Below are 60,948 nucleotides of genomic sequence, written 5' to 3'. Positions count from 1 at the left end.
CCCCTTCAGAATGTAACTGGGAGATAATAGTCATAGGGATAGAACAGCATCAGACGAGACCTCGTCTTCCCCAAGTACAACTTTCCCAGTTATTCTCAGAACTGGATTTTAAAAGGGAACTATCGCAAAAATTTAATAAAAGCTTCAGCATACTGAAATAAGAAACTTTCTAAATACAATCAATTAAAAATTCTGCATAGTTTCTGAAATAATTAAGTTTATATTCACTATCCCTCTCTCAGCATCTGTTTCTCTTCATTCTGTCTTCATGCAGGAGTTGGGTGTCAGATATTCATTGACAGTTAGATCCAATATATCTTATAGGGGGGCTCGTTTTGCCTAGAAGATGTATTAGAGATCACTCTATTAAAATCACCAGACCTCATGTCTCTCTAGATGTAGGACTTGTGCAAAATGCAGTTATTTTGTTAGATTTTGTTTGTACGGGAATCAGTTATTTGAGCGAGCTCTAATTCATCTGCTAGGAAAGGAGCCCTCTTATAAGGGTCAGGCCACACTGGGCCTTTTGGGGAGATTTGGTCGCCTGGCTACTAATCGCCTCGTCTTTGCGACGACCAATCTCCCCAAATGCCTTCCCTCACTCAGCGCTGGTTAAACAAAAAAAGCCGGCGCTAATCCCACGCGGCAACTTCGGAAAGCGAACCGCTGCGTGTGATTAGCGCTGGCGTTTTTTCATTTTAGCCGGTGTAGAGTGAGGGAAGGCGTTTGGGGAGATTAGTCACCGCAAAGACAAAGCGATTAGTCGCCAGGCGACCAAATCTCCCCTAAACGCCCAGTGTGGCCTAACCCCAAGATATATTGGATCTAACTGTCAATGAATATCTGACACCCAACTGCTGCATGAAGACAGAATGAAGAGAAACAGATGTTGAGAGAGGAATAGTGAAGATAAACTTGATTATTGCAGAAACAATGCAGAATATTTAATTGATTGTATTTAGAATGTTTTCTATTTCAGTATGAGCAAGCTTATATATCGAGGGGCAGATCTATCAAGGGTCAAATTTGAGTTTGTGCGAGTTCCTAAAAACTCCCATAAACTGGGAAAAAAAAGCATCAATCAAAATTTATTAAAAACAAAAAAAAAAAACTAATTTTTTTTTTTTAATAACGGGTGATTAGGATCGAGCTGCTAATTCGAATAGAATTCAATCGAATTTAATAAGAGTTTTCACAAAAATGTTTTTCTTCAAAAGACCACCAAATTGGTTCTAGTAGGTCCCCCATAGGCTAAAACACAAATTTGGCAGGTTTTAGATGGCGAATAGTTGAATTCTAGTTCTTAAAGGGACAGTACATGATAAATTTAAAAAATTTTATCAATTCGAATGTGGACTATTCCCTAGTCGAATTACAGTAAAATAAACTCTAAATGCCACTTTAAAAATTGGAATTATTCCAAATCCTATTTTATCACATTAGTCAAGCAAAATGAACTTTAATTACACTGTATAAATTATTTGAATCTTGTTTCCTTCAGTCTGGGAATTCATAATTATAACAAGCAGGCAGGAGCCATTTTGTGGACACTGTTATTAAGACAAGTCTTGTATCATCTCAGAATCTTGTTTGTGCACCAGAATGGGGGACCTGATGTCCATCCCCATGTCCTGGCTACACAATTAAATGGTGAAGAGAACGGGGGAATGTGGGGAGAGCAGTGACATGTAGGAAGTGCTGAATGGAAAGTGAAAGTAATTGCCTAAGGCATAGAGGAGGGGCAGACAATATTTGATTGACAGCTGAGATTTTTAAATGAGCTTACAACAGCTATGAATGCTTTAATAAAAAAAATTTGGATTTCATGTTTAATTTGAAAATCTCTTTAATTAATCATCTTTTATGTCTGTGTGCCAGGTCCACTTTAAGGGGGGGGGGGGCTTAAAGCCCAATATAAAACCAGAGGCCTCTCATATAGATATAAAGGATTACCTTTAAAGCAGGGGTCTCCAAATGCCTCAAACGCTTGAACTGGGCCGCTGAGCCTAACGAACAATAAACGTGCAGCGCCTGAATTGGACGCTGACCCCTCCCGAAACTTGCATCAAAAATTTGGCTCTACGCCAAGACTGGGGCCACTGCTTTAAAGCACATACACACAATGTCCAGACATTAGGAAAAAACATTTTATTAAGCATTTTAGAATACGCTATACAATATACATTTTCTTATAAAAAGAATGTCGTCCCTGATTTAGCCGTAAGGCACATACAAGCGATTCCCTTTCACCCCGATGTATAAAAATATAGTGACCATTTCAGTGGTTATAGAAGATGCGCCAAGTTATTTCTACTTCATCCAATCGCACACGTTCTTTTACCGTGGCTGCGTCCAAACCCCTCTGATCGATCGTTTAATTAAACTTCAGCAAAGTTACAGAATAGAAGTGCTTTTCATGTTTACAGGCAGTGGATTTTGGCTCTTTTAAAGAGATAGTTTACAAAAGAATTGATTTTTCAAGGTGACCATTCATAGCACAAAGCAAGAACACAACAGAAAATGCGGCAGAATTAAAGCGTAATGATTCGGACAGCCCACGAGGTGACCAAACCATAGATTTAAAGGGAAAATTGTGTCCTAATAGAAAGGCGGCTTTATAATTTAGCGTTTGTTTTCTAATGATTCTGGGAGTTGTCCCCATTTCTATTATTGGGTATGGGTGTAGGTATGGATTCCTGCTCCCCTAGTGCCTTGAAGCTCTACTTATAAATAGGGTACATGTTGCCTTTAAATTTAGTGCACAGCGTAGGGCCATCACCAGTGTTCCCTCTAAAGAAATGTGTGTGAAAATACACAATTTTATATCAATTCTGACCTGAGCACACAAGTTTAAAATGTGCGCCCCCAAAATATAATAATAATAGGCGAGAAGGACATTGGCCATCACAGAACCTTTGGTTAAATGGGTGGTTCACCTTTAGGATAACTTTTAGTATGTTATAGAATCTAAGCAACTTTTCAATTGGTCATTATTTTTTTAATAGTTTTTTCATTATTTCTGCAGTTTCCAAAGAGGGTCACTGACCCCATTTAAATACAAATGTTCTTTAAATCTACAAATGTATTGTTATTTATTTGTATTACTGGTCTCTCTTCAGGCCCTCTCCTATTCATATTCAAATCAATGTATGGTAGCTATGGGAAATTTAGACCCTAGCAACCAGATCACTACACTGATTTACATTGCAAACTGGAGAGCGGCTAAATAAAAAGCTAAATAACTCCAAAACCACAAACAATAAAAACCAACTGTAAATTGTCTCAGAATATCCCTCTCTACATCATACTAAAAGTTACTCAAAGGTGAACAAATCTTTTAATAAAAATGAAGCAGGTCTGGTCACCTGTGAATAGGGGGGGGGGAAAAAAAGCAGATCATTGGACAACGCCTAGAGTTTAATAATAGGGGTCGCAGATACCGCTATACTTTCAATTGCGCACTCATCTGTGCCTCGGCGTATCCTGAAGTATCCATTCTCCCCCCAAGATTCTCCCCAGCTATTCTTCACAATCCAGTACTTCTCCCCAGTTTGCTGGTCAGTGCCGTATCCCACCAGAAGAACCGCGTGATTGGTCAGCTGAAAGGGGTTGAACTTATCTTGCAGGCCGGTATGGTGGTAGACGCCGCTTCGATAGTGCATGAAGTCGCTGTACACCTCAAAGGCGACGGAGAGAGGGCCCCCAAGAATGAGCTCTAGTTTCATGTAGGCTTCATTGCAACCGCCGTAGAATCCACCAACGTAGTGGTACTGAGCGGTGTAGTATCTCTGGTAGGAATCTTTCAGTGTGCAGGGTGAGCCTGAACCAGTGTATGGGAAGTCAGACTCTTCCACAATTCCAAAATCATTGAGGTATTTTCCAGCAATAAGATATGGAAAGCCACCATCACAACCTGAAAGTGTAGAATAGAATGTTAAACACACCTTATACTCTCCCCCCTCCCTCCGGGAGAGGGGGAGAGAGAGGGAGAGAGATATATACAGTATATCTCCCACCCTCTCTCTTCTACCACCATCCCTCTCTCTCCCTCCCAGCGACCCTCTCTCTCTCCCAGCGACCCTCTCTCTCTCCCTCCCGGCGACCCTCTCTCTCTCCCAGCGACCCTCTCTCTCTCCTCCCAGCGACCCTCTCTCTCTCCCAGCGACCCTCTCTCTCTCCCTCCCAGCGACCCTCTCTCTCTCCCTCCCAGCGACCCTCTCTCTCTCCCTCCCAGCGACCCTCTCTCTCTCCCTCCCAGCGACCCTCTCTCTCTCCCTCCCAGCGACCCTCTCTCTCCCTCCCAGCGACCCTCTCTCTCCTCCCAGCGACCCTCTCTCTCTCCCTCCCAGCGACCCTCTCTCTCTCCCTCCCAGCGACCCTCTCTCTCTCCTCCCAGCGACCCTCTCTCTCCCTCCCAGCGACCCTCTCTCTCCCTCCCAGCGACCCTCTCTCTCCCTCCCAGCGACCCTCTCTCTCCCCTCCCAGCGACCCTCTCTCTCCCTCCCAGCGACCCTCTCTCTCCCTCCCAGCGACCCTCTCTCTACCCCAGCGACCCCCTCTCTCTCAGCGACCCCCTCCCTCTCCCTCCCAGCGACCCCCTCCCTCTCCCAGCGACCCCCTCCCTCTCCCAGCGACCCCCTCCCTCTCCTCCCAGCGACCCTCTCTCTCTCCCTTCCAGCGACCCTCTCTCTCTCCCTTCCAGCGACCCTCTCTCTCTCTCCCTTCCAGCGACCCTCTCTCTCTCTCCCTTCCAGCGACCCTCTCTCTCTCTCCCTTCCAGCGACCCTCTCTCTCTCTCCCTTCCAGCGACCCTCTCTCTCTCTCCCTTCCAGCGACCCTCTCTCTCTCTGCTGACTAGCACTAGGATCAGGAGTTTGAGTTAGACCAGGATTTGTATGTCCCTGCCTGCATCTGGGTGGTTTACAAGCCCCAATCATACTAGTATGTTAATTGGCTCTTTATTAAACTTGACCTCAGCGCAGGTTTGTTTAACTGCCGGGACCAATGTGAATAATCAAACATTATCCCTAAAGCGCTGCTTAATATTGTGCCACTGTAATAATGGTTAATAACATGAGTCAGCATATGTTCGACACAAAAAGCTTACCTTGGGAATAATTGCTGCAGGACACCACTTGCTGGGGACTCAGAATGGGCTTCTGAGAGAGCTGAGACTGAATCTGGATTCTAGACTCTAACATACCCATTGAGGAAAAGGCATAGCAGCTTCCACAGCTTCCTGAGGAAAGGGAAAAAAACAAGGCTTCAAGCTGGAGAATAAGCATACGTCTACCCACTTAGTCTGACCAAACAGACAGGTTGGCTCCTATGTAACTTGTATTCATGGATTAAAACAGAATAATGTCATTATGCAAATTAAATAAAAAGTCAGACCTGCATGACTTATACACAAGATTTAGTACCTTGGTTTCTAACAGGGCTGACAAAGTTGTATCCAGCGATGTTTCTCCAGTCCCATTCATTTGGAAGGCCTTTGTATTTTTTGTCGGTAGGCATTGGAGCTGGCCTGGGCCTCCTGAGAGAAAGGCAGATAATTAGATCAATACACACACACATATATACACACACATTTTGTACATTGATGATCAGCTAATTTCTAAGCAGATACTAAAAATACCATACACAGGTATTCTGGAGTTGCGCCCCCCGGCTCTTCGGATAAGATCCTCAATGGACATGCCTTGGTATTCAGGATAGACGTCTGCAGTCCAAGATTTCTGCACAGAGTTGATCTCTTTCACAAAGTCGTGGTTGTAGGTATAAACCCTGCTTGTGAGCCTGAGAAGAGAAACGTAGTACAACTTGTAGGCAATTCATGTCAGAAAAAAGCCGAATGTTCGTTAAAGGGATACTGTCATGGGAAAATAGTTTTTTTTTCAAAACGCATCAGTTAATAGTGCTGCTTTTGCACTGAAATCTGTTTTCCAAAAGAGCAAACTGATTTTTTTATATTTAATTTTAAAATCTGACATGCGGTAGACATATTGTCAGTTTCCCAGTTGCCCTCAGTCATGTGACTTGTGCTGTGATAAACTACAGTTAATCTTTACTGCATCACCACAAATTGAAGTGATATCACCCCCAGCAGCCCATCAGCAGAACAATGGGAAGATAACAGCTGCCTGGTAGATCTAAGAACAGCACTCAATAGTAAAATCCATGTCCCACTGCGACACATTCAGTTACATGGAGGAGGAGAAATAGCCTGCCAGAAAGCAGTTCCATCCTAAAGTGCTGGCTCTTTCTGAAAGCACATGGCCAGGCAAAATGACCCGAGATGCATACACACCTTAAAACACTTGTTGGTTAGGAATGAAATACCATAAAAATCAGACAGAAACCCTTTAAAAATGGGTGCAGAGGACAAGGGAGGGGTGCCACTAAACTATCCCATTAAATCTAGACTTAATAAGAGTGGGTTTTTGAACATTCCTTGTATTCACTTACATCTCCTTTTTCGGGAATGGATCAGGATTGACCCTCACGCCTGATTCCGCAGAGATTTTCTTCCCAACAAAGCAAGCCCAGTTGCGACCCAGCACATCATGAACCCAACCTGGGAAGGTTTCGTGGCAGTAACTTGTGACGTTAGAACCTCGCTGTTCATACTAAAGAAAGAAAAACAATATATTGTATATGTATGTATGTATGTATGTATGTATGTATGTATGTATGTATGTATGTATGTATGTATGTATATATATTATATCTGAACTATATAAAAGATCGATTAAAGGGGTGGTTCACCTTTTTAAGTTTTTTGTATGGTATAGAATGGACAATTCCAAGGAACTTTTCAATTGGTTTTCATTATTTATAGTTTAATTTATTTTATTTTTTTTATTTGCCTTCTTCTGACTCTTTCCAGCTTTCAAATAGGGGGGTCACTGACCCCCCATCTAAAAATGAATGGCCTGTAAAGCTACAAATGTATTGTTGTTGCTACTTTTTATTGCTCATCTTTCTATTCAGGCCTCTCCTATTCATATTCCAGTTTCTTATTCAAATCAATGCATGGTCGCGCTATGGTAATTTGGACCCTAGTAACCAGATGGCTGAAACTGGGGAGCTGCTGAATAAAAAGCTAAATAACTCAAAAAACACAAATAATAAAAAATGAAAACCAATTGCAAATCGTCTCAGAATATCACTCCCTATATCATACTAAAAATTAACTAAAAGGTGAACAACCCCGTCTGCCATCCACCATCTCCACTCTTCATAGAGCCTGGACCCAAGTATTGAAATTATTCAAGAAAGGACCAATTCGGCTGAATCCACTATTACCATTATGGGGCAACTCCAACCTACTTCACTTCCGTAACCTAGAGGACTTCCTCTTCTGGCCAAGGCAGGGCATTAAATACCTGGGCGATCTTCTGCAAAACAGTACCTTCCCTTCACATACTGAACTACAAGCCAAATGCACCTCTCAGACCCTCCCACTTTTTCGATATTTCCAAATTCGACACACTTTTAAGGCCCAGTTTGGTACTCTTTCTCCTGTCCTTGCCACAATGACAATTGAAGACACACTCATAGCTGAACAAACAGTTAAGTTGGTGTCCAGGCTATACAAAAACCTGCTAGCCAGTGTCCCCCCTCCTTTCCACACAGCTCAGGTACGGTGGAAGACTAACATTCCAGAGCTGACCCAGGATGACTGGGACGAGGCAACAGAAACTATGTATAAAAGCTTAATAGCAATAAGGGATAGGCTGATTCAATACAAGGTGTTTCATCAACTCTATATCACCCCGCTTAAACTAAAGGCAATGGGTAAGACGGACACTGACTCCTGCCCCAGATGTGGAACTCCAGTAGCCAATTTTCTGCACATGATCTGGTCTTGCCCGGTGATAAATACTTACTGGTCGCAAGTAATGGCCTCGTTAGCGAACACACTCGAATTCCCAAATATACTCTCCCCCATTGTGTGTCTCCTGGGTGTAGTGGAACACCTTGTGCCCACTGTCTGTGCGAGATTAAGGTTTAGAGCGTTATTATTCTATGCTAAAAAATGTGTGATTATGCACTGGATGGGACCTACCCCTCCCACAAAGGACTCCTGGATTAACCTTGTTGATTCCACTATACCCAAAATAAAGCTTACCCATGAAGCGAGAGGCACCGCAGATAAATTTCAAAAGATATGGAGTCCTTGGTGGGAAATGGGACCGGGCGTGCAACCTAGAATTTATCATGCAACCGGATAATATATATATATATATATATATATACTTACACTATACCTGTACTGTCTTCTGATGCTAATTTACCCTCAATCTACGCTGTACCACTTGTAAGCAAATAATTATGGACCAGTGACACATGTCTTAACTATGCACATGTTTTTGGATATATTACTTTTATTTTTTCTTGTTTGTAATGTTTCTTAAAAGCAAATAAAACATAACCTTTTAAAAAAGGTGAACAACCCCTTTAACAACAGTTACCCAAAGTGACTAAATCCTCTGAAGACGTAAAGAGCCAAGACATGGAAAAATGAAAAGAGCCAACTCAGCAGCTTATGGGCTTGTGTATGTGGCCTTGTATATGGTTGGCCATTAGTGGTGGACTATTGGCCAGATCAAGCAGGTTTGAACATCCCAAGAATAGGCTTCTATAGGGCCCATAATAAATAAATCATTGGCCGGACAGTAAATGAAATAACTGAGATGCAGCCCATCTGTTGACCTTGCCAAACAAGCGGATCTAATGTATCGCTGGCTGTATCTATATCCCAATTTAACCCAATAGAAAGTAACTGCAGGCAAACTTGTCCTGTGGGTGAATATTTAGGAGACTGACCAATGCGATTCATTTGTGTCCAATAAAAAATATTAAGTACAGTATTAAAGGGGTAGTAAATCCTACTACTCTCCACTGTTCAACCAAACTTTACTCAGTTGTTGCTGTGCTACAAATCCAGGAATAATGTAACACATAATGAAGGTTGGGGCATGCTGGGAGCTGTAGTCACACAACATCAGGGTTGTATTCTTAAAGCAATATCGCATAATAAAAATTTTCCCCAAATCCCCACAGCCAGTAACTGCTTTAAAGCATAAGTAAACCTTTAAAATAAGTCAGTGTAAAATTAATGAGGGTGCTATTCTAAGCACTTTTGCAATGTACATTCATTTTGTTTATATAAACTATAGTAGTAGTTATCTGTTATCTACTGTGTATCCTGTGCTTGAATGGCTGCCCCCATGGCTACACAGCAGCTTGTTTATATAAACTATAGTAGTATTTATCTGTTATCTACTCTGTATCCTGTGCTTGAATGGCTGCCCCCATGGCTACACAGCAGCTTGTTTATATAAACTATAGTAGTACTTATCTGTTATCTACTGTGTATCCTGTGCTTGAATGGCTGCCCCCATGGCTACACAGCAGCTTGTTTATATAAACTATAGTAGTGTTTCTGAAGCAAACACACCAGTTTTACCAGTGCAGGGCAACTCTACTTTATATTTTCATTGCTTTAAAACACTTTAAATGAAATGTCCTTGTGCAAGCGAGACTAGAACAGCAAAATGTAGTTGCACCACATGCCAATGGTGAGTAATGGCAGTTTATTTGAAGCTTACTGGGGTCCCGGGGACTTTATCAGCAGGTCGTTAAACTGACAAAATTCTTCCACTTCATCCCTCTTGTGTTTTAAAGGGCAACACTCACAAGGCCTAACCACTTTCTACCCAAACACGGTTTCAGAAGAAAAAATGTGCAATATTTATTCATCACCCACTTATCTGCAGGAAGGCTGCCCTGTGTGAGATCTGATTAAGATCTGCTTCTTCACAATGTATAATGTGCTACAGAAGATACTGTATTGTCCTATATCTGCGTGCCACTCCGCAGACCCACCGATTTACAGTAATGGTGGCCATAGACACACCCATAATATCTAACAAAATTTTTCGTACAATATTCGGTGCGTACAGGCCCGGACTGGCAACCTGTAGGTTCTGGCAAATGCCAGAGGGGATGCTATAAGTTGCCATAGACAGTCACTATATTTTGGGCTGGTGGGAGGCTGTTTGGGCCTCTGTGTACCGGAAATGCCAATGCCTATTTTGAATCTCAGTCCAGGCCTGGGTGCGAGTATAGTGGGAAACAAGCCGACTGATATCGGCAGTAGACTTGGAGATCGTTCGGCTCGTCAGGCCGGCAAATTTTGATCGGGAGCCATGGGCCATTGTTAGTGCTGAATCATCAGATACAGGTAGAATTCTATTGTTTCTCTCTGTACATCCGACAATTCAGCTCTACACGTGTGTATTGAAATGAACAATCTCTTTCTTTGAAACATATTCTCCAGGAAAGATTGGACTTGTTACGTCTATGGCCCACTTAAATGAGTGGTTCACCTTAAGGTAACTTTTAGTATGATCTAGAATGGACAACTTTTCAATTGGTCTGCGTTATTATTTTTTTTATAGTTATTTGCCTTTTTCTTCTGACTATTTGCAGCTTTCAAATGGGCGTCGCTGACCCCATCTAAAGTTTAATGCTCTATAAAGGTTACAAATGTATTGTTATTGCTACTTATCTTTCTATTCAGGCCTTTCATATGTCTCTTATTCAAATCAATGCATGGTTGCTAGGGGAATTTGTACCCTAGCAACCAGATTACTGAAACTGCAAACTGGAGACCAGCTGATTAAAAAGCTAAATAACTCAAAAACCTTAAATAATAAAAAAATGAAAAATTAATATCAAATTGTCTCAGAATATCCCTCTCTAAATCATACTTTTTTAAAAGTTAATTTAAAAGTGAACAACTCCTTTAAGCCCTGCTTGTGTACGAGAGGTAAGGGTATGCGTATGCTGTTTGATGGGGAGGTACTTGAACTGTGTAAGCCAATGCCTAATATAATGGAATCACCCATGCCCTCAAAAAAAATAAAATAAATAAATAACCCAAAAAAGCATTGTTTATTTTCCCTCCTTGTTTGCCCCCCGGGAGAGTTAAAAATTGGAAAAATAGTTTTTTACTTTCTTGTTTTGTGATGAAGTCAAGTGATTTCCCAATCCTCCTTTACATATGCAAATTAGGATTTTGGTTCGGCCAGGCACAAAGATTTGGCCGAATCCTGCTGAAAAAGGTTGAATCCTAGCCGAGACCCAAACCGAATCCTGGATTCAGTGCATCCCTAACTAGAAAATCATGTAAACATTAAATAAACCCAATAGGCCGGTTTTGCCTCCAATAAGGATTGATTATATCTTAGTAGGGATCAAGTACAAGGTACAGGTATGGGACCTGTTATCCAGAATGCTCGGGTTCTGGGGTTTTCCGGATAAGGGATCTTTCCATAATTTGGATCTTCATACCTTAAGTCTACTAGAAAATGATGTAAACATTAAATAACCCCAAATAAGCTGGTTTTGCTTCCAATAAGGATTAATTAAATCTTAGTTGGGATCAAGTACAAGCTACTGTTTTATTATTACAGAGAAAAAGGAAATCTTTAAAAGTTTGGATTATTTGGATAAAATGGAGTCTATGTAGACGGCCTTTCTGAAATTCGGATTGGGTTCCTGGATAACGGATCCTTGTACCATGGTTTAACAGCCAGACATAGGATTTTAGTTGGATGCTGATTTTGCCTCCCGCAAACAAAATGCTGTGTCACCAGCCTAAAAGTTGGTTTTAAAAAAAAAAGAAATTCTTCAGAGACAAGTTTGAGGTTATAAGGAAACAAGCGTTTACAAACGTACCTTAAAGAAGGCAAAGAGCAGGTAGTTGAGGATGTTCACTTCAAAGCCCTGGTTGTAGATTAGAGTAAAGGAGCCCAGGTTCCCATTCTGATCCTCCGCAATGTTCAGCTCTTTCAGTGTGACCGTAAGTTTGGTTCTCTCCTTACCTGTGGAACAGGAATCAGCAGGTTAGTACAGCTCTGCCACCTACCTACATATAACATACATGAGTGATACTCAGACTTCCCTGTATAACTCAACCTGCAGCCTTGTGCCTTTATATGGTCACAGAACAACCTCTCAGTGACTTCTAATATCCTTATCATTTACAGTAGGGGGTACAATATCCCTTATAATACATGAGTGATAATCAGAGTTCCCTGTATAACTCAGCCTGCATCTTTTTTGGGTTGCCACTCTTTCAGGGAAACCAATTATTCTTCCTTATCAATATCATAGGCCTCCAGTCATTGTTTTTAAAGGCTGATCCAGGTTAGTTGTAACCCCAGTGCCTCCATACGATCAAAGCAGCAGCCAATCAACCCTTCAACCCTTTTTAATAGCAGTGTGTCTATTTATATCCACTGCAGTGCTGGTCCCGACTCCTGAAACAATGTAGCACAAGCCAGCTGCAACAACATACTGAATATAAAAAAAAAAGAAAAAAAACTTTCAAAAAAGAAAATGTAGGTACAGTATATGGGAAGGTTGTATAGGATTAAACATGCTTTCATTATGTAAACCTAGTATTTAGGAGGACTTCCCCTTTAACCACCTTTTATCATCTGATTCCAGTAACAGCAGATCTATTTCTGCACTGTAACATTTCCGCAGCCACAAGTGCGTGTGCAAAGAGATCACAAGATTAAGTGACCTGTGACCACGTGAGATGAGCTACAGCCGAGAGAGAAAGAGAGACAGGCTCTGACTTTAGAGAACTGGTACTGGAGATACTTTGTATACGCTGCTGCAAGCTCAGGTTTCTGACAGTTGCATTCAATAGAATAAATACAGTTCCACTGGAATGCCGAGCAATCTGAAAGTGACACTTACTATGAATAAAGAGAACAGTCTTATGCCTACAGCCAATTAGGGAATATTCATTAGGCAAGTAACGAAGGGAGGAAAAGAGGAAGAAGGAAACTATAGTGTATTTTCTTTGGGTGGGTTATTCTCCCAAAAAAGTCTATTTTAAAAAAATAAAAATCAGTCTTTCCATTCTCATGCAGAACAGTCAAATCTGCTTTCTGGCTAAGACACTACTAGCTCTTTCTATAAATGTATCCAACTCACATGAGTCAGATCCTTGGGCTCGTCTCTTATTGCCCCATATACAAGTGCAAGGTATATAAATAAATGTAAATAAAAGGTGTAAAACTGCACCCTGTAATGCCCATAGACAGAGTAATTGCACCCAGGGGAATGGCTGCATGTGCGTGCCCCGGCATAGTCACCCACATCCACGTATTGGAAAAAGCAAGATTTCAGTTATGCAGGTTTTTCCATCACTTAAAAGAACAGTAACATCAAAAAAATGCAAGTGTCTTAAAATAATGAAGACACAATGTACAGTGTTGTGCTGCACTGGAAAAACTTGTAAATTTGCTTCAGAAACGCTACTGTAGTTCATATAAACAAGCTGCTGTGTAGCCATGGGGGCAGCCATTCAAGCACAGGATACACAGTAGATAACAGATAAGTACTACTATAGTTTATATAAACAAGCTGCTGTGTAGCCATGGGGGGCAGCCATTCAAGCACGTTGTGCTGTGTAGCACCCATGGCTACACAGCAGCTTGTTTATATAAACTATAGTAGTACTTATCTGTTATCTACTGGGTATCCTGTGCTTGAATGGCTGCCCCCATGGCTACACAGCAGCTTGTTTATATAAACTATAGTAGTACTTATCCGTTATCTACTGGGTATCCTGTGCTTGAATGGCTGCCCCCATGGCTACACAGCAGCTTGTTTATATAAACTATAGTAGTACTTATCTGTTATCTACTGTGTATCCTGTGCTTGAATGGCTGCCCCCATGGCTACACAGCAGCTTGTTTATATAAACTATAGTAGTACTTATCTGTTATCTACTGTGTATCCTGTGCTTGAATGGCTGCCCCCATGGCTACACAGCAGCTTGTTTATATAAACTATAGGGATGCACCAAATCCACTATTTTGGATTCGGCCAAACCCCCGAATCCTTCGTGAAAGATTTGGTCAAATACCGAACTGAATCCTAATTTGCATATCCAAATTAGGAGCGGGAAGGGGGAAAACATTTTACTTCCTTGTTTTGTGACAAAAAGTCAGGCGATTTTCCTTCCTGCCCCTGATTTGCATATGCAAATTAAGATTCGGATTCAATTCGTCTAGGCAGAAGGATTCTGAAAAAGGCCGAATCGCTAACCCTGAATTCGTTGCATGCCTAATAAACTATAGTAGAGTTTCTGAATAAACAACACACCAGTTTTACCAGTGCAAAGCAACACTACATTATACGATTATTCCATTAAACCAGTTTAATTTTTTGGTGTTACTGTTCCATTAAGGCTGAGCTCAGTCTTTAAAGGTAAACTGAAATCACAGATCCTTAAAGTTTGAAGCGGCAAATTAAACTGCTACTGAAGGCAGCTCTGTCTGTCCCTTTCTTCACTACTGGTTCTGACTTTTGAAACAATGTAGCAACCGTCCACATTACACACTATTCATACTGTACAGAGGGTTAATAATGGAGTCATTGTGCAAGCAGTTACTTCTGGGTTTTATTTCCTGTGCGGCAGGGAAAGAGTCAGTTAGGAGAATATATAAGATCAGTCGATTCACTTCCTGATCTGTGTGTGGGTCTTGGAAACTTGCAGGTTAATGGCACACGGGGTGTTCAGGCCTTGGGGGCTCCCATATAAACAATGGAGGCCAAAAATGCACTGCCCAACTGTTTAAGGGGTTGTTCACCTTTAAATTAACTTTTAGTATGATGTAATGAGGGATATTCTGCTCTTAGTTTTTTATTATTTGTGGCTTTTGAGCTTTTTAATCAGCAGCTCTGCAGTTTGCAATTTCAACAATCTGGTTGCTAAGGTCCAAATTACCCTAACAACCATGCACCGATTTGAATAAGAGTGAAATATGAATAGGAGAGGCCTGAATAGAAAGATAATAAAAAGTAACAATACATGTATAGCATGTTACTTTTTATTACTCATCTTTCTATTCAGGCCTCTCCTATTCATATTCCAGTCTCTTATTCAAATCAATGCATGGCTGCTAGGGGAATTTTGACCCTAGCAACCAGATTGCTGAAACTGCAAACTGGAGAGCTGCTGAATAAAAAGCTAAACAACAAAAAATACATAAGAAATTAAAACCAATTGCAAATTTGTTGCAGATCTCTCTCTAAGTCATACTAAAAGTTCATTTAATGAACCACCCCTTTAACTTAAAAGTGAACCACCCTGTAAAGGGCATGTAAAGGCAAACAAATAAAATCCCATTTTTACTTTCTTTAATGAAAAAGAAACCTATCTCCAATATACTTTAATTAACAAAATGTGTACAGTTTTTATAAGAAACCTGACTGTATGCAGTGAATTCTCCCTTCATTTACTGCTGTGGATAGGAATTGTCAGACAGTCCCCAACTGCTCTGCAGGGAAACAATCATACTTATGAACAGCAGGGGGAGCCCCCACCTTACTTCCCAGCCATGCAGAACTCAAACAGCTTTGTTTGTTTCCCTGTTTTGATCATTTATGACGACCCCTAAGTAGTTCAGATCACACTGAGCATGTGCACAGTCTTGGTCTTGCAAAGATGTTAAAATTACAAGATGATGACCCCCTGTGGCCAACTTTGAAAGCATAAATCATTTGTTTGATTAGGCTTGTGGTGCAGTGAGTTCATGTTTAGTATACAAAATACAGACTTTCTAGCCTTATTCTACTTACTTTACTTCCCCTTTTATCAATGGCAAGCCTTTTAACTATAAGAGCAGCACAAGGACAGTAACCCATAGCAACCAGATTAGCAGCAGGCTCCTTGTAAGGGCAGAGACAGACGAGTAGATTTGGGGAGATTATGTTGCCCAGTGACAAATCGGCTCTTCTTCTGGGCGACTAATGTCCCCGAACTGGGATTCGGTGCAATTCTAGCCCTTATCCTTATTTCTAGCCAGTGGGGAGAGTAGTCGCCCCAAAGAGGTGATTTATCGCTGGGCAACTAAATCTCCCTGAATCTTAGCCTGTGCCCTTATTAGGGATGTACAGAATCCACTATTTTGGATTCAACCCAACCCCCGAATCGTTTGTGAAAGATTAGACTGAATACTGAACCAAATCCTAATCTGAATATGCAAATTAGTAATGGAAAGGAGAAAACTTTTTTTTTTACTTCCTTGTTTTGTGACAAAAAGTCACGCGATTATCCTGATTCAGCCGAATCCTGCTGAAAAAGGCTAAATCCCGTACTAAATCCTGGATCCGGTGCCTCCCTATCCCTTATCCTTAGTTTTTAGCAGCCGGAAGCAGTTGGGAGAGATTAGTTACCCGAAGAAGAGGCGATTTGTCGCCGGGCAGGTGGGATTCTGGGAGTTGTACTCTATGATAGAGTCGCCTGTTGTTCAGCTACTGCACATGCGCACTTATGAGTTCCCTGCCACTGAAAGTGAGAAGAGGACACGGCTATGGGAGCGCTAAGGATGCTGGGTAACAGGAAACTCACTCACCCAACTGGGAGCAGTCAATGTTCTTATCCCGAGCAGCCCCGGTGCCCTCTCCTATTTGGAACTCCCAGGTGCCTTCCAGGTCGGGGAACGAGCAGTTTGCTGGGGTGTCAGCAGCGCCGAACCGGCAGAGGAGAGCCAGGAACACTAAGCCGCACAGACGCTCCATCCCCTCAGCTAATTCACCCGGACTCACAGCGCGCACTCGCACCCACACGGCTTATATACAGTGAAAGCGACGCTGCCCGAGTCAAGCGATTGGTCGGTTGACGGGTCACGTGGTACAGAATCATGCGCCCGTGTGTCACGTGAATAAGGAATCACGTGCTTCCCATAGTACAGAGTTCGGAGTTACTAAGGGCAGTAGTGTACTTAGCAACGGTGGGAGTTGCAGTCTGTGCTGTGGCCAGGGATTTTTTTCTTGCCATTGTCTCCTGACTGGGCCTATGCCTTGTATTAAACATGCCTGCAGCCCCCTCTCCCCTTTTCATGGTATTATTATTATTTCAAGGGCTGTTTCCCTTTTCAGTTCATTTTTACTGTATCATTGCATGGTCATTGTTTATTTTTATAGCCTGACTCCAGATTTAAAATGGGGGTCGCTGACCCCATCTAAAAAACAAAAGCTCTGTAAGGCTACACATAGTTATTGCTACTTTTTATTACTCATCTTTCTATTCAGGCCTCTCCTATTCATATTCCAGTCCCTTATTCAAATCGGTGCATGGTTACTAGGGTAATTTGGACCCTAGTAACCAGACTGCTGAAATTACAAACTGGAGAGCTGCTGAATAAAAAGCTAAATAAGTCAAAAACCACAAATAATAAAAAATGAACACCAATTGCAAATTGTCTCAGAATATCCCTCTCTACATCATATTAACAGTTAATTTAACTTTAAGTATATTATAGAATGGCTAGTTTTAGGCAACTTTTCGATTGGTCTTAATTTTTTTATATTGTTTTTTTTAATTATTCGCCACTGCTGGGAAACCACACAAGCATAAATAAAGCTCCTGGGGTGACCATAAGCACCGAGACACATGCGAAGATTCGGGTAGATTTAGTCATCCGGCGACAAATTGCAATGGGTGAGGACCACAATTGGGTATTGTATTGCATATATAGAGAGAGAGAGAGAGAGAGAGAGAGAGAGAGAGAGAGAGAGAGAGATTGTTGCCAGCAATGCCTGTTTTTTAAATATGTTCCAATTTATTTAGACTTCATGCAAACTAAAAACTATAATTATTGAAAAAGGGCTGTTTGAAGGGGTAGTTCACCTTTAAATTAAGTATGCTGCAGAAACCATTCTGAGACAATTTGCAATAGGCCTTTGTTTTTTTTTAATTTCAGTAGCTATCTACCCTAGAAGTTACCCTAGTAGCTAGGGGTCCAGTTACCCCTAACAACCCCTAGAAAACAGGCAGTGATTTAAATGAGAGACTAGAAGATTAACAGGAGAGGCCTGGATATAAAAACGAAAAAAGGTAAAGTATCTGTTATCCAGAATGCTCGGGACCTGGGGGTTTCCAAATAATAGATCTTTCCGTAATTTGGATCTTCATACCTAAACTCTACTAGAAAATCATATAAACATTAAATAAACCCAATAGGTCAATTTTGCTTCCAATACAGATTAATTATATCTTAGTTGCTACTGTTTTATTATCACAGAGAAAAAGTAAATCGTTTTTAAAGAATTTGGATTAGTTGGAGTCTCTGGGAGACAGCCTTTCCATAATTTGGGGCTTTCTGGATAACGGGTTTCCCGGAGAACAGATCCCATATCTGTAATACAAAGTAACAATAATGTTCTAACCTCACAGAGTAATCGTTTTGTGATATACAGGGTCGGTGAACCTTAGTTGAAATCTGTACGGAGGAAGATGAAGGAGGCAAATGATTCAAAAACTATGAAAAAGAGCAAAATGATGCTAAGAAATGGCCATTCTATACCATACTAAAAGGATGAACTACCCCTTTAAACATCGCTGTACTGTTATAAGTGTGATGGCTCATTTCCCTTTAATTGCAATAACTGTGGGGCCCATTGACTGTGTCCCTCCAGATTATTCTCAAATGTTGGCAGCTATGCAGATATCATTAAATCTTAAAAATATTCCTTTACATTTCATTGCTAAGCAACTGCCTGCTGGCCCTTCCGTTAAAAAGTGATATCAAAATATCTATTAAAAGCACAACTCCTGATATTCTCTGGCTCAACATAGAATGGTCCACAACTTTATTATATATTTATATATTTTTTATTATATATTATATCTAATAATTAAAGGGGAACTCCACAAAAACATAACTTAAGCTTTTTGAAAAGTAAACATAATTTCAAGCAACTTTGCAATATACAAAAAAATATGCAGACTTTTCATGATTTTTAATGATTTGGATCAGTTCTCTAAGCCTAGTCCCCTGCTCTCCTGCTGATCTGTCTGACTACTTTGCTGAGCTGGCTGACTACTGTTACTTTGTATCAACAGCCATCTGTCCTTAGCCTGCATCCTCCAAACCCCACAATTCCCTGCACACATGGTTTCAATAAAGAAAGGAACATCACAGTGCAATGCATTGTGGGTTATGTAGTTCCTGCATGTTGTCTGTAAGCTGTGGAGAAGTTGTTACAATTTGTAATATCAGTGTAAATTACAGGATGGACTGCAAAATCAGTACAGGTATGGGACCTGTTATCCAGAATGCTCAGGACCTTGGTTTTTCCAGATAACAGATCTTTCTGTAATTTGGGTCTTCATACCTTAAGTCTACTAGAAAATCATGTAAACATTAAATAAACCCAATAGGCTGGTTTTGCTTCCAATAAGGATTAATTATATCTTAGTTGGGATCAAGTACAAGCTACTGTTTTATTATTACACAGAAAAAGGAAATCATTTTTAAACATTTGGATTATTTGATTATAACGGAGTCTATGAGAGACATCCATTCCATATTTTGGAACTTTCTGGCTAACGGGTTTCCGGATAACGGATCCCATACCTGTCTTTTGTGACATCGCTGGCAGAGCAAGGTCCATGTACATGTCTTTATTTACCCACCTATATCATTCGCACCCAAATATTTCCAAACCATTAAAAAAAAATGTGTCACCAGTAAAACAAACTGCAGCTCAGGTGAAATTCACCCCCCCCCCCCCAAAATAAGTAAGAAATAGAAATATTAGAGTCTGGGAATGTGATCCTTCAGTACAAAAACATCTTGTGACAATGCTAAATATTTAGAGAACAAGAGAAGCTTGCGGAACAACACAGAACCTGCACAGACTTGTGCCTCCCCATGACTAGTTGGAATTCCATCATTCGTTTAATAGGGATGTTATAAAGGGAAAGTTTGCCTGAGACACAGGGAAAGATCCCCACCAGTTGGATATTTTCCCCTTTTTCTTAGGAAACTGGAGTTCCCGTGAAAACATTTTGTTAAAACACTATTCCGCGTATTTACCTTGAATCAAACATTGTGCTGAATAGATACTTATTATCATCAGCTGAACAAGAGTGTCCCCTTGAAGTGGGATCCCGATATTAAAGTGAACCAGATGAAGTGAAGCAAATGGAATTGGCAGTTACGTGTAGGTTTCCTAGCCAGGAGTTAAAGGAAAACAAAAGCAGAAAACTGCACATGCGCAGCTGCAAGAGAAAAGAAGAGGCTGGAAAATGATCGCTCCATGCTGCTCACTGGAAGAATCCTTGGCCAGTGCAGTTTTCTCCTAATAGGTGCACTAGATTTTGGCACCCCCAAGTAAAAAGACCTTTCCTTCTCCTTTAAAGCATGTAAAGCTATATCACTCCTATCCAGATGACTAGGTTAAAGGAACAGTAACACCAAAAAATTAAAGTGTTTTAAAGTAATGAAAATATCATGTACTGTTGCCATTTGGTAAATCTGGTGTGTTTGCTTCAGAAACACTACTATAGTTTATATAAACAAGCTGCTGTGTAGCCATGGGGGCAGCCATTCAAGTACAGAATACACAGTAGATAACAGATAAGTACTACTATAGTTTATATAAACAAGCTGCTGTGTAGCCATGGGAACAGCCATTCAAGCACAGGATACACAGTAGATAACAGATAAGTACTACTATAGTTTATATAAACAAGCTGCTGTGTAGCCATGGGGGCAGCCATTCAAGCACAGGATACACAGTAGATAACAGATAAGTACTACTATAATTTATATTAACAAGCTGCTGTGTAGCCATGGGGGCAGCCATTCAAGCACATGATACACAGTAGATAACAGATAAGTACTACTATAGTTTATATAAACAAGCTGCTGTGTAGCCATGGGGGCAGCCATTCAAGGACAGGATACACAGCAAATAACAGATAAGTACTACTATAGTTTATATAAACAAGCTGCTGTGTAGCCATGGGGGCAGCCATTCAAGCACAGGATACACAGTAGATAACAGATAAGTACTACTATAGTTTATATAAACAAGCTGCTGTGTAGCCATGGGGGCAGCCATTCAAGCACAGGATACACAGTAGATAACAGATAAGTACTACTATAGTTTATATAAACAAGCTGCTGTGTAGCCATGGGGGCAGCCATTCAAGCACAGGATTCAGAGTAGATAACAGATAAGTACTACTATAGTTTATATAAACAAGCTGCTGTGTAGCCATGGGGGCAGCCATTCAAGCACAGCGTTACTTTCTTCCTAGCAAAACTTCGTTAGTACTCTTACTCTTATGCCAATTTGAATAGGGCAGGTACATATAGGTCATATATATGTCTTTATTAGAGATGTTGGTGAAATTGCTGAAAGTGGCCACTTATTACAATTATTATTACAAATGTCCAAGGAAGCAAAATAAAGACAAAAGAGATCATCTCTTGTCCTAGACATGAGCCCACTCTAAAACAAATGTGGCATGACCTTCAAATGGTTAAAAAAAATTTTTTAACAGTTACAACTTTTAAACATAATCCCACATTAAAATAGGAAAAAACGCCAGCATTTCATCTTCTTTTATGACTTTCCGGCACACAGGATATGATGTCACTGACCAGTGTCGGACTGGCCCGGCGGGACACCCCCTCTCCGGACATTCAGTTTTTTTTTAAAAAAAAAATGTTTTTCGGCCGAGCGCCTTCGCGTCACAGTAGGGGGGTTGCCTGAACATCAGTCTCGGTGGGCCCGGGGTCCCTCAGTCCGACCCTTTCACTGACATATCATTGACGAGGAAGTAGCATCATCTTATCAATTCGCCTGTTATAGCCTGGCAAAACAGATTCTGGCGAAAAGGCTAATGGATTGGAAAGTCCACATTTTAGTGAAATTGTGGAATAACGATTGTTTCCCTGAGCGAAAATTCACTTGGCGAAAGGGTGCGAAACTTCGATAGCAATGTCCTCTACGCCTTTTAGTAAATTGACAGTGTTCCTGTGAATTGCCGTTGTGGCCACTTCGCCCTTTAGTAAATCTGCCCCAAAGTCTCCCAGAATACAGCGGCCACTGTACTGAAGGACAGAAAGTTGGCAAGTACTCCGTGTTCCACTCGGATAAAATGAACAAGTTTATTTCAGCAAGTTAAAAACATCAAAAATCTTGATGCGTTTCGTACTGAAGATATGTGATGCCTATGATTACAAAACGCGTCAGGATTTTTGATGTATTTAACTTGCTGAAATAAACTTGTTTCTTTTTATGAGTGGAACACGGAATGCTTGCTAATTTTTTGAGTGCAATTTACCTACAGCTACAGGTTCGGGTCGATGCGCCCGGGCCGCTCGTCTACCATGGTGAGTGCGTTTTCTCCTATAATTATTATGTATGTTTAAAGTGTTTGCAAACCCAGACCCGTGGGACCTCGGGTTTACACACCTGGGTCATTGTAAATAAAGGGTGAGCAATTTATTCTACTTGAAGAGGTTTTCACTGTTTAATGATTATTAAAAGAATCCATGTTTGAGGGCTAGGATCCGGAAGGGATTTTTAGCAGCGGATTGACACCCTTTTAGAAATTGAACTGAGCTACATTGATTAATTCACATTGGCCAATGAAACAAGGTGTAAAATGCCCATTCATTGTATGTATATGTAGGGATGTGAAAATCTTAGACACCCTTACACTTTACAGTCAGGCACATCCCTAGTAATATGGACACCTCAGTGGGTCCTTATGGGGACCTTGTGCTTATGTAACCCCTGCGCCAGAGTATAAAAGGTTTAGGAACCATGTGCTCTGGGTCCATTGCTTTAGCCCAACCAAGCAGGCTGGAAGGGAATGGGTAGTGCTGACCCTAGGTGCCTTGGCCCTAGTAATTAGACACTCGTTTTATAGATCGCTCTAGGAGTGACAGAGAGGCTATTTAGTTGAGCAGCTCAAGGCTCCGCCGAGGAGATTAGAGGGATTAAGATCCCAGGGTATTACTGACCCGGAGTAAGGAACCAAGTGTCGAGATAGGGATGTCAGGCGTTCCCCTAGTCTGTCACTGGAAGATATCCTGAAAACTGGGCAATACCCATCACATGCTGTCAACTTACTCTCTGCTGTATATTCCCTAGCCTGTGGGGATTCAGCCTATACGTGCTGTGAGTATATGCTTCCTTTATGCTGCTGTGTATGTTCTATACTCCATTGTGGATCAATGTGCTGAATGATCTATGTGCTATTGTTCAATAAATACTGTTCTTTGTTCAACTGTTAAAGAACTACTGGCGCCCATCATTGTGCTATCGCATAAGGTTACAGTTACACTACGCCCTTGCCTCCACCCCGCTGCGAGGGCTTACCCCTGAGAAAGAGAGCTCATTGGTGGTCTCAGCCCACCAAGGAAAGTAGCTTAAACTGCCCTAGCACAAGTCAATTTACTATAGCGCTACATATACTGTATATGGAGATTGTCACAAAGAGGTGTTGTTTTGTATCAAGAGAATCAGGTGGTGTCAACTTGAAAAACAAGTGTCATAATCTCAGACGGTACAGGCTTCCAATCAGCTCAGAGCTGGGAAATCCCTGCTTTTATCTGCCCCAGCCCAGCGTGCAAAGCTTGTGACTCAACTGAACTAACACAAAGCAGCGAGGAAAGAGGTTCAGCTCTGGCTGCACAAGCTGCATGCTGGGAAATATAATTAGAATAGAAACAGATATTCAAGATGAATGTTTTTTTTTTTCAATGAATAAGCCACTCTGTCTTTCCCAAGTCACAGCTCCTGTTCCTATACCAATATTTACTGCAACAAACTTCTTTAGGGTTGAGTAGGTGAAGTGATGCTATTAACCAGCCGTGGTGCCGGATATTATATGTTCTATAGCAAGTAGGCGTTAAAGAGGTGATTCACCTTTAAAGGGCACCTATCACAGCCAAAATCAAACACATATTAACAATCTGACCAGTACAAGCTAAACACGTTTAATCAAACTACATATATAGTTTTTTGAAAAAAACTGCAGGTTTTAAAAAATCCCTTACTTTGTCAAATGGGTTCTTTCACTGAGGGAGGCCATACTGTGACTATAACAGAGACTCTAATATGCAAATTTCAGGAGCATGCTCAGATTGTAACACTTCTTTGAGTATTCTACCCAGAATGCCTTGTTTAAGTAAACTCCTCCACTAGAAGTATCAGGAGATTTCCCTATCTTGTCCCCTGCTGGTAAAGTCATTATGCAAATGAAGGACACACAGTAACTTCCAGCAGGTGGCAGCACTACTGAACAGCAGCTAACACACAGGTTTGGCTGATTTGAAAATAGCTTAGAAGGGTTGATAAGCAAGCAAGGAATTTCAACTGAGCATGTGCGAGATTTCAGAGCTACAGCTGGCTGGGAAGATATAGGTAGGAGGAGCCAGTGAAATCCAAGATGGCTGCCTCAGCTAGAACTGCAGGGGAGATAGGGGAGATCTTGCAGAAGGAATAGTGAGCTGATCATTTACATTATACAAACAATTCTAACTGTTTTAAAAATCACGTAGTGTATTTATTTAGTAAATGATTGGTGCCCTTTAAGATAACTTTTAGTATGATATAGAATAGCAACAGCAAACCTAAATAACCTTTCAATTGGTCTTCTTTTATTATTTTATCGTTTTTGAATTATTTGCCTTCTTCTTCTGACTCCCACTAGCAAATTTTCACTAGGCACAAACGAAACGCTAGCGCACCTTCACTATGAAATGCTCGCACCGCCAAAGTAACGCTAGCGAAAAGTCACCAACCTTCGACGCCCAGGGCGCAACATTCGCATATTAGTGAATTAGTGTAGTGGTAGCGAATTTGCGCCTGGCGAAGTGGTGCGATCTGTGTGAAGTGGTCGCTGGCGACAACCCTTAAGCTAAATTTTGTAGTCTAACCAGTAAAATAACCAGTGTGGTTTAATTTTTTTTGTACTATGGGTTTGTACAATACACAGAAGGTACAAACTACGTAGGGATCTCTTTATATTACTTCTCTTCAAGGCTATTCTCATACATACCTCCCAACATGTGAAAAAATGAGAAGAGGAACAAAAACGTGATTTTTTTGGCCATGTCCATTTCATGGCCACATAAAATGAGCGTTGATCTGAAGCGACACGACTGTCGGATGCAGACGCAGCATCTGCATCCGACAGTCATGACGCGTCGGATCAACGCTGCGACATCATGCGACAATTCTATTACTTACCTTATTTTTGTCGCATGCGACAAGTCGCAGCGCGTCGGATCGTGACAAAAACGCTTGTACCCTTAAGCTGCTAGTCTCAGTTCTCCCAAGAGACCTGCTTATCTTAAATAGTTACAATTGTTTCTTTGCTTATCTTAAAGGGGAACTCCACAAAAGCATAACTTAAGTAAACATAATTTCAAGCAACTTTGCAATACACATCAATTAAAAAATATGCAGACTTTTCATGATTTTTAATGGTTTGGAACAGTTCCCTATGCCCAGCCCTTTGCTCTCCTGCTGATTTGTCTGACTACTTTGATGAGCTGACTGACTACTGTTACTTTGTATCAACAACCATCTGTCCTCAGCCTGCATCCTCCAAACCCCAACATTCCCTGCACACGTGATTTCAATAAAGAAACATCACAGTGCAATGCATTGTGGGTTATGTAGTTCCTGCATGCTGTCTGTAAGCTGTGGAGTAGTTGTTACAATTTGTAACATCAGTGTTTAGTCCCTCCTTCCCTGCCAGGATTTCAAATGATGCAGAAAGAGAAGAACTTAAAATATGCTGGATTTCAGCATAGAAATGGTATTTATTCATACTTTTTGAAGAATCGGGTAACTGTGATGGGTATATTAAGCTGGCCATCGACGCAAAGATCCGATCGTACGAATCAACGTACGATCGGACTTTCCCATCTCCCGACCCGCCACTAACCATTCAGATCAAAGTCTTACCATTCAGATCAAGTAAAGTAGTAAAAGAACAGGTCAGCCAATGTTCTGCCTCTGACAGCAATCGTACGATAGTTATGTCTGACAAAGCTGGTGACAGTCTCCCACTGAAAATCGTACGATCGGCAATACATTATATATACGTATATATTATCTGCAGGCGACAGAAATTTTCTAACCTGTGCAATCGACCAAACGACCGATCTCCGCCGGACGACAAATGTCGGGACTCTCGACACACGGTCCGAAAATCGTACAAATCCTCGATTCGTACGATCAGATCGTTGCGTCTATGGCCAGCTTTAGGGGTTTTTGTGTTATGTGGGTCTCTTTATCAAATTTTGGTTTGAGAGCCGGAGTTTCCCTTTAAATTGTTATAAAGTATCCAAGTGCAGCTGCTCAGCAGTCTGGGCTCCCAAAAAAAACTCTTATTTTAATTAAGTTTCAGAGACTTTGTATATTTTTCTCGAGTCAGTGCAGGAGATGAAAGACAAAGTTGGGACATTTCAGTAAGAAACCCGGGACTGTGGGCTGAACTGTCAAAATCTGGACTTAACACAGAAAACAGGACAGTTAGGAGGTATGCTCATATACTCTCCAGCCATATGCTCATTACTTCTGCAACTACTTACAGCTACAGCCATAAAACCTGTTATCCAGAATTCATAGTTACCAATAAACATGTCACTGGCATAAATAAAATATGTCATATTATCATACAAATCTGTCTGTTGCTGCTCAGCTAATGATAATCACATATTCCCAAGGTAGTTATATAATATAACACAATACAATAAACAAATTAGGGATCCGGTGGCTGTTAAACGGGAAGAAATTTATTGAAGAACAAAAATAAAGGAAACGTGCACATGATAGACAAGTATGGATTTAGTTATCTGGGAACCCGTTATCCAGAAAGTTCTATGTTACCGATAAGCCCGCCTCCCATAGACTCCATTTTATCCAGATTTTTCAAAATGATTCCTTTTTCTCTGTAATAATAAAACCGTAGCTAGGACTTGATCCCAGCTAAGATAACAAAAAATCAACATATTGGGTTTATTTCATGTTTAAATGGTTTCCTAAAGTTGAACGTGGTTATGGAATGATATAGTTACCGTACCTTCAAACCTATTCTGATAAACGCATCAGGTCTTTTGTGCTTCCAGTTATTTTTGGAAACAAAACCAGCCTATTGGGTTTATTTAATGTTTACATGATTTTCTAGTAGACTTAAGGTATGAAGATCCAAATTAAGGAAAGATCCATTATCCAGAAAACCCTAGGTCCCAAACATTTTGGATAACAGGTCCCATACCTGTATATACTGTAGCAGATAATCAGTATCACATCACAGCAGTTGTACTTAAAGGGCATGTAAAGGCAAACAAATAAAATGCCATTTTCACTTTCTTTAATGAAAAAGAAACCTATCTCCAATATACTTAAATTAAAAAAATGTGTACCGTTTTTATAAGAAACCTGACTGTATGCAGTGAAATTCTCCCTTCATTTACTGCTGTGGATAGAAATTGTCAAACAGGCCCCAACTGCTCTGCAGAGAAACAATCATACTTATGTACAGCAGGGGGAGCCCCCGCCTTACTTCCCAGCCATGCAGAACTCAAGCAGCTTTGTTTGTTTCCCTGTTTTGATAATTTATGACGATCCTTAAGCAGCCCAGACTACACTGAGCATGTGCACAGTCTTGGTCTTGCAAAGATGTTTAACAAAGCTACAAGATGGTGACCCCCTGTGGCCAACTTTGAGAGCATACATCATTCGGTTGATTAGGCTTGTGGTGCAGTAAGTTCATTTTTATGTTTTGTATACAAAATACAGCATTTCTAGCCTTATTCTATTTTAGACTTTACTTACCCTTTCGAACCTGGGCCTGGACCCACTGGAGTCCCTACAATCTGGTGGGTGTTGCCTGGGAAATTACTTCACCTCGTTGGAGCACAAACTGGTTTTACTAGGTTAGACAGTAGTGAAGGGTGAATAAATTCGACTGACGAGAATTTGCGGCACCGTCTAAAAAATTTTGGACCTGCATCCGAAAGATCGTTCGCCGCAAAATCGCCGTATGTCAACACTATTCGGACGCCCATTGACTTTAACGACGACTTTTGGGACGCACCTCCAAAATTGACACTGGCATCAATTTTCGAGCTTCGCTAAATTCTCCGCTATTTTTTTGCCATTTCTCGAATTTTGTGGGAAATTCACGGGAGAAATTCGCCCATCACTATTAGACAGTTAATTTAATATTCATATAGTGATTGATATGATCATCATCCCCAACCAGTGGCTCATGAGCAACATGTTGTTCACCACCCCCCCCCCTTTGATGTTTATCCCAGCGGCCAACTCCCTATTTTTAAAGCTGGTGGTTCATCTTTCAGTTAACTTTTGGTATGTTATAGAATAGCCTCTTTTAAGCAGCTTTTCGATTGGTCTTCATTATTTATTTATTTTTTTAATTATTTGCCTTCTTCCACTGACTCTTTCCAGCTTTCAAAGGGGGGTCACTGACCCCATCTAAAAGCAAAACACTCTGTAAGGCTACAAATATGCGGGCAGATTTATCAAGGGTCGAGTTTTGAATTTTAAAAACTTCGAAATTCGACCAACTGAAATTTACTAAAAAATTTTTTTTGTATTTTTGTGGTTGACTAGTCTGTATTCGTTGTAGTCGTCCGAATTCAAATCGTACGAATGGAAGTAATATCACATTCGAATCATATGAATCAAAGTTTTTCCCCCAAAAAAAACCTTATTCTTATTGGTGTGAATTGTTTTGCTCTTTGCTGCTTTTATTACATTCACCGTAAGTATTTTCAAGAAAAAAAACTTGACTCCACATAGGTTCTAGGAGGTCCCCCATAGGCTAAAACAGCAATTTGGCAGGTTGTAGATGGCGATTGGTCAAAGTCGAATTTTTAAATTTCGATATTTGAATTTTAGAATTTTTTACAAATTCAAATCGAATTTGGACTATTCCCTAGTCGAAGTACACAAAAATTAGCAAGAAATTCTTTGATAAATCTGCCTATAATGTTATTCCTACTTTTTATTACTCAACTTTCTGTTCAGACCCTCCCTATTCATATTCCAGTCCCTTATTCAAATTAATGCAAAGTTGCTACAGTTTTTTTGGACCCTAGCAACCAGATGGCTGAAACTGCACACTGCTGAATAAAAAGCTAAAAACTCAAAACCACAGGATATAACACTCTACATCGACCCAAAGGTGAGACACCCCTTTAAAGGCAAGTTTTGGAGCCATAAAGACACAGGTTTACTCCATAGAGAGCCTCCTACAGGCTAGAATTCTACGTGGGGCCCTTCCATGGTATCGCCAAGGAACTCTTTTCATGCTTGTGATGCTTCCACAATTTGTTACTCACAGGTAAAAATGTTGGGGACCCCTGGTCTAGGGGTAATAGGGGTAATACCTATAGCTCCCCTGGGCCAGCGGGAACAGAACTCATCCACAATACACAGGAGAGTGAAAGAGGTAGAAACGTGTTTCCTGAAGACTCAAAGCACAACTCTCTTCAATTGTACAACTTAATTCTACTGTCTTATCTGTCAAGATATTCTAATCTACGGCTGCAGGAGATTTGGTCTCACTATTACATTTATTCATAGAACGTCTGCTCAGATGAGCAAATATCTGCACAATAGAAAATAATGAGGACCAAGGGGACTGGTTTCAAGGTAATCTTCTGGGTAAACCTTTGGCTTCTAACAATCACTGCTATCCTGCCAATGAGAAAACCTTGTGATAGATTTATCATTGAATCACTTATATCATTATTGAGAAGCCCCGGAACGGCAGCCATAACCAAGGATAACATTTCAAATCAAAGGACAGGCCTGTATTACTCGCAACACGTTCTGAGAAGGCTACAGGGTTTCTCCTCTGGAGAGTTGACTTATCATGACCTTCTATGACATTTACCAAGATTAAAGTAGAATGTGGTCATGGAATGATATAATTACCGTACCTTCGAATCTATTCCAATAAACATTGCGTCTTGTGAGCATCGTCCGTCAAAAGAAAACTGAAAATCTGTATGATACGTTCAACCTACGAGCTGGCCTAGTTACATATATACAAAACTCATATCCAAAATGTAATGTTTTACCTGTACGTTATTGTTATGTACAATCACCTTCTGCTTTTTTTTTTCATTTTAAGGAAAAATTTATATTCGGGACAACATTAGGGGGTCCATTCACTAAGCTTGAGTGAAGGAATAGAGGAAAATAGAGGAAAAAAACTTTGAATTTCGAATGGTTTTTTGGCTACTTTGACCATCGAATTGGCTACTTCGACCTTCGACTTCGAATCGAACGAACTAAAAATCGTTCGATTATTCGACCATTCGATAGTCGAAGTACTGTCTCTTTAAAAAAAACTTCAACCCCCTAGTTCGCCACCTAAAACCTACCGAGGCCAATGTTAGACCTTTACAAGGTTTTTTTGATCGAAGGAATTTCGTTCGATCAATGTATTAAAATCCTTCGAACTGTTCGATTCGAAGGATTTAATCGTTCGATCGAACCATTATTCCTTCGATTGTTCGATCGAACGAATTGCGCTAAATCCTTTGACTTCGATATTCGAAGTCGAAGGATTTAAATTCGGCAGTCGAATATCGAGGGTTAATTAAAAACACACCAAGGGGCCCATTCACCAAGCTCGAGTGAAGGATTCGAGGTACAAAAACTTTTTTTGGGCTACTTCGACCATCCAATGGGCTACTTCGACCACGACTTCGAATCGAAGGATTCAAACTAAAAATAGTTTGACTATTCGATAGTCGAAGTACTGTCTCTTTAAGAAAAAACTTTGACCCCCTAGTTCGCCACCTAAAAGCTACCAAACCCAATGTTAGCCTATATGGAAGGTCCCCATAGGCTTGCCTAAGTTTTTTTTGGTCGAAGGATAATCCTTCGATCGTTGGATTAAAATCCTTCGAATCGTTCAATTCGAAGGATTTAATCGTTCGATTATTCCTTTGATCGTTAATTAACCCTCGATATTCGACCCTTGATGAATTTGCCCCCAAGACAAATTAACTTCCCGGATCTCTGCTTACGCTCCTCTTCAGAAAACGATCGGGCGATCCATCTTGCGGTGCTCGATTTCACCTCCCTGCTTTCCTTATAGGAAATAGCCAGGGAGGAGTAATCGTCGCCGTGTTGTCTGTTCTGAAGAGAAGTGCAAGCGGAGTTCCAGTAAGATATTTGTATGTTATTTGTATCTTTTTCTGGCTGTTCAATGCAGCAGATCAAAGAGAAATTCGGGAAATGTCAGTACAAATCCGGGACTGCATGTTGAGCTGTCAAAAGTGGGATTGTCCTACTCAAAATGGGACAGTTGGGAGGTATGGCGGTGGGCCCCGAAAATGTTGTATGGGGCCGTGATTTCTAATGGCGGCCCTGTTAGTAAGCCCCGCATTTACCTCCTATCTTCCCTTTTTATAAGCTTGCGCCTGTGTGCCCCGCCCCTTCTCTGACATAGGGGCGGGTCTATAAATATGGGTTAGGGTCGTGTGTAGGTGGTGAAGAGGCGGGTTAGGGTCATGTGCGAGTCAACTTATTGTCGAATTTTTTTTTTTAAATAATTTAAAAAACGACAACTTTTTTTTGCATAGCAGCAAATCCGGTTGTGGTCATATATGACCCCTATTGTCCAGTCAATCAACTATGTATGATTTCAAGAAAAACTGTGAAATGATCCTGTGTCTCATCCTCATTGGTCTTTATTTTAATTTATTTTTATATTTATTTGTCTTTTTCCGTCTGGGGTGGCCGGCCTCTAGTTTAGGGAACGTCTCTGCACTTTAGCAGACATTCTGTAAAGCACCAGATTCCTGTAAAATATGTGACTTTCTGAAGTGTTTGCTTTGTGCAGAATCTTCCAGCGAGTGCATTTAATCTGATAACCGCTCAGAGACCCCGTGTGACTCACACACAAGCGTCTGGGCCCATTACATTCTTCTCATAACAAATCATGTTTAAAGTGACAAGGGCACACACCAGCTTGGCAAATTTGTAATTTTAGTTGTGCCGTGTGACACGTAGGTACAAAATGTTCTTTAGCAATTACCTTGGTCACTAAGGTGATGGTGCAGTTGGGTGAGCAGTGAACGCTTTGGGCTTTTCCTTCCACTATTCTGCTTCCATTGCTTATATTTTGATTTCTTCTTACCTCTATCTCTCACTGGCAGTCTCTCATTCCTCTGTAGAATATATACAGATCCGCACATACTCAATGTTATGCAATTGGGGAGCTCACCCCATTTATTACATCACCAAAAGTAACAACGTTTCGTTAGGGGGTACACCCTCCCTTCATCCGGATACAAAATAAAGTGCAAAATTACCTTTATACCCATTGATCCCACCTTCGTTACCCACAGTCCTTAATTGTCCACTTAAGGTGATGTAATAATGGGATGAGCTCCTCGACTGCTTAAAGGGCATGTAAAGTCTAAAATAGAATAAGGCTAAAAATGCTGTATTTTGTATACTAAATATCAACATGAACTTACTGAACCACAAGCCTAATCAAACAAATAATTTATGCTTTCAAAGTTGGCTACAGGGGGTCACCATTTTGTAACTTTGAAACATCTTTGCAAGACCAAGACTGTGCACATGCTCAGTGTGGTCTGGGCTGCTTAGGGATCGTCATAAACAAAGAGTTCTGCATGGCTGGGAAGTAAGGCGGGGGCTCCCCCTGCTGTACATAAGTATGATTGTTTCCCTGCTCAGCAGTTAGGGACCATCTGACAATTCCTATCCACAGCAGTAAATGAAGGGAGAATTTCACTGCATACAGTCAGGTTTCTTATAAAAACGGTACACATTTTTTAATTAAAGTATATCGGAGATAGGGTTCTTTTTCATTAAAGAAAGTAAAAATGGGATTTTATTTTTTTGTCTTTACATGTCCTTTAAAGGAGAAGGAAAGCTACAGAGGCTGTTTATTGACAATAAATGATCCACTATAGTGCAAGCTATAACACTGTATTTATTCTGTAGAATGCTTTATCATACCTGAGTAAACAGCGCTAGAAGCTCTCTCTGTTTGTTAAGATAGCAGCTGCCATATTAGCTTGGTTTTATGTAACTTCCTGCCTGTGAAAGGCACATATATAAAAAGATCGAATTTCGAATTCATGTAGCGATGCTCCGAATCCACTATTTTGGATTTGGCCGAACTCCCAAATCCTTTGTGAAAGATTCGGCTGTATACCGAACCAAATCCGAATCCTAATTTGCATATGCAAATTAGGGATGGGAAGGGGAAAACATTTTTACTTCCTTGTTTTGTGACAAAAAGTCATGTGATTTCCCTCCCCACCGCTAATTTGCATATGCAAATTAGGAATCGGATTCGGTTTGACCGGGCAGAAGGATTCTGCTGAATTTGAATCCTGCTGAAAAAGGCCGAATCCTGGCCGAATCCCAAACTCAATCCTGGATTCGGTGCCTCCCTAAATTCATGTGAGTTTTTTTAAACTCTATTAAATTCGAATATACTCGTAATTTGATTGGGGGTTATTTAATGAAAAAAATGGAATATCTAAAACTTGCACAAATTTTACATACTCGAAAACTCTAATCATATTCAACGAATTCTCCGAAAAAAACTTGAATGTCGGGAAGGCTAGTAACATGTCCAAATTGGTCCCTGGACTTCTCCCATTGACTTACTGTATACATGAACTCGGCAGGTTTTAGTTGGCAAATAGTCGTATTTGAGTTCTTAAAGGGCCAGAGTATGATAAATCTCAAAATTCAAATTAAAACTTGAATCGAGTTTGGATAATTCACAATTCGAATTTGAGAGTTTTGACCATAAAAAAATGTAAAAAAATGTAATTCGAATTTTCAATTCGACCCTTAATAAACCTGCCCCTGAGTGTGTGTGGATAAGTATTCTACAGTTCCTAAAGAACCAGGCCTGGTCAATGGTTAACCAGCACCACCAGTGCAGTGTATGTGAAACATAGGTGTGCGGTAGACCAATCCCATCTGTCCTTCCTCCCCATAACCAGTGCTCAGCAACAAACTTGCAGGAACTGCTCAAAGAGTTTGCAACTAATTTGTGGCCTCTATACATGGGCCCCTTGCATAGGTGGGACCTCATTTTCATAACGGGTAGCCTGGTTCTGATTTTTGCCAAGGGCAGAGAGGGCATAAATGGTCATCCTACTAGTAAATGGTCATTCAAGTTAGCCAGTGGTCAGTTCCACCCATGCTTGGCCAATCAGCCCCTGTTTCCAGCTTTAGATAGAGGTCAGATTGCTATACATTGGCATATTTTGGCCAAAATTTATGTCTGACTAAGTTTTTTTGCAATATCTAGTGGACAGGCTTTAAAATTTCTTTGGTTTTGCAAGGACAGAAAGGGAGGTCATCCAGGTTAGTAAGTCATTGGACAACCTTGAATATGATGGAGACCTGACTACTCAACCCATGTTGTCCACCTTGCCGAACCCTTTGTGCTTGTTTCTAGGTTTAGATAGAGGTAAGATTTCCATACAAGGGCAGATTATGGGCCATACTGATCTGTTGAAGGCTCTTTCAAGTATTGATTGAACAGGCTGTGAAACTATATGGCCAAGCACCGCATTGGTCCATGGATGTGGTCTACAGACTTGTGGAGGCCCTTCATGTGACCTGATGAGTAGAACCTTAATTTGTCTTATAAGTTTGGCAAAAATCTGCTTGTCAACTGCACCAAACAAACATATTTTATATATGGCAAACTTAAAATGACCAAACTGATAATTATAACCTCTGCACTGGCCTCTTGGGGTAATATTTTGTGCCTCAGGCACTTACCCATAAGATCATGCTCAAATTGTATAGGACTGTTCATACATTGTGGGTTTGTGGGAGTAACTACCCTATCTGTATTTTGATGGTATTTCTCTCCATTGCGGTACAAGGTTTGGGATATGAGCATGCGACTACTGGTGAGTGATGTATGTTAGCTGATATGTAATGTAAGGTAAGGTATTTCTATTGTGCCATAAGATGTACAACCTTGGAATTAGGGATACACCGAATCCACTATTTGGGATTTGAACGAATCCTTGGTGAAATATTCGGCCGAATACCGAACTGAATCCAAATCCTAATTTGCACAGGAAAGGAAAAAGAGTTTTTTTGTGACGAAAAGTCATATGATTTCCCTACCCACCCCTAATTTACATATGCAAATAAGGACACGGATTCGGTTTGGCCAGGCCCAAGGATTCAGCCGAATCCTGCTCAAAAAGGCAGAATCCTGGCCGATTCCCGAACGGAATCCTGGATTCGGTGCATCCCTACTTGGAATGAAGTGACTATAAGCTTCATATATGATTAATGCCATTTTATAGCTGCTGTCAGGCTTTATAAACTCACAATAATCTCCACTTCCACCGCCCACTCTGCCAGTTCATATTCTGCCTCCCCGTTGCTTTCAGAATTACAAGGAAAGTCATTTGACTCATCTATAGGAATGGTCCCACGTCTCTGCTCTGCTCTTGTTTCTAATTATTCAGCTAATGAAAGTAATACCGTTAGCTCTTATTATGTGTGAGCCAGGGACCGAGAATTCTGCTCAGTTATGGGGCCCCTGATAAATCAACATAAAGTCACTCGACATAGAATAAAATAATGTAAGACATGAATCACTTATGTGAAACCTGTAAACTGAACACCGACACAGTGTCACATCCCAATAATATGTGCTTTTATAAATAAATCTCTTAAAGGCATGGTTCACCTTTAAATTAACTGTTAGTATGATGTAGAGAGTGATATTCTGAGACAATTTGTAATTGGTTTTCATTTTTTATTATTTGTGAGATTCGAGTTATTTAGCTTTTTATTCAGCAGCTCTGCACTTGTAATCTAGTTGCTAGGGTCCAAATTACCCTAGCAACCATGCATAGATTTGAATAAGAGACTGGAATATGAATAGGAGAGGCCTGAATATAAAGATGAGTAATAAAAAGTAGCAATAACAATACATTTGTAGCCTTACATTTGTTTTGTTTTTTTGATAGGGTCAGTGACCCCCCATTTGAAAGCTGGAAAGAAGAAGGCAAATAATTAAAAAACTATTAAAAATAAAAAATGAAGACCAATGGAAAAGTTGCTTAGAATTAGCTATAACATACTAAAAGTTAACTTAAATTTGAAGCACCCCTTTTTTAATACTTATAGAATGGCCAATTCTAACAAACTTTTCACTTTGTTTTCCTTATTTATTGTTTATAGTTTTTTAATTATTTGCTTTTTTCTTCTGACTTTATTCTTCCAGCTTTCAAATGGGGGTCACTGACCCCATCAAGAAAAAACAAAAAATGTTCTGTAAGGCTACACATTTATTGTAATTGCTACTTTTTATTTCTCATCTCTCTATTCAGGCCTCTCCTTATTCGAGTGCATGGTTGCTAGGGTCATTTGGACCCCAGCAACCAGGTTGCTGAAATTGTAAACTGGAGAGCTGCTGAATAAAAAGCTAAATAACCACAAATAATAAAAAAACGGGTTAAAGGGCACCAATCATGACCAAAATCATTTCCTAAGTAAATACACTATGTGAAAGTTCAAGAAATCCGATTTTTAAAACAGTTAGAATTGTTTGTATAATGTAAATGATCAGCTCACTATTCCTTCTGCAAGATCTCCCCTATCTCCCCTGCAGTTCTAGCTGAGGCAGCCATCTTGGATTTCACTGGCTCCTCCTACCTATATCTTCCCAGCCAACTGCAGCTCTGAAATCTCGCACATGCTCAGTTGAAATTCCTTGCTTGCTTATCAACCCTTCTAAGCTATTTTCAAATCAGCCAAACCTGTGTGTTAAGCTCCCCATAGATGCGACGATTCTTCTTGCCGAACGACCGATTTTAGGGAAGCCCGACCAATTATCGTGTGGTTAGTGGTATTCGAACGATCATACATCTTACGATTTTTCGGCCGACATCTGTCGGGAAATTGATCGGCCAGGTCAAAAAATCTTTGTCGGTCCAGTGCAATCTCTCTATGTTTGCAGGGCCAAGCAGGCAGCTCCCCTTTGTTTTCCTGGTAAATTGGTCTATTTAGTTGATGGTAAATTCGTACGATCGTACGATCGTTCTGAGAAGATCGTGGTCTCACGATCAGGATCTGATCTTTTAAAAATCTCAACATCTATGGCCACCTTAAGCTGCTGTTCAGTAGTGCTGCCCCCTGCTGGAAGTTACTGTGTGTCCTTCATTTGCATAATGACTTTACCAGCAGGGGACAAGATAGGGAAATCTCCTGATACTTCTAGTGGAGGAGTTTACTTAAACAAGGCATTCTGGGTAGAATACTCAAAGCAGTGTTACAATCTGAGCATGCTCCTGAAATTTGCATATTAGAGTCTCTGTTATAGTCACAGTATGGCCTCCCTCAGTGAAAGAACCCATTTGACAAAGTCAGGGATTTTTTTAAAACCTGCAGTTTTTTCAAAAAACTATATATGTAGTTTGATTAAACGTGTTTAACTTGTACTGGTCAGATTGTTAATATGTGTTTGATTTTGGCTGTGATAGGTGCCCTTTAAGGTTGGCCGTACATGTTGAGATGTAGGTTTGTTTTGGCCATGCTGCCCTACCATTTGGTTCCGACAGACCATCCTGTTGTTAGTGTTGGATTTGTCCTCTTTGTCCTCATCTGCTCCCAGTAACGTAGAGGGGGGCGTACGCTATTTTCTTCCGGAATCTAGTGGCGCGCAAGCTGCCGGGGGACCCTGAGGGGGGTGTGGGCCCTGGCCCAATTGCACCCTCTGCTCCCCCGGTAGTTACGCCACTGTCTGCTCCTCTTTGCTTCCTGCTGTTCTGATCATTGAGCTGTCAGTAGTGATCGGCGAATTTGTCCCGTTTCGCAGAAAAATTTGTGAATTTCCCGCAAAATTTGTCAAACGGCGAACAAATTGCGAAAAGAAATTTTGACGCTGGCGTTAAATTCAATGGGCATCTGAATAATGCATCCAAATTTTTTTGATGCTGGCAAACTATTGTGGCAGTGTTGTGAATTTATTCGCTGGCGGGAAAACGTGGAAATTCGTGACAAAAGTTTTGTTCGCTGTCAAACTGTACTGTATTGATTTGGAAGAAATGAGGCCATTTAAGTAATAATGTGCGAATTTATTCACCAGCCACGGATTAGCCGCGAAATTCCAAATTTCGCCATGTGCAAATTTTTTCACTAAACTGCGCCGAAAATTTGCTGTGGAAAATTTGCCGCAAAAAAGCCCATAACTAAAAACACCCATTGAAATTGCATTAGGGCAATAAAAGTCGCCATAACAAAAGACGCCCATTGACTTTAATGCATTAGGACAATAAAGTCGCCATAAGAAAAACCGCCCATTGACTTTAATGCATTAGGACAAAAAAAGTCGCCATAAAAAAACGTCTATTGACTTTAATGCATTAGGACAAAAAAAGTCGTCCTAAAAAAAATTGCCCGTTGACTTTAATGCATTAGGACAAATAAGTCGCCATAAAGAAAACGCCCATTGATTTTAATGCATTTAGAGAAAAAAGTCGCAATAAGAAAAACCGCCCATTGACTTTAATGCATTAGGACAAAAAAAGTCGCCATAAAAAAAAACGCCCATTGACTTTAATGCATTAGAACAAAAAAGTCGCCATAAGAAAAAATTACCATTGACTTTAATGCATTTGGAGTGAGAAGAATTGTTGGCGAAAGCGAAACAGGACAGATTCGCTCATCATTACATCTAAGCAGATTAAGTCATTCATACCATTTTACTGCAGGTACGTGGCTGCACTCATTATTGGACACATGATACTGTATATATGGGAGTCAGACAATTGTTTCTTTAATAAATGCAGTTTTTATATATCACTCTGAGACACCTCCTGGAAGGAAGATGTAATGGAACTGCAAGGAAACAATATTTAAGGGCTGTGACACTCAATGCATTTTGATTGCATTTGCTTGTGGTTGCAATACAAGAACACTATATACATCCATTCATGCTGAGCTCTTTAGGGCAGTAAGTACATAGCAAGCCTCAAAGGAGAACTAAACCCTAAACATTAATATGGCTAAAAATGTCCTATTTTATATAGTGAACTTATTGCACGAGGCTAAAGTTTGAGCTTGTCAATAGCAGCAATGATCCAGGACTTCAAACTTGTCACAGGGGGTCACCATCTTGGAAAGTGTCTGTGACACTCACATGCTCAGTGGGCTCTGATTGGCTGTTGAGAAGCTAAGCTTAGGGCTCGTCACTAATTATCCAGCAGAAAATGAGCTTCCCTGGCTGTAATATAAGCTGATGCTACAGGTTTGCTGATTATTAAATTCTGATGCTAATTGCACTGGTTTCTGTGCTGCCATGTAGTAATTATCTGTATTAATTACTAATCAGCCTTATATTGTGACATTTCTATTCTATGTGTAGGCTGGGGAACACTCAGGTCTGTACAGAGGATCTGGTAGAATCGTTAACAGGCAAAAGTTGGTTCAGGCAGTTGTACAGTGGCCATAAAGGACGGGCAAGGGTCAAAGAGACAGAGACTTGAAGTGCAGCCAGAAAGTATCTGTGATGTAATAAAATATTATGGTGACATCACAGGTTACAAGTAGGCTCTCAACCTTAGCTAATGCAACACAGTCATTTTTATTGCTCTCTAATCTGTTTTTTTATCTTGGTTATATGAAAAGTTTTTGTTGGCAACCTACTATATATTTATATAGACTAGGGATGCACCGAATCCACTATTTTGGATTTGGCTGAACCCCCCAAATCCTTCTTGAAAGATTCGGGCGAATACCGAACCGAATCCTAATTTGCATATGCAAATTAGGGATGGGAAGGGGAAAACATTTTTGACAAAAAGTTATGCTATTTCCCTCACCACCTCTAATTTGCATATGCAAATTAGGATTCAGTTTGGCCAAGGCAGAAGGATTCCGAATCCGAATCCTGCTGAAAAGGCCGAATCCCGAACCGAATCCTGGATTAGGTGCATCCCTAATATAGACCATTGATGTATTGATTTAAGACAAGGCTATTAATTCCTAGCCAAGGAATACATTCCATGATAAAAATCTCTCTGCATACTCCATAGCTCTTTTGGTCAATTAGGAACCCTCGTTTGCTTGCGAGCCAGATACAGACCTAATGATATTTACGGCACTGCACATCAGAGCTTAAAGGGCATGTAAAGGCAAACAAATAAAATCCCATTTTTACTTTCTTTAATGAAAAAGAAACTTATGTCCAATATACTTTAATTAAAAAATGTGTATTGTTTTTATAAGAAACCTGACTGTATTCAGTGAAATTCTCCCTTCATTTACTGCTGTGGATAGGAATTGTCAGACAGTCCCTAACTGCTGAGCAGGGAAACAATCATACTTATGAACAGCAGGGAAAGCCCCCGCCTTACTTCCCAGCCATGCAGAACTCAAGCAGCTTTGTATGTTTCCCTGTTTTGATAATTTATGATGATCCCTAAGCAGCCCAGACCACACTGAGCATGTGCACAGTCTTGGTCTTGCAAAGATGTTTAACAGAGTTACAAGATGGTGACCTCCTGTGGCCAACTTTGAAAGCATAAATTATTTGTTTGATTAGGCTTGTGGTGCAGTACGTTCATGTTTATGTTTAGTATACAAAATACTGACTTTCTAGCCTTATTCTATTTTAGACTTTACTTCCCCTTTAAATGAGATCATGGAATCCCCCAGTACAAGAGAATCCCTTTTCAGTTCATCGGAAAATTATATTTTTTCCAACAAGCTCCCCAGGCTCATGGACTTTAGTGGAATTCTCATAGGCTTCTGCTGGGTTTTCCAGAGAAATAAGGTGGCAGATTCTTGAGAAAATTGTGGTACGGCAAGGTAATGATATGAAGCTGGCCCTTCTCAAAAGCGGATATGGAAATTTGAGACCGTACAACCTAAGGGTCTACATGAGAATTTTAGCTTTACTTGTTTTTCGTAAATAATCCTTTCACTTTTTATTGACACTTTGTTTCCTTTCCACGGATGATCTTTGCCAGTGGGAATAATGAAAAATAGAGATAATGGTAAAATTCCTGCTGGTTGTGAGTAGTATAACTTAATTCACTTTACAATATTTCGATAACCATAAGTGATTGGCGAATTCCCACGATTCACGAAACCGCCGCAAAAAATTCACCAGTGAAAAATGGACGCCGTCGTCAAAAACGAGACATCGGCCCAGTTTCGTGAATTTTTCACCGTTTCGTGAAATTCGCTGGAAATCCACATATCTTTTGGCGAAGCGAAACGCCCCAAATTCACACATCACCAATAACCATGTGTGTGAAATATGCATTTAACCAAATTGGTTTAAAAGGGACAATATGCAATCATGTTTGATCTGTGACGGGTAACTGGATATTTATACCACAACATGGACTTTGAGTGTCAAGCCTCACTTTGGAACACCCTGGTGGATTGTGGGTAATTGGGTGGGACGCCATGTATCCCTAGGCTTTAAATATGTTTGTAGCACAAATGTTTGCATCCTGATGAAGGGAGGGTTCACTGAAACGTTGATGCACAGGTGGTCACTAAAATAAAAGGGGTGAGCTCCCCATCTGCAACATACATGGTAGGACATTCACTAAGATTCGTAGTTGCGCTGGCGTCCACTTCGCCACACTTCGCCAGGCATAGTTTCGCCAGCGCTCCGCAAATTCACTAAAATCCGAAGCTGCGCTCAGGGGTAGCGAAAGGTTGCGAAGTTGTGCTAGCGTTGATTCGCTAAGCGAAGCGAAGTTACACTAGCGATGGTTAATTTGCATACGGCGCCAAATTCAAATTTTAATGGAGGTATTCGTAGCAACACAACACAAGCCTGAGAAATCTTCAAAACATCAAATAAAATTTTTATTTTGCCCTACACATGTGCCCACTGTATAGTTAAGTTGCCATGAGTTGAGAAATGTTGGGGGGAAGGAGGGGAGCCCCAAAAATGTTACTGTGCTTCGCCTGGTCTGAGGGGGCGAAGGAAGTCTGGCGTAAAAGGTAGCGTTCAGTACAATGCGCGCAATAGTGAATTTGCGTAGTTACGTCCGTTGTGCAACTTTGCCAGGCGTAAGGGTGCGAAGTAACACTAGCGAAGTTAAGCCAACGTTTGTTAGTGAATCGGCGAATTCACGCTAGCGTTAGGCGCTTCGGTTATTGTGTATCATACAGTGTATGTGTAGTACAGGTATGGCACCTGTTATCCAGAATGCTCGGGACCTGGTGTTTTCTGGATAGCGGATCTTTCTATAATTTGGATCTTCATATCTTAAGTCTACTAGAAAATCATGTAAACATTAAGGGGATTATTTACTAAACTCCGAATGCAAAAATCATTCGTGATTTTTTTTTAAACCCTAAGGATGGAAAATCTGAAAATCCGGCATCTCAGACCTGTCGAGGTTGCATATAAGTCAATGGGAGAAGTCCCAGTGATTTTTTGATGTGCGCTGGGTTTCGTGCAATACTCTAAAAGTTTTTGGGTGAAAATTCCGAAAAATAGTGAAAAATCAGATGAAATAATCATGAATTTTTTTCCCCCAAAGCAAATTTTTGGGAAAATGTAATAATAAATAAGCGTAAAAAACCTGACCGGATTTGATCGGAGTTTGTAGCAGAAAATATTGAGATAAATTTGGACTTATATACCCCCCTAAATAAACCCAATAGGCTAGTGTTGCTTCCAATAAGGATTAATTATATCTTAATTGGGATCAAGTACAAGCTACTGTTTTATTATTATTACACAGAAAAAGGAAATCAATTTTAAACATTTGGATTATTTGGATAAAATGGAGTCTATGGGTGAGAGCCTTTACGGAATTCAGAGCTTTCTGGATAACGGGTTTCAGGATAAATAATCCCATACCTCTGCTTTGTATAGACAATATGTTCACAAAGACAAGAGGGCAAGAGTTTAACAGTTATACAACCCATGTAAATGTTTTATAGTAATACACAGATGTTATGATGTCTAGTCCATAAAATGTAATCCCATATCCGTTATCCGGAAACCCCGTATCCAGAAAGTTCTGAATTATGGAATGATTTTCTCCCATAGACTCCATTTTATCCAAATAATCTGAATTTTTAAAAATGATTTCTTTTTCTCTGTAATAATAAAACAGTAGCTTGTACTTGATCCCAACTAAGATATAATTAATCCTTATTGGAAGCAAAACTGCCCTATTGGATTTATTTAATGTTTACATGATTTTCTAGTAGATTTAAGATATGAATATTAATAATGGGCATATAAATTCAGTAGGCGCGAATTTGCAGTGAATTTCCACATTTTGCCGCCGGCGAATAAATTCGTGAAACTGCTGCGGAAATTTTCCGGCATCAAAACATTTTGGACGCGTGTTGGAAAAGTCACCTGCGTCAAAACCATTGCGCATCAACATTATTCAGACGCCCATTGACTTTAACGCCGGTGGCAAAATTGATGCAATCGTCAAAATTGACACAGGCATCAAAATTCACGTTTCACAAAAGTTTTGTCATTTTGCGAATTTTGCAGGAAATTCACAAATTTTTCAGGCAAAATGGGATAAATTCGCCCATCGCTAATGTAGATCAAAATTATGGATCTGTTATCCAGAAAACCCCAGCCCCCGAGCATTCTGGATAACAGGTCCCATACCTGTATTTAGATAGAAAGGAGTCTATGGGACACAGCCTTTCCGTAATCCGAGCTTTCTAGATAACGGGTTTCTGGATAAAGGATCCCATACCTGTATTAAGAGCACACTTTAATTTGTCCAATCCAGTGATGTCTCCATAGAGAACATCCCACGGAACGAGGGAACCTGCACTAAAGGCTGGTGGATATTTATTGGGCTGTAAGAATGCAGCTAAATCATTTAATCCATAAATACATGAGTTTGTTGCTTAAGCTTTACGGGAATTTGAAGAGTTTTATATAAATCACCCATTTCCTCCATCAATCTGAGCAACATGATGGTTCGTACCTGCTGCCTGGCCAGGAAAAGCACTTGAAATATTGCTTTAAATCTCAGTCTCCCTGTGTTTTCCCAGCGCTTAAATGAGTATTTACTTGTGAAGTGGTCTCTGAGTAATGGCAGAGATTTATGCTGCGCCCGCTCACCACTTTATAACTCTGAGAACCTTATATTATGTGTATTTATAGGACTCATTTTAATAGCAAATGATCTGTAAACAGTTTCTTATACCAATATTTTTCTGCTCATAAAAAATATCTTCTGTGTATCTATGGAACATTAAACTTTATTTAGTGATCAAGGGATGTTTTCTTCTTCTACCAGGGAAGCATAGGACCTACAGGCAAGGGACAATGCTATTGTTTCTAATAGGAGATAGGGAAGGTCCAAGGGCAGATCCCACCCAGAACATTATTGCAGTAGGCATCTAAGCAGCCAGGTTAAAGCAAAAGCAGTTGGTAACCCAGTAATTCACTCATCAGGAAATTCAGGGAGTATCACTCATGTATTGTAAAGGATAATGTACCCCCTACTGTAAATGATAAGGATATCAGAAGTCATTGAGGGGTTGTTCTGTGACCATATAAAGGCACAAGGCTGCAGGCTGAGTTATACAGGGAACTCTGAGTATCACTCATGTATTATAAGGGATAATGTACCCCCTACTGTAAATGATAAGGATATTAGAAGTCATTGAGGGGTTGTTCTGTGACCATATAAAGGCACAAGGCTACAGGCTGAGTTATACAGGGAACTCTGAGTATCACTCATGTATTATAAGGGATAATGTACCCCCTACTGTAAATGATAAGGATATTAGAAGTCATTGAGGGGTTGTTCTGTGACCATATAAAGGCACAAGGCTGCAGGCTGAGTTATACAGGGAACTCTGAGTATCACTCATGTATTATAGGGGATAATGTACCCCCTACTGTAAATGATAAGGATATTAGAAATCACTGAGGGGTTGTTCTGTGACCATATAAAGGCACAAGGCTGCAGGCTGAGTTATACAGGGAACTCTGACTATCACTCATGTATTATAAGGAATAATGTACCCCCTACTGTCAGGCCCGGATTTGTGGAAAGGCCACCTAGGCCCGGGCCTAGGGCGGCAGGATTTTAGGGGGCGGCAAGCTGCCCAACCACACCCACATTGGTTCAAAAACACAATTTTTGTGAAAATTTGCACAAATAAAGGGGAGGGGACAGGGGCGGCACACGGCAGTGGGCCTAGGGGCGCCCACTATGTAAATCCGGCCCTGCCTATTGTAAATGATAAGGATATTAGAAGTCACTGAGGGGTTGTTCTGTGACCATATAAAGACACAAGGCTGCAGGCTGAGTTATACAAGGAACTCTGAGTATCACTCATGTATTATAAGGGATAATGTACCCCCTACTGTAAATGATAAGGATATTAGAAGTCACTGAGGGGTTGTTCTGTGACCATATAAAGGCACAAGGCTGCAGGCTGAGTTATACAGGGAACTCTGAGTATCACTCTTGTATTATAAGGGATAATGTACCCCCTACTGTAAATCATAAGGATATTAGAAGTCACTGAGGGGTTGTTCTGTGACCATATAAAGGCACAAGACTGCAGGCTGAGTTATACAGGGAACTCTGAGTATCACTCATGTATTATAAGGGATAATGTACCCCCTACTGTAAATCATAAGGATATTAGAAGTCACTGAGGGGTTGTTCTGTGACCATATAAAGGCACAAGGCTGCAGGCTGACTTATACAGGGAACTCTGAGTATCACTCATGTATTATAAGGGATAATGTACCCCCTACTGTAAATGATAAGGATATTAGAAGTCACTGAGGGGTTGTTCTGTGACCATATAAAGGCACAAGGCTGCAGGCTGAGTTATACAGGGAACTCTGAGTATCACTCTTGTATTATAAGGGATAATGTACCCCCTACTGTAAATCATAAGGATATTAGAAGTCACTGAGGGGTTCTGTGACCAGCAAAAAAGCTGCAAGATGACTGTTTGAGGGGCAGAGTACTTGTACCCAGATACAAAATGCAAAGTACAGGGCTGTTGGCTGCAAGAATGTGCTTAACTTCTGGAATAAACAGGTACTTCTAGCCTGGGAATAGACACAAACCAAGAGGAGTTAGAAGAGATGTCTGAATTTAGCCCCCTCTGAACGCAGACAGATCTGTATTCAGATCAAGGAGCAGCCCATTCATCCTAATCTAGGAATATAAAGATTTATACCATCGGGTGCACTTCCCCCCGGTTTCTTTAATGAGGCCTTGAGTATAAAACTGAACAAACCTAAAACGGTCAGACATAAAATCCTGGGGCTGTAATTAGCAGCTTTACTCCATAGACTCCTGCCTGGATGAAACTGTCACTTGGTTCAGAAGCTCTATGACATATGGCCGTCACAGATGGATGGTACTAGCCACGACTCCAATCCCTCACAGGTCTGAGCCAGATATATGTCAAAGTTGCCCGAGGGACAGAATCAAAGCCCTTTCTGTATCCCAGCCATAGAGTGCAACTGTCAGCATGAAGCGCAGCGGGGAGTCAGTATCCCGTGCCCTTTAGCCGGTCTGATTTCATGTTTTCATTCAGTGAAAACAAACCCACTTAAATAGCTCTATATTTGCGTTTTTACTATATTAATCCACACCAGCTATAAGTTATTTCAATACCCAAAAGAACCAGATAAATTGTCTGAAACTTTTATGCATTGGGCTCAAATTCTATATTTTTTAATGCTTGTTTGTCATTTTACAAAGAGTAGGCTCTTCATTTTAATATTGTTACATTTGGGGCCCAGCTCTTATCAACAACATACTCAGTAGCTGCCCAAAGAGCTTACATACAGATCGGAGTGGTACCCCAGCATGACACCGGGACCCTGCCAGCCCAGCTCCCCCTGCCTGCCTGAAACTAGGGATGCACAGAATCCACTATTTTGGATTCGACGAACCCCTGAATCCTTCACGAAAAATTGGCCGAATACCGAACTGAATCCAAATCTTAATTTGGATATGCAAATTAGGGAAGGGGAAAACATTTTTTACTTCCTTGTTTTGTGACAAAAAGTCAGTTAGGATTCGGACTCAGTTTTGTTTGGCAATACACCTAGGGGCAAATTTACTTATAGTCGAATATCGAGGGTTAATTAACCCTCGATATTCAACTGCTGAATGGAAATCCTTCGACTTCGAATATCAAAGTCTAAGGATTTACCGCAAATAGTTAGATCGAACGGATTTTAATCCATCGATCGAACGATTTTTCTTCGACCAAAAAAATACTTAGAAAGCCTATGGGGACCTTCCCCATAGGCAAACATTGACTTCGGTAGGTTTTAGGTGGTGAACTAGGGGGTCGAAGTTTTTTTTTAAAGAGACAGTACTTCGACTATCGAATAGTCGAATAGTCGAACGATTTTTAGTTTGAATCGTTAGAAGTCGTAGCCGAAGGTCGAAGTAGCCCATTCGATGGTCGAAGTAGCCAAAAAAAACATTCAAAATTCAAAGTTTTTTTTAATTCTATTCCTTCACTCGAACTAAGTAAATGGGCCCCCTTGTTTTTATACAACCAAAACTTGTCTCCAAGTCAAGAATTCAAAAATAATCTCCTGCTTTGAAGCCACTGAGAGCAAAATCCAAGGGATTGGTGAGTAACATGTTGCTCATGAACCACTGGTTGGGGATCACTGTGATAAGTCTACTAGAAAATCATATAAACATTAAATAAACCCAATAGGCTGGTTTTGCTTCCAATAAGGATTAATTATATCTTAGTTGGGATCAAGTACTAGTTACTGTTTTATTATTATTTTTACAGAGAAAATGGAAATCATTGTTAAAAATTTGGATCATTTCGATAAAATGGAGTTTATGGGAGACTGCCTTTCCATAATATGGAGGTTTCCGGGATAACAGATCCCATACCTGTATATTGTTTTTCAGGGAAATGTTAGCAATTAAACAGATACCTATAACTCTCCTGCCTGTGTAGTTTTACATGAATTTCAATATTATGGGGCAGATTTATCAGTCAAGGTAAGGTCAAGGTGAATTTTCGAATGAAAAAAAAATTAAATTTGGAGCTATTTTTTGTGTATTTCGACTAGGGAATAGTCCAAATTCGATTCGAATTTCAAAAAAATTAGAAAATTAGAATATCAAAATTCATCATGTACTGTCTTCAACCATTCGCCATCTAAAACCTGCCGAATTGCTGGGGACCTCCTAGAACCTATTTGGAGGTGGACTTTGAAAAATCTAAGTTTTTTTGGGAAAAACTTCAGAATTCGGCCGAATATGGACCTACTAGATTGAAAACTGACCTATTCAACCAAAAAAAACCTTCGATTTAATTTCGGTTGGTCTTTTTGAATTTGAATTTCGAAGTTTTTTGAATTCGAAATTCGACCCTTGATAAATATGCCTCTATGTGTTATAAATAGTGATGGGCGAATATATTTGTCAGGCACGAATTTCTAGTGAATTTCTGCGTTTCGTCGCCTGTGAATAAATTCGCAAAAACTGCCGGCGAAAATTCCGCCACATCAGAATAGTTGCATGCATAAAATTGTCTCATGTCAAAATTATTTGGACGCCCATTGACTTGAATGCATTTGGACAAAATAGTCGCACTTATAAAAATTGTTGCGGGTCAAAATTATTTTGACGCCCATTGACTTCAATGTTTTTCACTGTTTCGCAAATTTTTTGGCAAAGTGAACCGCCAAACATTCACCCATCGCTAGTTATAAATGGAATTTTATTGCTTGAAGGGATACCACCTGTCCCATTATTTTAAATAACAGAGCAAAATCACAAGAAAATAAAAAATCCATAACAATTTGGGGGATGTATCATCATATGTAGGTATTCCAGTCAAAAGTGATTCCAAACTATTTTCTCTGAAGTCTTATAGTGATCAAGTTTCCCAGAAAGCATTAATTGAACAGGAAAAAAAGTTAAAGAATTATCACTGCTCATTCTACAGGATTCATTATACAAAACAACTGGTTTTTGTTCTGAGTTGTAGTGATGGGCGAATTTGGGACGTTTCGCTTTCCCGAAAAATTCACGAATTTCCCACAAAATTCGCGAAACGGCAAACAATTTGCAAAACGTTTACGAAACATTTTTGACACTGACGTCCGTTTTTGTCGCTGCGGTTTCGCTCATTTATTCCCAGTGGCGAATCATGGGAATTCGCCCATCACTACTGATTTGGAGTAACCCCACCCCCCCGGGCTTGGAAAATTATAGTCCAGCAGGCTCGGACATTAATACATTTTGATAACTCCTTGACTTTGACTGAATCAACAAATATTGGCCAATCAATTAGCCATTTTCGATGAATTCCATCAATGCTCAGGAAACTTCCATGATTCCCCGACTGAACTTTCAAAACAGCTAGGAATCCTTTAAGAATATCTAAGACTGGTGAGTTCAATGTATAATGCAGTTTATCCACCGCACAATTTATATTGAGACACACACTCATTTATATCAACGTTCTGGGGGGTGAAACCTTCCCTTAGTCCTAATGAGGTGAGGGTTGCACCCCAAAACGTTGATACTTTGGTGGAACAATAAATGGGGTAAGCTCTTGAACTGTGTATAAATGAGTGTGTGCGGCTCCATATAAATTGGGCATAAGTGCATGTAGAAGTCAATGGGTGTTGTGTTAGTGAAATTCAAGGTATTTTTTAATTTCAGTTTTTGAGACTTATTCGCGACTCATTGGAAATGACGGGCAGGTTTGTGGTTTTACTGTGTTTCAAGTTTTTTTTTCATGTTTTTTCCCTGATTGAGTTTTTAAAACTTGAGATTGGCAAACCTTCAAATTTAAAATTTGAGATTGTGATTGGCAAAATTTTCGAGTTTTATCAAATTAGAAAATTAGATTTTTTGATTAAAAATCCCTTAGAATATTATATCTACTAATTATATTACAGTATGGGACCTGTTATCCAGAATTCTCGGGAACTGGGGTTCTCCAGATAATGGATCTTTCCGTAATTTGGATCTTCATACCTTAAGTCTACTAGAAAATCATGTAAACATTAAATAACCCAATAGGCTGGTTTTGCTTCCAATAAGGATTAATTATATCTCAAAAAATTACCATTTTATTATTACAGAAAAAAAGGAAATCATTTTTTAAATTTGAATTATTTGAATATAATGGAGTCTATGGGAGGCAGGCTTTCTGTAATTCGGACCTTTCTGGATAACGGGTTTCTGGATAAAGGATCCCATACCTGTATTAATATTTCTGAATCTCCTGTTCTATTCTTCTTCACTTTCTTACTTTTTATATTAAATATAAAAGTTCTAAAAAGATGTATAGATATTCAGGTACAGGTTTGGAATCTGTTATCTGGAAACCCATTATCCACAAAGCTCCAAATTATGGGAAGGCCACCTCTCTTAGGGGCAGATTGATCAATTCAAATTTAAAAAATTCCAATTTCGAGCTAATTTTTGTGTACTTCGACCAATTTGAAAAAAATTAGAAAATTTGATTTTTGAAATTTATCCTGTACTGTCTCTTTAAAAATTCGACTTTGACCATTCAACCTGCAGAATTGCCCCCTATGGGACTTCCTAGAACCTATTTGGAGTCAATTGGTGGACTTTGAAAAACTTTGAAATGAATTCGATCTAATGCGCTATTACTTCAATTCGTACAATTCAAATTCGAATACAAACTGACCTATTCAGCCAAAAAAAAAAACCTTCGATTTAATTTCGGTTGGTCTTTTTGAATTTGAATTTAGACGTTTTTAAAATTCGAAATTCGACCCTTGATAAATCTGCCCCTTAGACTCCATTTTAATAAAAATGAGTCACATTTTAAAAATTACCCTTTTCTCTGTAATAATAAAACAGGAGCTTGTAGTTGTTCCAGACTAAGATATAATTAATCCTTATTGGAAGCAGAACAAGCCTATTTGGGTTTAATTCATGTTTGATTGATTTTTTAGTAGACTTAAGATATAGAGATCTTAATTACAGAATGACCCCTTATCCAGAAAACCTCAGGTCCCTATCATTCTGGATAACAGGTCTAATATCCATATAATAATCATAATAATAATAATAATGATAATTGTTCCATCAGTTTTGTGACCAAATGCAATTAGCAAATAATAATAATAATAAACCAGATCGTTTCTATCACAGATTTTTAATCATGTTCAAAAAGTTACCTGTCACTAGAAACACCAGTATAACATTGGATTAAATCGAGAACCAAGCAGTGTCATTTGATATCTTTTTTTTTTGGATTCGTTTTCTTTTTTTCAAAATAAATGACATATTTTACAGTTACAAAGCTAAAGAAAAGCGATCAAATTGTACATCTTATGAAAAAAAAACTGTATCAGTTGAACATCAAAATAAAACAGTACATTCTCTATTCTGTTTATAGAAGCAGCAACAACATAAAAATTAACAAATATTCACAAATTTTTTTGTTTAAAAAATATTTTTTTTTCTCCTTTTTTCATTAATGGTTATTAGCAAATAAATGACAAGCACTTGTAGCCCACATAAAATCTGTAAAATTGGCACCATTATTATTTTGTACACATACATGGATTCCTAGTTATGAATACTGGACTGACTGCCGGTCTAGAAGGATGACGGATATACGCAATATAGCATAGATGTTCACATTGTGTTGTGTTGAGAAGCCGGGACTTCCATATAGCGCTATGGAGACAATATTCATATACATAAATTTATTACCTACAATGAATGTTCTCTCTGGATGCTCCTCAATAGATTTAAGTTATGAGCAGGAAGAACCAATGGGTTTCATTGATCAATAAGCGGATGCTGAATATAGTTTTGATTATTTAAACAACACTCCAAGCACAATTTTGTTTCACAGGACTAGATACAGTAGTACATTAAATCGTTTTTAATAGTTGCAATAATACTGTCATTGAGATGAGGTTTACGATGCTTCTCTTTGATCCACATATCTATGTCTAGAGTTAGTTTTTCTGGATATGGTGGCATAGTTGTGGCTGAAGAAGACATACATTAGGATTAGGACTGCATAATAAAGGGGGTTATTTAATAAACTCCAGGCTTTTTGGGACAAAACTCAAATTTTTCGTTTTTTTTTTTTAAAAAAAACATGAATTTTCGAGGTTTATTTAAACCTGATGTAGCAAATGTACTCACAACTCGAATGGGAGGTAATTTATGAAAAACCTTGAACATCTAGGGGGCACATTTACTTAGGGTCGAATATCGAGGGTTAATTAACCCTCGATATTCGACCGTCAAAGTAAAATCCTTCGACTTCGAATATCGAAGTCAAATGATTTACCGCATTTCATATGATCGAATGATCGAACGATTAAATCCTTCGAATCGAACGATTAGAAGGATTTTAATACATCGATCAAACGATTTTGCTTCGATCAGAAAATTGTTAGGAAGCCTATGGGGACCTTCCCCATAGGCTAACATTGATGTTCGGTAGGTTTTAGGTGGCGAAGTACTTGGTCGAAGTTTTTTTTAAAGAGACAGTACTTCGACTATTGAATGGTCGAATAGTTGACCGATTTGTAGTTCGAATCGTTCGTTTCGAAGTCGAAGTCGTAGTCGAAGGTCGAAGTAGCCAATTCGATGGTCGAAGTAGCCAAAAAAATATTCGAAATTCAAAGTATTTTTTCTTCTATTCCTTCACTTGAGCTAAGTAAATGTGCCCCCTAATATTAGATCGAATAGTCCCGACCTGAAAATTTTGAATTGAATTTGAATCATGTTATCCTCCGGAAAAAAAACCTTGTATATCAGGAAGGCTATTAATATCTTCAAATGAGTCAACGGACCTCTGCCATTGACTTGCAAATTAATTTGGCAAGTTTTAGGTGGCGAATATTCGAATTGGAACTGTTTCCATGGTCAAGGTGTGATAAATCTTACATTTGAATTTACATTCGAGTCGGTGCTTTTAAATTCAGTTTTTTTTTTGAGTTTTGACACAAAAATTATTTCAAACCTTAATAAATCTGCACCTTAGTCATACGAACAGGAAATCGCGATTTTTCTTTTTTTACCCATCTTTCCTTATATTCAGTTAGGGATACAGAATTCTTTAATGAAAAATTCAGCATGACCCAACTCCCCAAATAATGGGTTTGATACATCCCTAGCTGTGAAAAAATTATTTAAAAAAATAATTGTTTAAATTTTAGTTTTGAGCAATAAATCCACCAATTATATTTTGTCTGTATGTTTAATCCTGGGTTTCATTTGAATGTTGTTTTATTGATAACTTGACTGACCTGATTGGAGAAAAGATGGAGAAAACTAGACACTTACATCAAGGGAGGTTAAAGTCTGATTGTCTTAATTGTCAAAACCCAAGATACATTTTATTAACATTAATAGAATATGGTATAAATGGAAGACAAGTTTGTATCAGTCTTCGGTACGTAAAGCTCACTGTTAAATAGAGATGCCTCCTACAGGGCACAGAATAAAGAGAAAGGAAATGCAATTACAATTAACTTAAACTGTTATAATATTTTGTATCTTGTTGGATCGCAATATTATTTATACCAATGTAGCACAGTAACTGTTAAAATAATTTTTTTTAAAGTTGGGGGGAAAAAAGTTAGTGGGTACATCGTCAATATCTGCCCCTAATATTTACAATGTATTTCTTGGGCATGACTCTTGGCTACTAAGGTAACAAAAAAATCGGAATAAAATAGAATAGGATTTATTGGATTGTGTTGGGGTAAAAATTTGTGGAACAAAAGGTTCCTGACTAGTCAAATATTCCATTTTCTTACATTGTACTCTTGGTCAGATAAATACAAAAGGCTAACGAGTGACATTCTTTTCTGCAGATTATTCCTAATTTCTATAGATATAACAGAAAAAATGACAGCAATTGTTATTTTCCTACTCTAAACACATGCATTTTGAATTTAACCAAATATTGCTGTACATTATGCAGCATAGGGGCTTGAATATGTATAATTTATTTTAATGGCAAAGATGGTTGTTAAATTGTGCTTATCAGTTCTAATGAAAATATTTCCGGCCTATGTTATTACAAATGGTTTGTAAATATAATTAAAACAAAAAAAACACCCAAATTCTGGTTTAATTTACATATAGTAAAAAAGCACCCAAATAAAAATGCCATTGTAAAAAAATTAAAAAGAACAAAGATATAATTTTAAAGTTGGCCTTTATAGAATATATTTAAAGATTGTTTCATATTTTTCAAGGTTGAAAGGGCAAAATCCTAATAATAGAAAAACTCTTACATAATTTAGAAAGCATCTGTGAAGAATTTTTCTAGTGTTATATGCTAAGGCTAAGTTTTATCAACAAGTTTTGATGCAATTCAGCAAAAAAAACCGACTCTCTGAGTTTTCCGTACTCGAATGTTGAGATTTCATAAATGAAACACACTTGAAAACTCTAAGAAAAAAAATCTGTAGAAATCTAAAATTCAAGCCAATTTAAAGTGGGAATTTTTGAGAACAATTTAAGATATTGAAAATAAATAATTGAATGTGATTTTAATGAGATTGTACACAAATGAGTTTTTGAGATTCCATATTCAAAAAAACCCAAAATATTATATTTAGATTTTTTTTTTAAAAAAAATCTGCCTTTCTGTGTCAGACACTGCAGTGAACAATCTTCAGTACTTTGTTAGCATTCAGCATTTCTTTATGAAAAAAGTAAGTTCTTATACTGTCTTTACAATTATTGCTGTGCCGGCCAGGATCCAAGAAAATCCTCTGTTAGGGACCAATAAAAACAAAAAATCTATACAAAGTATTAGGCTACATGAGTGCTAGGAAATCTAATTAAATATTTCTGAAATAAGTATTTGTAAATTAAAAATCATGTCATAATTCTTTTGACAAAAATGTTTGGTAATAAAGTTATGTATAGATGTGTTCAGACTGCAATAATAAAAATAATAATATATTCATTTTAAAATGTCTATAGAATACAGAAAAGAATAATCCTCATTTTCTTCCAAGTCTTTTTTAGATATGTACAAATCAGTTTTTATATATATATATATATATATATATATATATATATATATATATATATATATATATATATATATAGTATATATTATCTCTCTTTATTTTTTTATACTTTTTCAACACCAAAAAATGAATCAAATGTAATATTGAAATTAAGATAAAAATTTATTTATTTCTGTTAAATATTTAAAGAAAATATTGAAAGAAGTTTGGTTGCTTATACAATTAAGGGGGTTATTTATTAAAGACTGAATGCGAAAAACTTGAAAAACTTTTTTTACTGTAAAATCCATTTTAATGGAAAAAAACTTGAATTTTTCAAGATTTATTATACCCCGAGGATGGAAAAAGTCAGAATCAGAAAATCCGGCATGGGAGAGGTCCCTGTCGTATTTGGAAGTTTCTGTGGTCTGCAAAAAAAATCCAGAAAAATCAGAAAAATTCAGGCTTTTCTGGAAAAGGCCAGAAAAAAATCATACGATTTGGGAGAAAACGTAAGATTCTGTTTTTTGCTCGATTTTATCTAGTTTGTCCCTGATCCTATTAAATAGTGCTTTTTTAATAATAAATAAGGTCACTAGTTTGGTCGGACTTTTTTATTTAAAAAAAAAAATCCGAAAAAATTGGATTTTGATAAATAATCCCCTCCGTGTATTAAAAGCTAATATTATACAGGATTACTGCCGAGTATATATAACTATGTTGTGTTAGTTGTTGAACACACTCTATGCACACATATCCATTTTTAAACATTTTTTATAAGGCGACTTCCATTTAAGGCTCCACTACTCTGAACCTAAACCTTAACACTATCCATTTATAAATATATTTGGCACACATGGATAGATGTTATGGTGGTTATATGCATTACAACTCATTTTTGTTGCTTTCAAACATTAAAAAAACAACTTATCATATTTAGAAAGAGAAATAAATGCTCCAAGGTTCTGGGGAGAAAAAAAAAATATACCTATAAGATATGTGTACATAAAGTAAACTTCGTTGTATTTTATATTTAAAAGAAAGATGTGTTGAGTAAAATTCAGTTTTCACTCTGTATTGCTTTGAAAAACCGTATTGAGTCACAGTTCTTGATTGTTACACAAATGATTAGTGATGGGCGAATGTCTCCCGTTTCTCTTCGACAAAAGATTGCGAACGTTCTGTGATATTTGCAAAGCTGCGAAAAATTTGCGAAAACTCAAATTCTGCCGCCTCCGTCAATTTGTGTAAATTTTGATGCTGGCGTTAAAGTCAATGGGCGTCCGAATAGTGTTGACGCGCAACAGATTTGATGCGAGCGAGTTTTCTGGGAAGCGTTAAAGCATTTTCACTGGATTTTCGCAATTTTATTTGCCTATGTTGAAACGCAGAATTTATTCGCCCATCACTACATGATCCCAAACAAAATAAGAGCAGGTTCTTCTTCTTCTTATTATAACTAACTTAGCGAACTTATTAATGACCTTGTTGATTCCTAAACTAGAACCGCCAGTACATTGTGGATAACTGACCGAATCACCAAGTTTGTTACATGCAGGGAAAAAAAATTTAGAAAAACAATGAAATACAAGTGATTGTTATAAAAATGAAGGCAAAGAAGTACTTTTGTTTAGAAAGCATTCAAATCACCGGGATGCAGGTATAGCTCAATAAACCAATGCTAGAAATAGATATTTATCGAAACAACTCGCGAATATGAGGGAAAAATACAAAACGTTACTCCAAAAAATGTTTTTGCTACTTCAGTATTGTTGGCAACACGGTGAAATAGACAAAATTTTTTCTTGCTAATAAATTCCCCAAGTCCCATGTTTCTGAAAGATAAACGATTTAAAAATAATGAATGATCAATAGTTACAAAAGACAACTTCATAAACAACATTGCATGTTAAGCCCTAAATATCAGTCACTCAGTGCTCCGTGTCAGCTCTCCGTGTCTCGTTAGACTTAACATAAACATCGATGTGGCTTCATCGTCGCTTGATATGAGTTACTGCTTTTGTTTTTTTTTTGCTACAGTTTCTTCATAGAAAAATGCTTGCCACTTTGGTCCCAGATTTTGAGTCTGAAGTTAATGTACATTCACGTTTGGTCTTCTAATATTGACAAAAGATCAAGGTTCACTTCTGGGAAGAAAAATCTTAAGTAAACAATATATATTTTTTTTCTGTTCCATTTTGTTTTTGTTTTTTAATGTCTGTACAGCCAAACTTAAATGAAATCAAAGCACTTAATACATACTCTTATCATACTCTTTTTTTGACTCCATGAAAGTTTCTCTTAAAAGACCATATTTTAAGGCCACTCATATGATATCTGCTCTGTATTTTGTGGTGGAACTTTTATTCCTACTCTGCCCTGCCCGAAAGTTTTGCCAAACATCAGCTGCTACCAAGGGCATGTATTTTACATCTGTGCAAAACCACGACCGCAACCCCTTATTCATAGATGTTGGTCTCCAATATTATTTTTGAATTACATTCAGAACGAGGAGGAGCTCTGGGAGTAGTCTCTCATGATCATATTGTCATATTTGGGAGAGGATGGACTACAGAGAGCGGATTCTGAAACTGGTGAACTAGGGGAAGTGCTTTCTGAGTCAATGGAGTCTCTAAAAGGGGATGGTGGAGTTAAAGTAACCAACTCTTCAATATCTTGTTTTACTACTGCTGCTTCTGGACTGTTATCTTTGACACTGTCTGACGACTTTCTGATAGACTGTGTCCCGCCATTAAAATCAATGTTAGGAGCAGGCTGGATCTCTGCAAAGGTGGTCATTGTTGTAGGCAGCTGAATCTCTCTTGGGATCAAGTAGGAAGAACACAGAGGTGTGGGCACCATTGTCCCTTGTGAATTTGCAGACAACATCATTGAATTTAGCTCGCTGATGTTGGCCGTGAACCGGGTCACAACACTGCTGATTTGGTCCATTAAGGAACCTTGAGAGGAGCCACTCCTTTGGGCCGTATCTGAATGAAATGAAGGAATATCATCCTCTGTGCGGGTTGTTGATAAAGCTCTCTGGCTTACAGTACTGATCGGTGAAGGTGTTTGTGGTCTATACTGTACTGGATAATGTTCTTCCACTTCAGAAACATCATATAACATTTTGGCACTGGCGTCGGGGAAAGATGTGCCGATGTATCTGTTTTCGCTGCTGCTTTTTGAAAAAGGCTTAATGATCGCCGTTTGATTGGTGCTATCCTTCTTCTTGATGTGAACTGAAAGTCTCTGCCAGAGATGTTGACTTTTACTGCTTTTCTCATTCTGCGCCCAAGTAACAGTTTTGCCATTTGAGCTGAAATATACAACGAATACATTTCAGAGTTTGTAGACAATACTGACGAAATAAACATTAAAATAAAAAAGGAATACTACCATATACCTTAGCAGATATGGGCTTGATTACCTTATTAGATATAGATATAAAATGCAGTTAATGCATAAGAAAATGAAATGTATTGACCTCAATCAACTAGAATGTAGTTTGCGCATTGATGAAGCCATTCAAAACAAAATCTTTAGCAACAAACCCTATCAAAGAATCTATTAGCAATGATTTCCAATGCTGAAAATCGGGATTACACTAGCAATAACGTTAAGGGGCAGATTTATCAAGGGTCGAATTTCGAGGTGATGGGAGTTTTTTTAAACTCCCATCAAATCGAAATTCAAATTAAAAAAGACCAACCGAAATGTATTAAAAAATAGAATTTTTTAAATTCGATTGAATGGGCTTGATTTGAATCAAATATGGATCACATTTGATCAAATTCGATTCTAAGTATTTTCAAAAAAAAAAACCCTTTGATTTTTCAAAGTCCACCCAATGATTCCAAGTAGGTTCTAGGAGGTCCCCCATAGGCTAAAACAACAATTCGGCAGGTTTTAGATGGCGAATAGTCAAAGTCTAATTTTTAAAGAGACAGTACATGATAAATTTTGATATTCAAATTTTTTATTTTTTTTAAAATTCGAATCGAATTTGGACTATTCCCGAGTCGAAGTACACATTCGACACATTTATCAAAGGTTGAGGTGAATTTTCGAATGAAAAATTTTTGAATTTCGGGCTATTTTTTGTGTACTTCGACTAGGGAATAGTCCAAATTCGATTCGAATTTGAAAAAAATTCAAAAATTAGAATATCAAATTTATCACGTACTGTGTCTTTAAAAATTTTAGTTCGACCATTCGCCATCTAAAACCTGCCAAATTGCTGTTTTAGCTTATGGGGGACCTCCTAAAAACCTATTTGGAGTCAATTGGTGGACTTTGAAAGATCTAATTTTTTGGGGGAAAAACTTTGAATCAAATTCGATCAAACGCGCTATTCCTTCGATTCGAACAGTTCGAATTCGGCCGAATACATATCTCTTCGATCAAAAACGGACCTATTAAAAAAAAAACTTCGACTCAATTTCGCTTGCTCTTTTTTAATTCGAACTTCAATTCGAAATTCGACACTTGATAAATATGCCCCCTAAATGAGTTGAGTTCTGTGGAGCGTTGTTGGAAGAAAACAGCATGTAAATGTTAATATTCTGAAAGGATAATAAATATGTATGCTATCTTTCTTTTTAACATATTGACCCATGCTTTAAGAAAGGAGTCCTCGAAAAAAAAGGAGAAGGCACATTGAATTTTATGTGGGCTATGACCCTACATTGTGGCTATGGCTTGTGCTTTTGTATTTTGCTTCATAATAAATGATGTAGGACCACAGTCAACAGAAAATTCCATGTTCCTTCTTCCCTACATTCATGGACTATATCAGGCTTCCAGGGCACCAGTGTATACAAGTAAGTTGTGTGCAGAACTTACAATTAAACAGAATGTACAATATAACAGTACTTCAAAGGCTTACCTTAGCAATTTAAGTGCTGGGAAGTCTATCTAACAAGCTGTTCCTGGCTCCCTTTCTGACAGTCTGTGACATCTCCAAGGTTGGGCAGTTAGGGGAAGTGCTCTCAAATTACTTCTGTTGCAGAGAAACAATACGTAAGAACTCTTTCCCCAACTGCCCACCCCCGGAGACTCAAGCAAGGAATAAGAACAATGAACGGTGCCTGAAACAGTGACCATCATCATCTCTCAGTAACAATACTGATGACTGGTAAATCTACCTTTAATTTGTGCCTTACAATTTAGGTCCCATTTATTGGCTTGGTTTGATAGACAAACTATAAATAAAATCAATCAGAAAAACATAGAACCAATTTCTAAATGCTAAAGAGGCGGTATCAAATAATTCAACAGCTGGGATAACAAAGTAGGGATAAATACTGTTAGTATCCATTTAGCATTAGTAGCTGTGTTGGAGGAATGATCCTCCAGATCTACTGGCCTACAGGCATCATGGTGGTTTAAGGTGACATGGACTCTAATAAATGTACTAGCATTGGCCTGGCTCTGGAAAGTCAAGGATGAAACTGGGCAGCTACAGTTTGTCAGTATACAAGTTTTGGTAAAAATGTAAGTCTAACAAGCTAATAACAAGGGGGTTATTTATCAAAGGTCAAATTTCTAATTTATGTGATTTTTTTTACTCTAATAAATTTGAATGCACTCGAATGGGAGGTCATTTATGAAAAAACTCAAACATCCAACATTCGATCAAATAGTCCCGACCCGAAAATTTGAATCGAATTCGAATCGAGTTTTCCTCCAAAAAGAATTGAACGTTAGGAAGGCTATTAACATATTCAAATGGTCTAATGGACCTCTGCCATTAACTCGGTCAGGTTTTAGGTGGCGAATATTTGAATTAGAGCTGTTTCCATGGTCTAAGTGTGAAAAATCTCACATTTGAATTAACGTTTGAATTGGTGCTTTTATCAAAATCTGAATTGAGCTCATTATTTCTTAAATATACTCTGACCAAATCTGCATGGGTTATTTCCCCTTATTTATCAATACATTTTCCCAAAAAAATCCAGTGTGGGAAAAAACTGATTCAGATTCAGATTTTTGCATGAAACCCAGCGCAGATCATGATATCTTCGGAACTTCTGCCAATGAATTAT

At 39.0% G+C, this 60,948-nt stretch overlaps 2 protein-coding genes across 7 annotated transcripts in view; both read right to left on the bottom strand.

Moving 5' to 3' along the window:
* Window positions 1–2,133: 2,133 nt before the first annotated feature.
* ctsc.S (cathepsin C S homeolog) lies at window positions 2,134–16,687 on the bottom strand. The gene is made up of 7 exons (XM_018250367.2): window positions 16,455–16,687; window positions 11,752–11,897; window positions 6,469–6,629; window positions 5,644–5,799; window positions 5,424–5,536; window positions 5,108–5,239; window positions 2,134–3,913 (listed from the first exon to the last, which is right to left on the bottom strand). The coding sequence occupies exons 1-7, from the start codon at window positions 16,618–16,620 to the stop codon at window positions 3,411–3,413; spliced, it is 1,377 nt and encodes a 458-aa protein (XP_018105856.1). The 5' UTR covers window positions 16,621–16,687; the 3' UTR covers window positions 2,134–3,410.
* Window positions 16,688–56,477: 39,790 nt separating this feature from the next.
* The window catches only part of LOC108710022 (metabotropic glutamate receptor 5), a 173,323-nt gene continuing 168,852 nt past the window's right edge, over window positions 56,478–60,948 (bottom strand). For 3 of the 6 annotated variants that reach the window (XM_041584590.1, XM_018250365.2, XM_041584591.1), the window contains one exon: window positions 56,478–58,220. In XM_041584590.1, the coding sequence (XP_041440524.1) occupies window positions 57,404–58,220 (817 nt within the window). In that variant the 3' untranslated portion in view covers window positions 56,478–57,403. Of the gene's footprint in view, window positions 58,221–59,789; window positions 59,904–60,948 lie in introns of those variants that run through there. The other 3 variants (XM_041584592.1, XM_018250364.2, XM_041584593.1) reach the window with 3 other exon arrangements.

The sequence above is a fragment of the Xenopus laevis genome, chromosome 2S (genome assembly GCF_017654675.1).
Source record: "Xenopus laevis strain J_2021 chromosome 2S, Xenopus_laevis_v10.1, whole genome shotgun sequence".
Taxonomy (NCBI): domain Eukaryota; kingdom Metazoa; phylum Chordata; class Amphibia; order Anura; family Pipidae; genus Xenopus; species Xenopus laevis.
This window is presented reverse-complemented; position numbering and strand designations above follow the sequence as displayed.

Excerpts from the sequence above, each read along its gene's own strand:
- ctsc.S (XM_018250367.2), bottom strand. The coding sequence starts at position 16,620 with ATGGAGCGTCTGTGCGGCTTAGTGTTCCTGGCTCTCCTCTGCCGGTTC. Across the intron at positions 5,800-6,468 it reads CCATTCCCGAAAAAGGAGAT|GCTCACAAGCAGGGTTTATA; the intron begins GTAAGTGAATAC and ends TTCTCTTCTCAG. Across the intron at positions 5,537-5,643 it reads CGCAACTCCAGAATACCTGT|GAGGCCCAGGCCAGCTCCAA; the intron begins GTATGGTATTTT and ends CCTTTCTCTCAG.